Source organism: Arvicola amphibius, chromosome 13 (assembly GCF_903992535.2).
Source record: "Arvicola amphibius chromosome 13, mArvAmp1.2, whole genome shotgun sequence".
Taxonomy (NCBI): Eukaryota; Metazoa; Chordata; class Mammalia; order Rodentia; family Cricetidae; genus Arvicola; species Arvicola amphibius.
This window is the reverse complement of record NC_052059.1, coordinates 34,137,145-34,209,233: the sequence shown is the minus strand read 5'-3', so window position 1 is coordinate 34,209,233 and position 72,089 is coordinate 34,137,145. Positions and strand designations below refer to the sequence as shown.

Here is a 72,089-nt window from a genome sequence, read left to right as displayed (position 1 = left end):
TGTATCCATCTGCATGTCTTTTTCTCTCCAATAAAGACAGATATGAAATCTGACTTCAAATTTTGGGAAATTATTTGAGAGGAAAGTTTTGCTAATATGTCATTTCATAAACTAATGAGCACATAAGTCACATTGGATAGCTCTGTGGCAAATGTTTTCATTTGTTGCTTTTCATGCATGATGTAACTCAAATAAAAGAGTTCATAAGCCTTATTGTTGGTCAGCAGTAGATGGTGCAATAACTCAGGCAGCATAACTCAAAATAGGCCACAGTTGAAGTTACAATATTTGTTGAGTCTAATACATACAAAATAGTAATAGAAACAATCATGCCTAGAGTCTGGCAGACAATACGCCAGCTGAGTGAAGACAATACAGACATTTTATTTTCCAAACAATCAAAAGAATTGGGGACTTGCCCATTCACTGGTTTAAAATGAAAGATCTGCCTGGGAAAGAAATGAAAATCATAGTAGCTTCGAGCTGGTAAACTGAACAAAGTCACTATCAAAGCCCCAAAATAAATCCCAAAATTTCTAAGTCAAAGAAAGAGGAGACAGAAAAAGTTAAAGATGACTAAATCTTCAAAATGGTTGGACATTTTTGCATATGAGTTTGTTTGTTTGGTTTCTCTAAGGATAGTCCTACCCTAACATTCCCTACATTGGAATGTTTCCCTAGTAGTTGATAGAATTTAAACAAAAGATGTGGCATCCTCCACAAATAATTTCATTGTTGTTTCTTAAATCAGCAACTGCCTAACTGGTCTCAGGTCCTAAAGAGAGATAGGAGTCTTCATTCAGCCTATGCTCACAAACCACGCAACAACCCGATCATGTGATGAAATTTAGTGAGCTGATGTTTGATATGGAAGTGGGAAAAGATTTTTAAAATGTTGGTTAATTTTATAAAAAGAAATTCTTCAAACATTTAAGTAATCATGACTCCAGGGGATGAAAAAATGTTGTAGACTCTCTCCTTCCCTTGTCCACATCCTTATCGTTCCCCTCCTCTCCAGAAATGAAACACAATTGTGACTTCGTCTAGTCAATAAGACTCAAATTCTTAGGTGTATTTGATTAACGGACATCATAACAACAGGAACTAGCTTTAGATGTATCACATTCATTTAACATAAATCTTATGTTTTATAACTTCAGGTTTTTTTTTTTTTTTTTTTTTTGAATGTAAGTTGCGCGAAAGAAAATTGATTTTATTTCTCTGAAATTCTAAGAGTTGCAATTTATCTTTTCAGTAAAAGGTGGATATCTAGAAGCCCTCCAATATATTCTGTAAACACACATCCAAATTATTTTAGCCAGCGAACAGATAAAGCATTTGCATGGCATTTTCAAACCCGGTTTCCAAGTGAGAGCTAATTTGCTTCCTATGGAAGTAGGGTCCACAGCTCCAGCCTCCATCCAGAAACCGCATCTAATTGAAACTCCCAGAGAGGCAAGGTTCTGATAAGGAAGCTCTAACTATAACTTCAGTTTTTAAAATACCATTTTTCCTAAAAAGTTATAAGTATGTTGGAAAGTACCAATTAATAAATTAGCATTCTCTATTATGTTTTTCTTTATACTGTATCTCACTTACTTTCTTGTTTGTTTTTAAAGATATTTATTTACTATTTATATAAAGTAATCAAAAATAATTTTTCCTATGTAGTATATTTTGTTTCATTTTTTTCTTACTTAAATTGGTTTGTATATGGTTTTTACCATAATGTATTCATTAAAAGTTTTCTAGTTATGCATGGAGAGAGACTCAGGAGAACTCACCTTGCCCAGGGGAGAGAATGGCAGGTCAGATCTGTTTTGGAAGAAAAACTCATTGTCTTCAGGGATGAAGCCACTGGTTCCTGTACATTCTCCAGTAAACAGTCTCACATCCATGCCTGCTTGAGAATACGAAATTCTAAAAGAAAACTTTAATAAGAAAAAATGTTGTGATTTCTCTAAATTGAAAAAAGCTTTTATTTTTAGACCAAACAAAGATAAATGGGGTTGTTCTTTGGGCCCTAATGTTTTCTACCGCTCCAAATGAGTGCTGAGTGCTCCGCGTAAACCTCCCAGAGGCAAAGCAGATCAAAGACACTAACACCAAATTCTTCCAAATATGAAAACAGAAGAGAGAGTGGAGTTCAGCAAAAGCTTCGTCATCAAAGAATAGCTCTTCCCCCTGAAATGGAGTATAAACAAACAAACGAAAACTTTTCATTACGAGTAGATCTTAGCTCAGATCACAGAGGCTGCAGTTAAGGCAGGGGTATCAGAACACAGAGTTTCCAGGTGCTGCTCCAAGCACAGCAGCTGGACCACTCAGTCCTACCCACTCTGCTACCTGGAGTCCAAAGAAGATAAAGTAAAGCCCTCATTCATAGGCTCTGTGACCCTGATGCACAGCCAGAGTTCCTCTTCCTTACCATACTCACATAGCATATGCCACCCATCAACTCATCCTCTTTCCTTGAGGCCCAGGACCTCCCTACTCTGGAAAACCATTTAGAAAACATACTTTGTCTCGTCTTTTGGATCTGCAAATGTCTGACTCCCATTGTGTGGCTAGCATTATTAAAGGTCCAGTGTATGAAAAAGACAATTCGCTCATTTGTCAAGTTTCTGTCTAATTTCTTCTCCTTCCCTCCCATGAAAAACTTAACAGAAGTAAGAAGATAAGACCTGTTGTTTTTCCTGTGCTTGTGTTGAGAAAAATAGAGTTAATAATAATATAGACAGATTTAAGGATTTCTGGGGATCAAACCACAAAGCCTGGGTGATCCTGAATTATCCTGTATATTTTGAAAGTATCGATTAAAGCACTTTACCAATTGAAGATCAAATTGCTATATTTAGGTACAAAGTCTAGGGATGTTGAGATGGCTCAGTGGGTGAGATGGCTTTGTAAGCACAAGAATCAGAGAAGTAGAGTTCAAAATCTATTTACATCTCCTTCACTTTCCCTTTGCTCTCCATAAGGCCTTCAGCATTTGTCTAGAACTCTTATTCAGATGTTTAAAACATATTCAGATGTTTGTAACATAGGAAGAGTTAGCATACAGGAGTAGCCTTGTTTGCATATGGGCCTGTCATACAGCTTTATCCTCCAAGTATAATATGATAATCCCATTGCTGTCTTAAACTAAAGATAACCTTATCCTGGTAGCAATAAAATAAGCAGAGCAGTAAACATCAGATAAATATCTAGACATTGTTCTTTTAACCAATGGTGCATCCATATATCATAAACAAGTAATCTTAGGCATTACTCCTCGTCTTCCATCTACAACTACAGGTATCTTTGGAAGGTGTTAAAGTAGACAGAAAATGGAAGGGTAACTGAAATGGGATGCTAATGCAGCTTTTATAAGCTGGTCATCCATTACAAAATAAAACATGGGAGTGCTGAATTGTTTTAGGGTTATCCACAATCTTATATATAGCCACTCACCCATACTTCTATATGTGTCTGTACAGCAGTTATTACCAAATGAGCACACATTGCTGCCACTTATTTGCCCCAGCTTCAGTACTACAATGGTTAAAACTTGAATATTTTATGGAAACATGTCAAGAATGTTAATTCCATTCTTACAATGGGTCTCATAGAAAAAATGACTGAGAGCTCATTCTAGGTAAGAAAGGATTTTCTATACATAAATTTTGTTGTAGAGTTATATTTTCCTCATAAATTGCATTAAATTATAATGCATATGTACTTCTTATGATCTTTTGAGTTGCTGAAGTGCCGGACACCTCCACTCCTCTGGTTATACCAGGCATAGCACACACAATCTAAAAGGATCAGGTTAGCTCCACTCCACACCTACCCCTCATTGTGGTGGTTTTCTGACAGCTCATACATCTCACATGTTGGAGTCTCCAGTGCAGCTAAGGCTGTACCTTTACCAATGGTCTCTCTAGGTGGCAAGACTCTGCTGCTCCCTATGATCCTTTAATGCCTTCCATATCAATACCACTTAGTAGACACCTACAATTATCAAGTTTGACTTTCAGCACAAGGTAAAGCTTTGACTACCTCTAGATCATAGTTTCAGTTCCCAGATTATTTTGTCTCAATGGTGATGCTCTCTTTTTAATTACAGCTGATCAGTCAGCTCCAAATACAGCATTGATTATCCTAGCAAAGCAAAGGTTTCTGTTTAGTGGTCTGATTTCTTGTTAATCACAGAAAATCCCTTGGCTCCAGCTGACCAGTGCCAAAGTCTTAATATGAGAAAACACACAACTGCTTCTAATAATATTTTTCCTACCCTCTGAAACTTCACAAGCCAGGCCTCCAGCATCTGCCCTCTTCTTAACACTACGTTCAGTTCCCACAATAGCTCATTATGCTCTTACCAATCAATGGCTTATTTAGTTTAAAATTCAAAACTTCTTTCACTCTCCTCTCAAAGATATGGTCAATTCTGTTAGAGGTGTCCCCTAAACCTGTTTTAAATTTCTGTCTTATTTAGCATTTCCGTTACTGTGATAAAATATTATGACCAAATGTTGCTTGTGGAGCAAAGGGTTTATTTCAGCATGCAACTCTCATGCCATACTGCATCACAGAGGGAAATCAGAGGATGAACTCAAGGCAGATACCTGGATGTATGAACTAAAGCAGAGGCTATAGAAGAACGATGATGTGGGTCACTACAGAACAATGATTTCTTTCCCAATCCCCCAGTATACCACAGTTTTCTGTTTTAAATATGCCAACACCATATCCTCAGCAATGTCAATAGCCACATTGAGCTAAGCCCTCCTGCCCCAATCATTAATTAAGACATATGTTAATCCCATAGATTCAAGGAAAAAGACCACAGACCCAATTTATCATGGCCAAATTAGTTAAAGCAATCTTTTTTTAAAATTGGTGTCTTCGCCTGAAGTCAGAGTTCAAGAAATCAGCATTGGACATAGGAAAGATATGGATTTTTATAGTTCAGTGGTAGTGAGCATCTAAATTTAAAAGGTGGGGTTACCTAAGCAGAATATAAGCATAAAAAGTTGGTCATAGCAACCCTCTATGAAAAAAACTGAAAACAGAATTAAGCTGTAGTTAGAAGATAGTCTGAATAAGGTGGTCATAACATCCTTTTCTTTTTATTTAATCTTCTCTTATATAATATATCTTAATGGCAACCTCCCTTCCCTCCACTCCTCCCTGTGCTCCCCTATCTGTCCTCTTCCCCAGATCATTTCTCCTCCAATTTCCTTTATAAAAGAGTAGACTCCTAGGCATATCACCTTATCATGCTATAGAAAAGATGCAGTAACACTAGGCACAAACCCATATATCAAAGCAGAAGGAGGAAAACCAATAGGAGGAAAAGGGACCCAAGAACAGGCAAAAGAGTGAGCTATTTGAAACAAAGGCATGGTTGACATTTTCTAAACAGATGGTACAGAGCCATTTGTAGTTAATGCTATAGGTAGGACATAACCCAATCCTTGAGAAATAGATTTAGTCACAATCAGAAATGAACTGGATTTGACTTTTCTATAAGATGACTTTCAAGCCTAAGATGGAGGAAGGCTGGTTTATCATATACCTGTCACAGACTAACTTCAGGCCAGTCTGAGAGGGGCATATTCTAAATTAAGATACTCCTCTTCCCCAGATATGTCTAGGTTTGTGTCAAATTGACAAAATCTAACCAGAACACTCACATCCTCATCTAACATAACTTTCTTCACAAAAAATGTTTGTGTGTGTGTGTGTGTATGTGTGAGAGAGTGAGAGAGAGGGAGGGAGGGAGAGAGAGAGAGAGAGAGAGAGAGAGAGAGAGAGAGAGAGAGAGAGAGAGAGAGAGAGAGAGAGTTAGAATTAGCCAACCTCCAGGAGACAACTATAGATTTTATTATAAATGGTGACAGCACCAAAAACCTCCTAATTAGTTATTTGAATAACTATGTAGACTATTTACCCCAGGATATCAGATATAGCCAATCCATATTCTAGCCACATAAACTTGACAGTCACTATTGCTCACTCTCATACAGAACTGTCATTCTTCTTTTTCCAAAGGAGGTGATAGTGACAGAAGACCAGCTTGAAGCAGAAAGCTGCATTGATGACTTTTGTGAACAACAAGGCTTATCATTTATAAAAATAAACAGCAATTAAATCACACTCTAAAGGATTATCATGTAAAAAATGATTCCAAACAAAACCAATTTCAGAAATACTAAATTTGTTTTGGATAAAATAATAGAACTTTAATAAAAATTATAACTAGAAGAGCTGTTGACACCTTCAGTCATATAGATGAGGCTCAGAGGCATTTTGCTAATTGCAGAGGCCAGACTCAAACAGCTGTATGGTGCATGATTTCATTTTGAATTTATTCCAAAGTGTCAAATAATAGAATATCCACAGTTGTTAAGAGTTATGAGTAGGGTGTTGACCAGGAAGGATCAGAAGAGGCGAATAAAGAAAGTTCTGAATGAGTGATGGTCTTAGTCAATGTGTTGACACGGCCATGGCCATGCCAGAGATGCCAGAAACTTGTACCTGTTAAGAAATTCCAAAGCCTTCTTAGTGGCTAGGCTGAGAAGGGGAGCCTTTCCTTCTGCCACACATGTTACTATTGACAGTGTGTGCAAAAAAAATGTTTACTACAGTTTTCTTCTCATATGGTTACAGGAAAAAGATTGCTCCCCTAACAGAGATTGTGTATCAAGGTTATCTAAATCTGTCCCATCAGTCTAGCTGTATTACACAAATATTACCTTCCTGTTTATCTGTATTTAATAACTCTACCAGCCATTGTGTTCAACTGTATACAATAACCTTCCTTTGTGTTCAACTTTTTATAGTAATCCCTTGCAGCTTCCGGAGTGTCGAGGTTTATCTGTCTGAGATCCCAGACAACCTAGTCTCAGTTTCTGTCTGTGTATCTGTCTGCATTTGTCTCTTCTTCATTCTCTTGCCATCCTAGTCATGTCCAAGTCCATGAGGCCATGCTAATCTGTCAGGAATGGAACCATTTTACATCCTGATTATAGCCGTGCTTGGAAAAGATCTATCATCTTTCATAACACAGAACTATAAACTGCAAGGTAAATTTATATGTGAACCCTTATTTTTAATTTCAGAATTAGCATTTTCATAAAGATGAGAAAAGATGTATATTCCTATAAACATCAATATTCTAGGACAAAGAATCTCAAAGCTAAAACAACATGTAAGGTGCTCAAAATATTAGTACTGGGTTTGAAGAAAATCTCTCGCTCTTCTCTCCTTTTCCTCTTTTCTTATTATATTTTCATGTCTTATTTATGTGCAAGGATGCAAATTAATTAGAACAAGGATTGTGGAGAAAAGTAAAAGTCAAGAATAGTGATTGTAGACAAAAATTCGAAAATTTGAATGCAAATAAATCTGAGTAATGTAAGCCGGAGTGTACAAAGCCATCCAAAATAAATTAAAGGAACAAAGAGGAAAAGAACTAGGCAGAAAAAGTAATTCACTAATATAAACCTAACCAAATTGTGCAATTTTCTAATTGAAGTTTCAATTAAGTGCTGAGCAGGGGAAAAGGGAACCCTGCAAGTGAATTCACATCTCCACGAAGACTGAACCCACTCCCTGCCTGCTATTTGTTTCTGAAGAAAAGGCTAACTCAGAGGTGGTTTCACTTGCTTTGAATTTGAGCAAAAACATCAATTCCTTTGGTGTGAGCACCATAACTAACAATCAGTAGAATTTTACTTTGCAAGGTGAAAACTGTTGTTTTTAGAAACACTTTTTTTTTAGAAAATCCAAGCATGTGAGTAGTCTTATTTTGTGAAGCACATTAAAAAGTAAGATTGAAAAATGTCAATTTCCCATATAAATTCAGTTCTAATTTCTATTTAGGACACATACATGTTCTCCAGTGTGATGTCCCATGGTGGGTAGTTTGGAGGTTTAGTCTGTCATTAAAACTGAACATTGTGTGTGTGTGTGTGTGTGTGTGTGTCACTGTCAGCCGATCTTGTCATATAAGCAGCACTATGTTTTGGTGTAATTTTTTTGAGAAACATCATAATCAATTGAAATGATGATAATTAGATTTTAGAAAGCTGCTTTTCCCTAACAAACAGATTCTAGGCCAAGCCTTTGGTAGAAGCTGCCATTATTAGCAGGTGCACTCGCCTTTCTACTTGTCACTGGGTTATAATGCTAGGCATCAGTTTGGTAATAATGCTTGTTTCCAGGAACATTTTCAATGACAGCAAATTATGCAGCACAGAACTATCTGGTTTGTTTAACTCAGACCTAGAAAACATCAAATTGCACCAGCTCTTCCCTTCCTATAACCACGAACAGCATGGAGAATGTTCACAAAAAAAAAAATAAAGAAAACAAAAATGACTTTAGTTTACTAAGAGAGCAACTAAGTAATTTCTGTCTATCATTTTGAATATTAACTGTGTTTGTTCATTCTCTAGTACAATGCTACCCTGAAAATTGTAACGTGTGTGTGTGTGTGTGTGCACATGTGCATGTGTGTCTGCGTGTAGTATATGCAAATGACCGTGCCTGTACATGTGTCAGGTGGAGGCCAGTAGAGAACATCAAATATCTTCCTCCATCACTCTTTTCTCTTTACCTGAGTGACTAAAGGCAAGAGCATTCACTGAACTGACGCATGACATTTTCATCAAGGTTGGCCAGTCAGTGAGTTCTTGGGATCTGCCTGTCTCTGTAACCTGAGTTGCTGCTATTGGAAGCATGAAGCTGGGTGTCTGCTTTTTGTGTGCATTCTGAAGGTTAAAGCTCAGGTCCTCATGCTTGGAGGAGAATCATTTTAAGCCACTGAGCCATCATTTTCAGACCTTTTGGAAGTTTCTGAATCATGAATGATATGTTAAATTATGTTCTGTACACTTCTAATTAAGATAGTGTAGCACCATAGCTATAATAAAAAATCAGCAGCACACAATCTCAAAACACAGTGCTGGATATGAAATATTGTGGGTATAGTGTTCAATAAAACTAAATATTCAGCATTTGAAAAATAGGATATTTTACATATTTGTTATTAATTTTTGCAAAATTCAAAATTTGAAATATTGAGCATGCTTTGTCTAATAACCCATAAGTAATAGGTAGATATTGAGCATGCTTTGTCTAATAACCTGTAAGTAATAGGTAGAGATTGAGCATGCTTTGTCCAATAACCTGTAAGTAATAGGTAGTTGGCTGAAATGGTTAAAGGCAGCATTCTTACCAATTCTCCACAATCCACCCAGCACAGTCTCTCCAGCATCTAACATTCTTAGGTTTAGCTCTGACAGCAATTGATTATATAAGTTCTCGTAAGTCAGTTCAGATGTAAAGAAACAGAGGTGCAGATAAAAAGGATCCTTAAACCCTGACATAGTGCTCAGATGTGAAAACAATCTATATATTGAGGTCTTTCCACTTACATTTCTACCTTCTCTCATTCTTTATTTACAAAACAAATGGTGTGTTATCTATATTCACCTTTAGATATATCTATATATGTTTAGTGTTGGGACTAATGAGTCCTGGCCTTGAACTACTCTTCCCTGCTAGAACCTTCTAATTGAAGTTACTAGAAGCTGTGCCTAGCTTTGAGGATCAGAGGATGGGATTTTCACCTGTTGGCCATTGACTGCAGTGTATTTAAGCCTCCATGGTGCTATTAAAGGGGCTTTTGATACCAGTGATTGAAGGTCTGCGTGTCGGTCTGTCTCTGCGTGAGTTTATTCTCAGCCTCCAGCTCCCTTTCCCAAAGCTCAAGAACTGGGTTCTAGTGCATAGAGCACAGACCCGGGCCGAGATTGCGGCATTTAGTCTTGAAGTTATTGCAAATGGGAGTTTATGATGGTGTCCTGCAAAGAGACATACAAAAGTAAATATTGGCAAGAAATTAATATGTGGTCTCTTTGAGAATTTTTGCTATATAAAAACTAACAAGTGCAATCAATTGCTTTCCTGCAGGTTACATAGGCTCTTTATTAACCATATGCTCACCATTGCTCAGCATTTCTCAGCCTCTATTAACTATGAGGAGAAAGGAAAATCACCTCCTGAATCTGTCTTCCTCTACCTCTTGGTTCTTCCAGGCTGATCTCACAAAAATGAGATTCAACATTTCTTCCTTTTTTATATTTCAAATTGTTTTAGGGATAAAATGAACAAAAAACCATTTATTTATTACTTATGAACTAGTACTATCAACAGAAATTTCCCCAGACATAGGTTTAGAATTCAGTTAAGTTTTAAAAATACAAAAATAATAAATTAGAACTCAATTGTTAAATAAGAAGATGGTTGGGTAAAGATACATGGTTTGGGTCATAACTAACTTGTTTTGAATTAATAATAATAAAGAAAGAAGCCATAAATTTGAAACAAAGCAAAGAGAGGTATTTGGAGATTTTGAGGGAGGTAAGGGAAGGTAGAAACAGTATAATTATATTATTATTATCTCAAACACTAAAAAAATACTAATTAAAAAGAAAAATGATATATACATTTGAAAAGTGCAAATAACGTTTATCACCCAGAATTTTAAATGACATATTTCTACACATGAATCCAATTTTAATTCCTTATCATATACCTCTGAAAAAGTTAGACAGATCTTTCTTTAATTCTATATTTTAATCAATAGTATCTCAGTCAGTCATCACTAGAGAAACTTCTTGCCATGCAGAGTACTAACAGAGAGGCCTACAGCTGAACAGTGTGCCAAGAGTGAGAGACATCGGAGTTCTCAGTCCTAAATGATGTCTTTTTCTAAGCCCTGCCTCAAGGTTCTGGATCTGTGTATTCAGTCTGTAAGAGCCAGAGGTGATAGAAACAGTGTCTAACAGGCACAACTGGATTGATATGCATATGAACTTACAGAGATTGTGGTGGCATACACAGGGTATCTACTAGTTCAGGTCAGAATGAATCACAGCACTGAGACAGGGAGCAAGACACGGGCCCTCCCTCCTAGTCAAGAAATTCTCTACAGTTGCTACCTCTGGCAAAGGAAAATTAGTTTTCTACAATAGATTCAAATTGGGTATGTTAACCACATTTCAGGTTAGGGCCTATGCTCAGCAATAGTTGCCCTACACAAAGCAAAATCAATGGTAAATTTTTGTTTTATTTTGCTCTGTTTAAGAATTTTTTTCTTATTGCTTTTTGCTTATATATTTTGGTTTCTGTATTTGTAGGGTATTTGTGTTTCTTGTTTTTTGTTTATTTGTTTTTTTTTCTCATGGTTTATTTTTTTTTTATATTTAAAAATTTCCATCTCCTTCCCTCCTCCTCCCCCCTCCCTCCCCTCCTCCTCCCCCTTCCCTCCCCTCCTTCTCCTCCTTCCCTCCCCTCCCCTCCACCCATACCTCCCCTCCCTCCCTCTCAAGGCCAAGGAGCCATCAGGGTTCCCCACTCTATGCTAAGACCAAGGTCCTCCCAACTCCCCCCAGGTCCAGGAAGGTGACCTGGACCAAGCTGAGAAGGCTCCCACAGAGCCCGTCCATGAAGAACAATCAGAGCCCAGAGCCATTGTCCTTTGCTTCTCAGTCAGCCCCCGCTGTTGGCCACACTCAGAGAGACGGGTTTTAAAATGAGCAAAGGAGGAACTAAAATTTGAGTAAGTAGGGAGATGGGAAAGGATTGGGAGGAATTGGGGGAGGGAAAAACAATCAAAATTTATAATTTTTATCAATAAAAAGAAAAATACAATTTTTGTTTTTGTTTTATTTTATTTTGTGTTTTTCAAGACAAAGTTTCTCTATGCTGGCATTTCTGTCATGAAACTTTTTCTGTATACCAAACTGGACTCAAAGACACAGAGATCCACCTGGCTCTGCCTCTTTACTGCTGGAATTAATTTTCTAGTGAAAACAACAGAGAACAGATAAAATTTATATGAATTGTGTAAACAATGTTAAGTAAAAGTACAAAGTATTTTCAAAATATAAAAATCTGTTTACTTCCCCAATATCACAAGACATATTTTAACACACAAATCAAATGTTTAACTCTTTCATCCCATAACACTAAAGAAGTTTGACAGATTTTTTCTGTAGTTCTATGCTTGAATTCATAAATAAATTGTGAATATATTTGATCAGAGAACCTACTATGTTTAGACTGAAAGCATATATTTGATTATAGAGTCTAGTATAATAGAGTTGTGGCCTAAAGGAGGGCATGTAGAGGAGAAGGCAAGACAAAATGAAAATTTAGTTTCATTTAAAATGATCCCATGACTGTCTAGTATCCATCCACAGAGAGTCAGACATATTAAATGGTAACAGTGGAAGCAATATTATTTGGTAGAAAGTTTTCCATGTGTTTTCAATGTCTGGTCTATAAAACCTTTCATGATGAGTGCGGATCAATTCTGTGAGCAGGACAATGTTCTGCTGATTTCCAAGATAAGGTGAAGAGAGGATTAGCCTGTTTGGTCAACATATCATGAATAAGAAGTGATACTATTAAATGCACACATTTTTGTGTACATAATTAGAGTGAAGCTTTTTCAAAAAATGTCTTACCTTTGTGGCTGCACACACACACAACATACCATCTATGCTGCTGAGTAAAATTTCTCACATCTGGGTTTGGAACTGTGCACCTTTCTGTCACTTAACATTCTACATTCCAATGGTTTAATTATGTTAGGAAATAAAACTGTCAGAAAGTGAACTAGTTCCATAAACTCTAATGAGATAAATAAATTTAGTAACCAACCCGACACACTTGGGAAGAGGAACCATATATTGAAATCATGCCTCCATTGGGTTTTCCTGCAAGCATGTCTATGGGGCATCTTCTTGATGGTTACAGACTACACTACTGTGGGTGGTACCAACCTTGGTCAAGTGGGTTTGGACAGTTCAAGGCAAGTTGCTGAATGTGATACAAAAATGATAAATATTTGTGTCTTTTAACTCCCTCCTTGGCATCCCTCCATGATAGACTGTATTCTACAAAGTGAAATAAACACGTTCCTCCCTGTGATGCTTCTGTTCTTGGTGCATATCACAGCAATAGAAGGCAAACTAGATTATGTAAAGACCAGAAAAGAAATTCTATGCTTTCGGAGGCAGTTCTTATTTCCAAAACATAAAATCCATGGAACTCCATTCTAGTAAAAACAACATAGAGAGCAGATAAAATTTATATGAAGTCTGTGGTTCTTTGTGAAGCAGTCTTCATGAATTCATTAACTCCGAGATCTTAATCTTGGAATAAAATTAATCAATTGAGCAGAAAAACTTCCTCAATCCAAATCACATTATTATTACTTTCTGATCAATGAAAATAGTTATGAGAGCTAGAGCTATTACCACAAATAAACTGTTGTTGTCCCTGTCCTGAAGTTCTCAGTGGATAAATAATCGAAGACTACAATGTTGAGTAAGTCAGGGTAGATGACCAGATTTCTTTGATTTTAAATTCCTAATAATTAGTATGATATGAGGTTAATTAGAGAGGAAATTTTAAAATGTTAATCAAACTCACTTAATAAATCATACTCATTGAAGTGCATGTGCTGAAAACTATTTCATATTCATTATTTATTTTCATAATAATCACATTAGATAAGTCAGAAGGTGGAACATTCATTATTAGATTAGTAAAATGACAACTTAGTGGAAATAATCAGTGTGCCCAAGTTTATATAAAATTAAATATGAAAATTGAGATGAATATATTTTCTGATTCTAAGGACATTGTGGATTTCCATTTTTATCTATGCAATGTTCTGAGAAGGAAAGCTTATATTATCACCACTATCATATTACTAAAGTGGAATTTATATACAAGATTAACTAAAAATAATTAGTAGCTATTCTTTACACAGATGATAAATGGGCCGAGAAAGAAATCAGAGAAACATCACCCTTCACAATAGCCACAAATAGCCTACAATATCTCAGGGTTACTCTAACCAAAGAAGTAGACGACTTGTGTGACAAGAACTTTAAATCTCTGAAGAAAGAAATTGAAGTAGGAACCAGAAATTGGAATTATCTCCCATGCTCTTGGGTATGTAGAATTAACATAGTAAAAATGGCAATCTTACCAAAAGCAATCTACAGATTCAATGCAATGCCCATTAAAAACCTAGCAAAATTATTAACAGACCTTGAAAGAATAGTACTCAACTTCATATGGAAAAGCAAAAAAACCTGGATAGCCAAAACGATCCTGTACAGTAAAAGAACTGGAGGCATCACAATCCCTGACTTCAAACTTTGCTACAGAGCTACAGTACTGAAAACAGCCTGGTATTGGCATAAAAACAGACAGGAGGATCAATGGAACTTAATCAAAGACCAGATATTAATCCACACACAATGAACACCTTATTTTTGAGAAAGAAGCAAAAAAATATGAAATGAAAAAAGAGAAAGCATATTTAACAAATGGTGCTAGCGTAACTAGATATCAACATGTAGGAGAATGAAAATAGATCCATATCTATCACCATGCACAAAACTCAAGTTCAAATGGATCAAAGACCTTAACATAAACCAGCCACACTGAATCTCATAGAAGAGAAAGCGGGAAGTATACTTGAATGCTTTTGGGACAGGATACCACTTCTTAATTATAACCCCAGTAGCAAGAAACCATGAGAAAAAAATTAATAAATGGGACCTCCTGAAACTGAAAAGCTTCGGGAAAGCAAAGAACATGGTCAACAAGACAAAAATGGCATCTTACAGAATGGGAATTATTTTACTTTTCCTAATGAAGAACCTCATTAAAGGACACGTGAAATCGCCTCTTAAGGACAACGCTGGCTCTCTACACACTCATTTGCTTAATAGCATAAAATATAATTATGTCTCAAACATCAATATTTTTTGATTTGTGATATCTGTACACTAGTTTTTCAAGAAAGTTAAATATAAGAAGTATATCGATAATCAAAGAAAAAAAAATAAGTCAACACATTCCATTCTTCTTTATTGGATGTATCAACAATCCATTATTTATTCTCCAACAGTTTTTGACTTACTACTCCAAATTACAAGGACATTGGTACTAAGCACTTCCATTTTTATTAAGGATGGAAAACAACCCATATTAAGAAAATCGTATTATTGCTTCTAACAATCTTATCCCCAATCCTGAATTTTCAGATCTACTTTGCTCCTACAATCAAGTCTGTCCATTTTCCTTGCCTGAATCATATATAAACCTATTTCTATTTTTTTTATCAAGTAAGGAAAATTAAGACAGGTACCCAGAATTACAATACTTTATTTTGGCATAATCTGGTTTATGCTGAATTTAAGCAAGGTAGGATTTCAGTTATCATTTGATTTTGAATTTAGTGTGGGGAAAAGAGTATTAAGAAAATTTTCAGCTATTAGTTTAACTTCCTATACCCCCTTACTTAAACTAGGTGGTAATTTATTCGATAAGACATTAGGGAAACACTTTATTAAATATTTACATGTTAATAGAGAACCTTAGGCTATTCGTCAGGTAAATTTTAAATAAAAATTAATTTTATACACTTATGATTCATAGAAGCAGAAGTTTATAATAGAGATGAAGGGGAATGTGCCAAAAGAGAGAAACACTAAAAAAGTAATCCCACACTAAATCCAAATAGAGTATAATAAGCGGTTCTTTATTAAAGGGGAGTTCACAGATCACAAGGTGGAACAGGAATTGAATAAAACATTGTGTGTGAGTGGAGAGAGAGAGAGAAAGAAAAGGAGGGAGGGAGGGAGAGAGAGAGAGAGAGAGAGAGAGAGAGAGAGAGAGAGAGAGAGAGAGAGAGAGAGAGAGAGCAGATACATGACTTTTGGTACCCAAGGCCACACTCAACCTGGTCTAGCCTCTCAAAGGCCATTCCCATCACCTCCCCCTTTTGTCTAAATAAGAGAGTTTCAAACCCTATACAAAACTATGTACAATAAGAACAGATGACAAGTCCAAAATTAGAATTACTACCAGCATAAACAATATTAAGCAAGAAACATATGCTGAAAGTTTTAATAGTTATTATATCCTAAGGAGTTTGTGTCTAGTATCAGAAATGGCTTGGCTAAGTCATAAGAGGAAAGTAACTATGAATATCTAGTTTTCAGCCCCATCGAAGGCCTAAGATAGGAGATATTACTAGTAGGCAAGAAGTACAATCAAGCAGCTTCTGAAATGTGCAGTAGATGACAGAGAGAACTGGCTACCCGGGAAATCACCCAAAATCTCATTTGCAACATTGGAGTAACCAACTTTGGCTACGGCCTAGAGTAACAGAATATCATTACAATTTAAAGATAATATCGTAATAGAAATTTATAATAGATATTTAGTGGCTCAGATTCCAAGAATAAATAAAGATAATTCCTATAGATACAAAAACAAACTTCCTCTTTTAGGGTCTCATAGTAGATAAATGAATTTCTTGAACTCTATACACACTATACTCAGCTAAGTCTCACATAGTTTCTTATTCATGTAGCTTAAATATTTTACTTTGAATAAAATGAAATATTAAATATTTTCATGTAGTTTATAGACACATTATGTAAAACTTCCAGAATTTTGCTGTGTAGATTGACAGGTCTGATGAAGAGGTCTAATTATTACAAATGTGGGCTCTTTCTGAAATTATTGGGTAGCAAGTTTTATTTTGTCTAGGGTCTTCTTTTTTAATTGTTTTGATTTGTTTCCAGTTCACTTGCAGTTCTCCATAAAGTATACTTAATATTTCAGCAAGAGTTCTAGATGGTCAGATTATTGAACTTGAAGCAAAAGAACCAAAATCCCTTAAATCATTCTTTTCTAAATGACAGAGGTCATTTTGGATATTTTGTTTGCTGTCCACTTGTGGTCAAAGAATTTATCAATTTCATTGGTATGTATAATTTGCACTAAACTCTTTTGCTTCTGTCTAGAGCATGTTCAATACTATAGGCTCTGCATAGTATATTTGTGGGAATGGTTTTCCTGAGATGTTGTTTAAAGCTGGCCTTTACAAACCAAATTTTCACTCAAGTCATAACCAAGTAAATAGTGTGGTTTGAGATCATTTATAACTATGTACTTGTTCTACATACATACTGTATGTTCAACATGTTTATCATTAAAGACCTCGAAGAAAAGAATATTATGCAATCTTACTAAGTTATACAAATTGTAATGGACAGCGTTTCTATTTTTTCTTTGTAGCTTTTGTGTGCCCCTTACTCAGAAGGGGTGTGTGTGTGTGTGTGTGTGTGTGTGTGTGCGTGTGCGTGTCTGTGTATGAGAGAGAGAGAGAGAGAGAGAGAGAGAGAGAGAGAGAGAGAGAGAGAGAGGTGTCATGACCAGATCTAAGTCTATTCTGAAGCACTGAGGCATTGAAAGCAATGTACTCCCCACAGCATGTATATATATTTCCTCATTCCTTTTTGTTACTGCATTTGCTTTGCTCATCAATATAGAAAGAGGGCAGCCTTTGTTCAGGATTCCTGCTCTTCATTTTAGTCTCTCTTTGGTTAGAGTAATCTCTTAGATTAGATGACTCTCTTTGAGATAAGATATCCATTAGATTACAACAGGGAATAATAAAACTCCTAAATAAATCAGGTCTCCTCTTGGGTAAATGATGCCAGGTAGTAGTACTTCTCTTATGTGGTATCACAGAGCGGAGCTTAGACAATGACGCAGTTGTTCAAATAGTTGTTTGTTGAGCATGAGAACTTGAGGTTGATACATAGCAATAACATACAAAGGAAGGTGTAATGGCATAGAATATAATTCCTATGCTGGACGATGAGGCAAGTATATCCAAGTTCATTGCTATCCAGTCTGACTATACTGATGAGCATCAAATACAGTGGAAAACTATTTGTCTATGTAATAAAAGTGTAAAGTGATACAGGAAAGACATATGATGTATGGCCTTCATTTGCACATGTACCGACACATTCATAAGCGTTACTCACATACAACATAAATAAAGAGAATTCACAGAGGCAAAATATCTCTGCTCTGTGCATCTGAATGTAATTTCTGGTTAAGAAGGGAAAACAAAGTGAAACAGGAAGCGTACTGGATGCCAGGGAGAAATAGAATTGCTGTGGAATATTTCATTAACTATGTGAAGACGTGTTGCATTTTTAAATTAAGTGAAGATGTGCTGCTCTTTTACCTTGTCTGCCTAAGGTACCTGACTGCTCTAATAAAAAGCTGAGTGGCCAGTAGTGAGGGAGGAGGAATAGGTGTGACTTCTGGGCAGGAAGAGTAGGTAGGAGGAGGTATTTAGGCTTGGGGAAGAAAGTAAAATAGACTCCAGGGAGATGCTAGGGGTGAGCAGGCCAACCACAGAGGAAGCAGGAAAGTAGGATATACAGAATGAAAGCGTAAAAATCCCGAGGTAAGATTTAGATGAACAGAAACAGGTTAAATTGAGTAAAAAGAGCTAGTGGGACACGTTCAAGCTAAGGTCAAACAGTTACAATTAATGATAAATATCCATATCTTTATTTGGAAGCTGATAGGTGGCCTGAGAAAATGCCAACGATAGGGTGTTCTCCCAAGCAAGTGAAGGAGATGGCTGACAAAATTCCTGCAACACTCAAGTTCTGTTATTAAAAAATGTTGGTTGAAATTTAAGTGTATCTCCACTCATTTCCATGGTTTTAATGGTTGAGAGGGATTTGTCATTGTTGCAGTTATTTATACTTTCTTTGTCTATCATCTATATGTTTATCATTTATCTATCAATCTATCTATTCACATACATATATTTATTAAGCAATTCAGGCTAGTAAGACCAGAATTGCAATGAACCTGCACATGTGAAAACATATCAGTTTAATCAGCCTGTACTGGGGAGATTCCACCTTAAAATATTCACATACACTTTTAACCTTTCAGAGTATGAACTCTGAAGTGGAATACTTGTGGGTTTTTCTTTCATGCTATGTTGTGATTAAATTATTTTCTTAAATCTAAGTGCTTCATTTCAAGTGAAAAGATAATAGAATGGGAGAGTTAAAGGACCTCTGTGACTGTTTTCAAATCTCTTTACCTCTTCAAGTCTCTTCACTTAGAAAGCGGAAATAATAATATCTATATCAAATTACTGTTACTCTGAAATGTAATGCTGACTATCAAAGCTGTTGTAACTACAGAGTTGGCTTGTAAATTGCTTTTATAATTTCTCTGTAGAGACGTTTACTAGAAATCAGTGAGGAAATGTTCTACATTTTCTACATAAAATATGTTATTGCATTCTAGGCACTCATACATCATATTTACTCTCAGTTACTTTATTAGAATATAAGAATATAAATAGGAAAGTTCCATAATCCATTGCCTTCAATGGTATCAAATCACTAAGTGGAAAGGTCCAAATGTAATTAGCAAGAATGGGTTAAGTACCATTTTAACTTTGATAAAGATGCTATCAGAATAGATGCATGGGAAATTTGGATAAAGTATTGGGTAAATTTTTCTTTTGCTTGTGTTTTAAAGCTATGTTTTATAAGATAAGCTGAGTTTGTAGAATTGGGCTGAAAACTAGCAATTGAAGCAGAAAGATCAGGTGAAGAAGAGACGAAACTTCACTTTGCGATGAGGATATAAATGAAATTGGTCTTTAGCTGCTATACAAGGATGAGATGTATGAACTTCAGAGTCTATATAACGAGCACCAGTGAAAGAATGGTTGTAACTTATACTATGAAGTTTGCTTCCATGGCTATTAGTCTTTTAATGTATCAAAATGGATGCTAAAAAGAAACTTTGGTTAAAATATGATCAGCATATTTAAAAATAAAAACAAATTATAGTGCAATGAATCTTGTTTCATCTCTACTGGGGCCTGTGCAATTTACTATAAAGGAAATAAAGGAACATAGTTTGTGGTATAAATAGTATATATATATTTTAATTTTATTTAGATTTTGCATTTTAAAAATCCATGCAAACAGGCATGTGTTAATGCAAATGATATTTGGTAGAATTGTGAGAAGCAAGGATAAATAATTAACGTGCAGCCAACCTAATTCATCAAAGCTTGTCAGCTCCATACTTTGAATAGATAGGTAAGCTGAAAAAGGCAAAGAAGTATACCAAACAAGTGTATGGTTACAAAAGTCATAAACTACCAAAAAAGAAATACAGAACAATATTTCAAAATTATTAAAGGTATTACAAAGATGATACATATGTCCTAAGACAATGACACACTTACCGAAGTGAATGTAGATGTAATAAAGAATAAAAAGGATTTGACTACCAATGTGATATTAGATAAATGGGACATTTCACTTGTTCTAATAACAGATAATTGTAGCATGAATGATAAAAACCCAGAGACAGATATTGGGGCTTAAACTGAAGAGCAAAAAAGCAAAGCAGTAAAACCGCTAGAGAGTTCTTACCTCTAACAAGGCTCAGACAAAAGCCCGATCCTGTTCTCGATGTGACTGTTGGCTTCAAAGCTCTCCACCAAACCTCAGACTGCAGTGAGCTCTTGTCTCCTCTTGCCTTATATTCCTTTCTCTGCTTATTCATATAACTCCTGTCTCAACCTCCCTAGTACTGGTATTAAAGACATGTGACTTCTGATTGCTGGTAACAACTTTGTGTGAGTTCCGTTTGTCATTTTAGACTGATTCAATCTCATGTAGCCCAGGGTGGCCTTGAGTCTTGGCATTAAAGGTGTGTGTAACCACTCTTTGGCTTCTAGTGGCTTAGCTCTGCACTCTGATTTCCAGGCAAGCTTTATTTATTAAAACATAAATGAAATAAAATTCACTGTAGATAATCATTGAGCTAAAATTAATTGAATTGAAGGGAAAGTGGCATAGTTTGGTTCATTTCCTTACTTGGGTTCACCTGGTCAGTATTACAATTCTTTAGTTTTATGTAAGTAATTTATCTGTTTATTCTCTTGGTTTTGTATTACTGCTTTAATGGGTGTCAAACAGGAGATTATGTTATTTTTGGTCTAAGTAAAGACCCAACACTCAATAAGCTTGAAAGAAAATACTCTCCTCTTTAGTGGGTTAATATAAAAACCTGGACTTTCTTTCAAACAAGAAAGAATGAAGAATATCACATGACTTGCTCTCTGCAGTAGGACCATGCCACCAAAATAAGTAAGATTCCATAGGATACCCCTCCTTTCTTGATAAAGAAAGCACACAGCTGTGAAATTTAGTTTTTCAGAGAGCATTGTGTTCTAGATGCTGATACTCAACAAACACCCCAAATAAACCTTACCTATGCTAAATGAATGTGGAATTACAGATATTGAAAATCTGAGGTGTTGATCTCCCTTTCTGCTTTTCACATACAGACCATTTGTACTGTTCAGAGCACTGTCATCTGTGTGTTTTTCTCCTTTGCTTCCTTAAAGTTGGAAGTACAAGATGGGAGAGATGCTGAAGTCTGTAATCACAGTGCTCCTCATCCTGAAAAAGGAGGCCCATCATGACTGTGAGCCTAGCCTGGCATACAAATAAGACTCCAAGTTATCCTGTGCCACAGAATATCCTGTTCCAAAAATAAAAATATTGTCATATTTCTCTTGGTCCTCCTGACACATAAAACTTGTTCTCAAAATATTTACACGCTCAATCACAAAATGGGCATTCAATGCAAAGACCCATTATTTTTTTCACTATTGTGTGTCTTCTTTGTAAGCTACAAGTCAACCACATAGTTTGAGGTTTTAATATATAGTATTATGTTTTAGTTGTCCAATTTCATGGGAAAGATATTAGAAAATATTTTCAGTGCTGTTTCAATATTAGGCCTCTTCTTGAAAGCAACTGGGACTACAGAAAGAATACCAAACAATAAATAATCCAATAAATAAATAATTATTTTTAAAAAGTAAAATAGTTTGAGGAGAAGAGGCAACTAAAATGACCTGCCATAATTATAGAACATTGTTATGTAGTAAGTAAATCTATCAGTATATCTGGAAATTATTAATATTTGACAAGATCCTACAGCTAGTTTTGGCATGGCATTTTAGTGGGAGAAAAAAATAGTAAATTAAAAAATGTTGGAAGATAAATGATTAAATAATGAAGAAAAGTGGAAGCTAGGCTTTAAAAAAGTCAGGGGATTAAGCTTAAAATAGAAACAAGGGTGTAGAGGCAGTTATGGATGGACTCAGCAAACATATTTATTCTTCTATATGTATATGTAACAGCAATGGTTAAAATGGAGGGTGGGTCTGCATTGGGGGTGGGATGTGATAGGGTTAGAGGGGAAAAGATGAATGTAAAATGATATAATTATATGTTAATTTAAAAAGAAAACACTGCCTTCAAATATTCAGAGAGGCAATAGGCTTGTGAATAACAGGAAGTCTTTTGCTACTCTAAAGGTAGATGAGTAGATGTTGCAGGCTATTAGGGTTTTCATCACCAAAAGTGCCTAATTTATACCAGTGTATCAATTCCTAATAGAGCATGCCTTATCCCAATCAGATGAATTTGTAGCTTTCTATTAAGAGTGTCCTAAACACTTTGTGTGTAAGAATTTCATTTGCTTATTCTTTAAATTACATTCCATTATTAAAGGTTGAACATATTTCCCTGTTGTAGGTCATGATTAGGTATCCATATCTAGGGTGAGAAATTGGATTCTATTTGTTTTTAAATTAAAAACCATTAAGAAAATATGCCAGCAAGATAAAGTACAAGGATATTAATAACTATTTATATCTTTCCCTACCTTTATCAGAGAAGTTCAATTATATCACTATGATTTCCCAAGGGATTCAACTATTTTATTTATTGGAAAATATTACTAGATTTAACACTTAGATGGGATGGGAAAATAGAATTGGACTCTAATATAAAAGCAAATAAATTCAGATAATAGGACTTGCAATATAGCACTAGAAGCTGTGTGTGTTAAGCAGGTCTAAATATCTGCTGTGCATGAATATGAATTGTTAATCCTGATTTTAGTGAGATACAAAATAAGTAGAAAGTTGTTCATAATTAATCAATCATTCATCAAGAGATGAATTACTTCTTAGCAAATTTCCAGTTGTATTTAAAACATTTAACAAAATTTTGGTTGACATTAACTTTTGAATGATATGAAATAGGTAAGCTAAGATACAATTAATTTGAAAGACAAGTAGGCATTTTCTGTACACACACACACACACACACACAAACACACACACACAAACACACACACACACACACACAGAGGGACGGAGGGAGAGAGAGAGAGATCCTGTGTTTAGATGCTTTGAACCATTCTGTAATCTTGATTTCTCCTTTTTCCATTACATTTAAGAAGACTTATTGATACATATCTGTCTTTTGTTTCTTGATCTCCTAACTTGCCTATTGCCCCCCTTCAATCTCTCTTCCTCATCACTTCCATAGGAGGTAATTTTTTTGATCATGGATAATCCTCATGTTGTCTTTAAGTTTAAAGGTCATCTTTCATTCTTCAATTTCTCTGAGGAAATTTTTCCTTCATGATCAGGCATTTTCTTCCATTTTAAAATCTTTACTTAACAAGTTGTGCAGATTCAGACCTCTGTAATCACTGAATACCCCATGTTGAAGTTCCTTAAATTTTGGATCTTACCTCATGTGAATATTTCTGGAAATCTCATAAGCAGATTATTCCTTTGAAGTTGTTTTGCAAATACTACCGCAATTGTATGGCCCATCACCAACATGCATATCTAATACCTTGCCTAGTATCACTGTCTCTTAAAGTAATTTGAATTATGCATTAAATGTTGTTTTGATGGATGTTTTTCCAATTCATTTCTTTTCAAATACACACACACACACACACACACACACACACATACACACACACACACAGAGAGAGAGAGAGAGAGAGAGAGAGAGAGAGAGAGAGAGAGAGAGAGATGAGAATTTGAATGTCTTCGATAGATTTTTCAATCTGTCTTCCATTTTCAAAGATTTTATACTTTCTATTTGCTCCATCTCATCATGAGAACTCCTCATTGTGTTGATCTTACAGTATAGAAAAACCTGAATGTTGAAAATGTTATGAATTTTACTCTCTCAATACAGAGTGTCTGTTTAGGTGAAAAGCTTTTTTTTTTTTTTTTTTTTTTTTTTTTTTTTTTTTAATGATTGTCTGGCCTTAACTTGGCTTATATTCTTTTTTTTTCTCGTTTTTTTATTCAAGATTTCCATCTCCTCCCCCTTCCCTCCCCTCACTTCCACCCATACCCCCACTCCACCCCTCTCCAAAGACAAAGAGCCATCAGGGTTCCCTTCACTATGTTAAATCCAAGGTCCTCCCAGCTCCCCCTAAGTCCAGAAAGGTAAGCAAGCAAACTGACAAGGCTCACAGTGAGCCCGTCCATGCTGTAGAGTTCATGTTCATTGCCATTGTCCTTGGTTTCTCAGTCCTCCTCCACCGTCAGCCACATTCAGAGAGTCCCGTTTGGTCCCCTGTTCCATCAGTCCCATTCCGACTGGACTTGGTGGTCTCCCGTTAGATCTGTTCCACCGTCTCAATGGGTAAAAGCACTCTTCGCGGTCCTGGCTTCCTTGCTCATGATCTCCCTCCTTTTGCTCCTCATCAGGACCTTGAGAGCTCAGTCTGGTGCTCCTATGTGGGGCTCTGTCATTTTCTCCATCCAATGCCAGGTGAAGGTTCTATGGTGATATGCAAGATATTCATGAGTATGACAATAGGATCTGGACATTTCTGGCACCCTCTCCTCAGCTGCCCTAGGAACTAGCTGGGGTCATCTTCCTGGACACCTGGGAACCCCTCTAGAGTCAAGTCTCTGCCAACCCTAGAATGGCTCCCTTAAGTAAGATATATAATTCCTTATTCCCATATCCACCCTTCCTATATCCCAACCATCCTATTCCCCCAAGCTCTTCCCATCCTCCACTTCACCCTTTTCTCTCCCCATCCCTCCATCCCCCCATCCCACCCCACCCCCATGTTCCCATTTTTTGTCCGGCAATCTTGTCTACTTCCAATAACCAGGAGGATAACTATATGTTTTTCTTTGGGTTCACCTTCTTATATAGCTTCTCTAAGATTTTTTACGAATTATAGGCTCGATGTCCTTTATTTATGGCTAGAAACCAATTATGAGTGAGTACATCCCATGTTCCTCTTTTTGGGCCTGGGTTACCTCGCTCAGGATGGTGTTTTCTATTTCCATCCATTTGCATGCAAAATTCAAGATGTCATTGTTTTTTACCGCCGAGTAGTACTCTAATATGTATATATTCCACACTTTCTTCATCCATTCTTCCACTGAAGGGCATCTAGGTTGTTTCCAGGTTCTGGCTATTACAAATAATGCTGCTATAAACACAGTTGAACAAATGCTTTTGTAATATGATTGGGCATCTCTTGGGTAAATTCCCAATAGTGGGATTGCTGGGTCCTGGGGTAGGTTGATCCCAAATTTCCTGAGAAACCTCCACACTGCTTTCCAAAGCAGTTGCACAAGTTTGCATTCCCACCAGCAATGGATGAGGATACCCCTTACTCCACATCCTCTCCAGCAAAGGCTATCATTGGTGTTTTTGATTTTAGCCATTCTGACAGGTGTAAGATGGTATCTCAGCGTTGTTTTGATTTGCATTTCCCTGATTGCTAAGGAGGTTGAGCATGCCCTTAAGTGTCTTTTGGCCATTCAGACTTCTGTTGAGAATTCTCTGTTCAGTTCAGTGCCCCATTTTTTAATTGGGTTCATTAGCATTTTAAAGTCTAGTCTCTTGAGTTCCTTATATATTTTGGAGATCAGACCTTTGTCTGTTGTGGGGTTGGTGAAGATCTTTTCCCAGTCAGTAGGCTGCCTTTTTGTCTTAGTGACAGTGTCCTTTGCTTTACAGATGCTGCTCAGCTTCAGGAGGTCCCATTTATTCAATGTTGCCCTTAATGTCTGTGCTGCTGGGGCTATACGTAGGAAGCGGTCTCCTGTGCACAAATGTTGTAGAGTACTTCCCACTTTCTCCTCTAACAGGTTCAGTGTGTTCAGATTGATATTGAGGTCTGTAATCCGTTTGGACTTGAGTTTTGTGCATGGTGATAGATATGGATCTACTTTCATTCTTCTACAGGTTGACATCCAGTTATGCCAGCACCATTTGTTGAAGATGCTTTCTTTCTTCCATTGTGTGCTTTTAGCTCCTTTATCAAAAATCAGGTGTTCATAGATTTGTGGGTTAAGATCTGGGTCTTCTATTCGATTCCATTGGTCGACTTCTCTATTTTTATGCCAATACCAAGCTGTTTTCAATACTGTAGCTCTGTAATAGAGTTTGAAGTCAGGGATGGTAATGCCTCCAGAAGTTCCTTTATTGTATAAGATTGTTTTGGCTATCCTGGGTTTCTTGTTCTTCCATATAAAGGTGATTATTGTCCTCTCAAGATCTGTGAAGAATTTTGATAGGATCTTTAAGGGGATTGCAATAAATCTATAGATTGCCTTTGGTAGTATTGCCATTTTTACTATGTTGATCCTCCCAATCCAAGAGCAAGGGAGATCCTTCCATTTTCTGGTGTCCTCTTCAATTTCTTTCTTCAAAGACTTAAAGTTCTTGTCAAATAGGTCTTTTACTTCCTTGGTTAGAGTTACCCCAAGATATTTTATGCTATTTGTGGCTATCGTGAATGGTGACGCTTCTCTGATTTCTTTCTCTGCTTCCTTATCCTTTGTACATAGGAGGGCGACTGATTTTTTGGAGTTGATCTTGTATCCTGCCACACTACTAAAGGAGTTTATCAGCTTTAGGAGTTCTTTGGTGGAGTTTTTCGGGTCGCTTATGTACACTATCATATCATCAGCAAATAATGAAAGTTTAACTTCTTCCTTTCCAATTCGAATCCCCTTGATCCCCTTGTTTTGTCTTATTGCTATTGCTAGAACTTCAAGTACTATATTGAAGAGATAAGGAGAGAGTGGACAGCCTTGTCGCGTTCCTGAATTTAGTGGGATGGCCTTGAGTTTCTCTCCATTTAATTTGATGTTAGCTGTCGGCTTGCTGTAAATAGCCTTTATTATATTTAGGAATGACCCCTGTATCTCTAATCTCTCCAAGACCTTTATCATAAAGGGGTGCTGAATTTTGTCAAATGCTTTTTCTGCATCTAATGAGATGATCATATGGTTTTTATCCTTCAGTTTATTTATATGATGTATTACATTGATAGATTTTCGTATGTTGAACCAGCCCTGCATCTCTGGGATGAAGCCTACTTGATCATAGTGGATAAATTTTCTAATGTGTTCTTGGATTCTGTTTGCCAGTATTTTATTGAGAATTTTTGCATCGATGTTCATAAGTGAGATTGGCCTGTAGTTCTCTTTCTTGGTTAAGTCTTTGTGTGGTTTAGGTATCAGGGTAATTGTAGCTTCATAAAAGGAATTTGGCAATGACTGTTCTGTTTCTATATTATGAAATACCTTAAGAAGTATAGGTATTAGGTCTTCTTGGAAGTTCTGGTAGAATTCTGCATTGAACCCATCAGGTCCTGAGCTCTTTTTGGTAGGGAGGTTTCTGATAACAGTTTCTAATTCTTCGCGACTAACAGGACTATTTAGAGCATTTACCTGGTCCTGGTTTAACTTGATATTTGTTCTTATTTTATATTGTTTTCTATCTGGCTTATAACTCTCTTATTTAGACGAAAGAGGAGGTTCTGTGGGAATTTTTTCAGCCAATAGCCTTTAAGATACTGGCCCACTTTGGGTATGGTCTAGTGTACTATAAATGCACACAAAAAGCATGCATGGGTGGGCCTGTTCTCTGTTGGTTTTAGTTCCATTCCCAGTGCATGTAGAGGCCTGCAGATGGCTTCCCTTTCTGTGAGTTTATCCTCAAATAAATAAATCTTTGTCATGCTCCATTCTGGGCTATTGTGGAACTCTTTTTTTCTGCTAACACCTATATATCTAAAGACACCTCTATTTGATGCTGAAAACATACCTAGCATGATGACAAGTTTGGTTGTTATAGATGTGTAACTATTCACCTGAATTCCTTAATTATCCTAAATGGTTTGTAATAATAGATTTACTGAACTAGAATTTTACATGGCATTTTGTACATTACATGAAATGGATGAAAAAGTATAATAGCTTAAACAAGAGTAGAAACATCTATTTAGTATACTTTAACAAAATATCCTTAAGTTTGTATAAATATAAAAAATCCATACCAATGTAAAATATTAGAAATTAGTTATTGCTTTTTAGTTTAAAAGTAGATTCAATGATCTACTCATTAAATCTATCAATCCTTTACTGCCACCTCCCCTTTTTTCCATATAGGAGAGAAAGAATGATACAAGGAAGAAAAACAAAGAAATCCTTTAGTCTAACCTTTCTTTGTTTAGCTTCCTATCTTACCATGACCAATAAAAACTTTCCATTAAGCCTCAAAAACAATGACAAGCATAGATAGTCTATAAACTGAGCAAAAACCACCCACCATACTTCTGGGGATTGTGGGCATCATATTCTTAAAATTACTTCCTTTTTTCTGGGTACAACAACATCTTTTGAGGACCCTGAGAAAATCTGTATAATGGTCAAGTCCTGAGAAAGATAGATGTATAATTTGTTGTGAAGTCTCTGTGTGATGGGAAATTGTAGGGTTTATTTGAAATCATGGCTAGGGTAGACTATGAGGGTTGAACATGTTCATCAGCAATTTTGAAATTGTTGTGGATACAGATTCTTGAGAAAAGTGCATCAGAGACACTCTGAGGGCCTATATCACTTGGGCTACTTGTGTTTATTGGTATCTGATACTTTTGTTGTGAAAACACACAAACTTTTAAAGGTAACATTCATATCTGCATTAACACAAGTATTGAATATGATGTGTGCATAAATCAGCTAAAACATTATTCATTGCTTTATGCTTGAACAGGTAAAAGACATCTGTAAAGTTTTTAAGTCCATTTGGAATGAATAACCAAATATCTCATATAAGTCTCCATCCATGCTATATGAAAAGATGATATATAATAATGTCAAAAACTCTGTAGCCAACAATTTACATCAGGATATATATCACCTATCTTGTAATTTTACATAGTTTATTCATTCATGTTCATAGCCAAGATTTTCAGTAGGTCTCTTCTTTTCAAATCTGATCTTTATTAAGTTTGAAGGAATCATAGTTTTTTGTTTCCTGTAGAAACAAATCCATAACCTCTCCCCCAATGCAGCACATTTCCTGATATTCATTCTTAAGTTAAAACATACTATTTTAAAATATAGGCTAGTTAAATTCATCAGTTTCTATAATCCAATACCTTTTAGAAGTTTCTTTTTTTGCTGATTAGTATTTTAAAAAGCTGAATGAAAAAGTTCTTTATAGATATGTTTACCTGTTCCCAGAGCCCACTCTGAGAAGTTGTTGAGCCTTCACTAATGCAGGAGTTGCTATCTAGTTTCCTGCCAGGTACAGGACCAACTACTCTACACTTGAATACACACACACACACACACACACACACACACACACACTTAAAGTTGGATACCAAATGTAGGCAAATAAAATATAGGAGTATGTGTTTGAACTTCTATTATGCAAATTTAACTTATCTATAAATTCATTCATTATAATGCATTCATTCAATAATTAGTTTTATTCTTTTTTTCTTTTTTAAATTCTATAAGGTACTGAGGAAGCTTCTCTACAAAGGCATGAGGGTTTCATCCAAGACCTCAGGAAAAATCTTCTGGTGTTACCAGTGAGGATCAAAAGTCATCCACACAGAGACTTCAGCAATGAACTTTGAATTGAGGTAAGTCATCCTCGGGTGATATCAAAGTAGCATCCTTGCTTAATAGATGTTGCAGAACTTTGAAATGTGAAGCTGAAGGAAAATTATAAAGCCAAAAAATAAAATCTTAATTACTGTAGAGCTAGTTGAGATGTATTATATGAGAGACGAATCTAATTTTTAGTACAAAGTAGGGAAAAACAAAAACAAAGAAATAGCCAACTTATTCTAACCCATAAACTTTGAAAACACTGACTTATGAGTCAATAATGATGACAGAAAGCCATAAAATTAGGGATGTGACAAAAGCAAAATAGAATGCAGAGAGAGAAAAAAATCCTCTTTTGCAGGTTTGAAGAGTTATTGAGAATGTTTTAAACAATGTTGGAAATCAAAAGCTAGAGTAAAACCAAATAGATTTGAGTTTGTCATACAGTGTTTGTCTTCCAAGCTCAACATCCCGTGTCAAGACCTCAGTAGCACAAAATACACAAAGACTTCAAAGAATAAGTAATATTTAATAAAATATAAACAAAGTAATTGTAAGCCCACAAAAAGGAGTGACTACAGCTACCAAGGCAGATGAGTTTGGAGAACTCATCTTCAGCAGACACAGGGACAGGTATCTGAGGTGAGCTTCCTTGTGTGTAACTCTGTTCTGCTTCTATATGAAACTGTTGAGTTGTACTGGGTGTCACAGTGCTGTTTGTATTGAATGTTCCCTTGAACAATGGATTTTCAAAAATTGTCCAGCTATGAATTTGATGTTTAACCTATATACCCACTTTTTTTGTGTGCTTGAAATGCCTATTCCTTTACATTTTATCTGTCCCATACAGAAATACCAATTAAGTGACTATTTAGTATTAAAACCATGTCTTAGTCTAGGTAACTTCTTTTGCATTATGAGAAATGAAGAAAACACGATGATGTCATCTTCTCTTCCATTGAACTTTTCATCTCCTCAGTATTCTTTCAAAACTGGGTCCTCTCTGCTTCCACCAGCATCATAATGAAAAGAAATACAAATAACAACAATGATTTCCAGCGAGTTTCTTAGATCACAGTATAAGGTTATGAGTTATATGTGAATTTATGTTCAGTTAGATCCCAGTAATATGTATTTTCTCTATGTAGGAAAACAGTATTAGGACATTATTTTCTTAATATTTTAAGTTTTTGACAATCTAATACTTAGGTACAATATACTATGAACATGTTCAATTATATATTGCTCTTACCATCTCATTCCTGGCATGTTCCTGCTGATCTCCATCCATTTCCTAATCAACCCTCCTCCTCCTGTTGATTCTTTTATTTTTCTTTCCTTCTCTCTTTCATTTTTTTAAAGATAGGTTTTTCTGCAGGTGACCACACTGCTATGTATCCGTAAGTATAGTGGTGATGTCATATTCAGAAGACAAGGTTTATAAAAATCCACCACATCTTCTAACTATTACAACTTCCACAATCTCTCTTCTGTGATGACTCATGGGCCTCAGATTGAGTGATTATAAATGTCCTTTTTGAGACTGAGCACTCAGCTCTCACTTATTTTGACATGAGAGTCTCTTACTTGACCATGGCTACTGTATTAATTGGACTCTGGACTAGCTGCATGATGCACTTGGATATGAATAAAATCATAAATATTTAGAAGGCAGATGTTTAACCACATATCCATGTGGCAAAATATCTACTGTATACCGATGAGCAGTAATTTAGGACAGGTCTCACATTGTATCTCAAGCTTGCCCAGATACAATGTGAGGCAATGAACATTGGCCTCAAAGTCTTGTGGATTCGCTTCCCTCATCTTCTTGCGTGATGGGATTTTAGTATTCACAAACGTGCACAATTTGCGAAGAAAAACATCAATAGTGTCTCACTAAAATCAGATAATAAGAAATGAACTACACTGCGAGAAGACCTTGGAACCTCTAACTTAGGAAATGTTAGTTTGTAGAGTCTACTAGGATGTTTGATTCCCAGAAAAATATTCAGTCTGACAACATTAGAACTAATACCTAAAGCAATAATAACTAGTTTAGTCTCTTTTCACGTAAAATAAACAATGCATATGATGGCCTCCAAAACATATTTTCTTGAAAAAAAGAGAAACTCCCAAGACAGGAAAAGGTTTTCTTTTATCTTCCCCCACAAGATTGTGCATCCCTTTTCTTTTATTTCTAAGAAAATGAGAAAATGGGTTTGAGAAGAACTTTGGGTGTTTCATCAAAGAGGAATTTATGAGTTCAGCTTTGACAACCCCATTAAGCCCACAGGTAAAATACAAGAAAAGTCACATCTGGTCTTGTGACTTTAACCATTACTCATCATCAAAACACTGTGAAAAAATTATTTCATGATCAAAGCAAAACATAGCAACTTCAAAGACAAAAAGCTCAGTACTGGAAAGCAGGATCCTCATGTATAGCCACCATTAGAAGTGTGTACCAAATCAAGTAAATAAGACCTAGATCTGAAACCGACCCTAGAACATGTGGCAATCCATGAAGCCCATAAATAGTTCTTGTAACTTTGAGTTACTTCAAAATCGTTTTTTGTTCCAACCAATAGAAGAAATTCAATGTACTCCTGAGCAAAACAAGCCATTTATTTACCTATATTGAAGAATAAGGACACTATATATTTTACCACTAAACCTTGGGATTATATAAGATCCACAGAGTACTATAGATAATTTTATCCTTAAATAATGTCTGCATGATACACCTGGGGTAAATAGGAATGTATGGTCAGCCAACACATTCTATAACATTCCTCAATTAAAGTAAAATATGGTTCCTGTGGCTCTATACTCACATTTCCTTCTTTTGAAAACTTATCTATCATCCGTTATTTCATCTACTGTGCAGCCCTAAACTAAACTTACTAAGCACTAATGTGAGCTGCTAGGTGACTTTATTTTATAAAAATACTTCATACCAATATCAAGTCACTAATTCATTCAATAACAGTACTGACAAACACAGAAAAAGTAGTTTCTAGATATTAACAGTGACTATGCCAAATATTTCCTGATGATAGACTATTATATTTTTATTCATAAATAATATTTTTCTGAGGGTGATATTGAATTTTCCAAAATATTAAGTCTAATTATCATCACTGAATAAATTTGCAGTGGAAAATACTAAGTAACCACAAAATGAGCTAAAATAATAGTTATTTTTAACAGAACATTATTTCAGCATCATCAAAAATATTGAAAGTAGAAAATAAAATTTAAACCATGGCTGTCATTTAGGCTTTGTTTTATTTTCCTTTCTGTTCATTTTTCTAAATGAGTTTGTATTTTATAGTTCATCTATACTTATATTTTTCTATACCAACATGTATCATTTTCTCTAGTTAGAATTAACTTCTATGTTGTTATACACTTTAAGTAATTAAAGTTCAAGAATAGAAGTTAAAGATTATGTCCTATTGGGAGCATGGAGACCTTGGGAGAGGCAGGGACAGGAGCAGAGAAAAATGTAGAGCTGAATAAAAATAAATAAAAAAGATTATGTCCTCATTAACTTAATCATAAACCCATTCTTGGATATTTAGAGTAAATAATATTTCAGTGTCATACTGAAGTAAATATTTTAAAACATGTAGCTATGCTATTCCATGATATTTTAAATTATATATTCAATGCAAGATAACAAAGAAAAATGATGAATTTGAAAAGGACAAAAATAAACACCACTTAAGAAATATTAAGTAAGAATCTCTAAGTAGGTTCGTTTTCATAAGTGACTTGACCTATTATAGTTACTGGGTCTTTTTGTTAAAACTGGCCTTGTTAGAAGAAAAATGAATATGTAACTTTCATATTTTTTATGCTTTAAGGTCTCAATTGGCTATGTAGAATTGAATGGCTATATACCAAAGGTATAAGTAAAATAAATAAATTAACAACAGAAAAGTGTCAGTATTTATTAAGTATCAAATATATAATACATTTCAAGCAAAGTTCAACATTAAAAAAGGCAAAAGGTTTATTTCAGGTAAACTATAATTTTAAAATCACCCAGAGGCCACTTGTTTCCCACTCATATGCAAATAATTTTTTTTGCAGTAGTTGAACTGAAACATGTTTGCCACTATTTTATTTAAATGAGGTCTTTATAGTTTGGTTGTGACAGATCTTAGAGAGAGTTATATATAAACACACATATATCTATGTAGGTTTTTGTTGTTGTTTGATTGTGTGACATTGGGGATTAAATCAAGAGCTCTCATTTGGTAAACAAGTATTTATACACTGTAATTTTATCAACAGCTCTTTTGTCATTTCTTACCTCACAGTGTTTCTCTTTTCTTCCCAACTTGTCCTGAAGTCTGTTTATTATATCTTCATCTCAGAGAGGTATATAGAATGTTGCAGAAAGAATAGGTAGTCTAATTTAGATAGTTGAATAAAACCCCTCAATGTTTTGAATAAAATATTTTTGACCCAACAAACAAATAAACAAATGTAAAAATCAGAAAACAAAAATAGACTTTTCCTAACGAGTTTTATAACTTCTTCACATATAAACTTGACAAAGCCACATTTCTCTGTTGCTAGTGTATATATTCATATTTTATTCACCAAGAGAAACAAAAGACAGAAATAGTATGTGACACATTGAGGTAAAAACAATCATGTTGAAGGAAATGGAACATTGAAAAGTAATTTGTAGCTATCTCTATTAAAATTTATGAAAGAATTAAGCAACATGAAGCAGACAAATATTGATAATGAAGGAGGAAACAGTTTAGCTATTTCAGTTTTTGTAGGAAAGTATTCAGAAGAACAAAGCATGCGCTACAAATAAAGCCCACTATGGACTACACAGGACAATCCCAGGGTCATCTTCAGCCATAAAAGGGTGCCTTGTGTTTTTGTTTGTTTGTTTGGTTGGTTTTTGTGTTTTGGTTTTTTCAAGACAGGGTTTCTCTGTAACTTTGGTGCCTGTCCTGGAACTAGCTGTTGTAGGCCAGGCTTGTAGTGATTAGCTGTGGGCTGGCTTCCCGCCACCCTATGCCCCAAAATAATTACACGGAAACTGTATTCTTTTAAACACTGCCTAGCCCATTATTTTCAGCCTCTTACTCACATCTTGACTAACCCATATTGAATAATCTGTGTAACACCACAAAATGGTGTCTTACCAGGAAAGATTCAGCATGTCTGACCTGATGGCTGGCTTCATGGCATCTGGCATCAATCTGAGGTGAGGCACGGCGGTCTGCCTAACTTAAGAGAGGCGTGGCATCTGACTGAGCCATCTACCTCACTTCCTTCTTCCTGTTCTGTCTACTCCACCCACCTAAGGGCCGGTCTATCAGATGGGCCAGGCAGTTTCTTTATTAATTATCCAATGAAATCGTCAGATAGATAGAAGACACACCTACATCATGGGCTGGCCTCAAACTCATAGAGATCCACCTCCCTCTGCCTCCAGAGTGCTGGGAATAAGGGCTTGTGCCACTAATGCCGGTCATGTTCCCATGGCTTCTATCTTACTGAGCAGACCAAGACCATATTCACAAGTCTCACTTGCTCTCAGATGTCTTCCCACTTGATCCTTGTTTATGAGTTTCTCATAATCTATGAAAGAAACTAAAACACAATTATAATATGATATCTTTATTTCACACTACATTTTTCTCACTGTCTTGCTCAGGAGAAAACAATTATCCACCTATGTTTGCATTGTTTAAGTTATATCAAGTAACAACAATTTTAAGGAAATGTGGCAATTCAAAGAAGATGAATCTATTACCTAATATTAAATTTTAATCCTACAAGTTATAAATGAAGAGAATGATTGCAATTAATAAATACTTTTAAAGAAATATAAAACTGAAGAAGTTTTATGCTAGTCCCTTTAATACATGGTGAATGCATGTCTTCCAAAACAACCCACTGTCAGATATGATATTCTACATACAGTATTTCCTATATTTAATATGTATGCTTGCATTTTTTATTATATTTTAAGAATTTAAAATGTAAATACAGTATAAGATTAGCTCCATCACATTATGAATATAATTTATTGGTACATCATGAGAAACAAAAATTAACACCTTTTAAAAAATATTGTCTAATGCTCAGTATTAATTTGTGAAGTGTAAAAGCAAAGAATACAGATTCCTCAATCAAATAATAGAAACAGAGCCAATGATATGGCTCTGTTCTGAAAAATTCATCATGTAATATAATACAAATAGTACAAAAGGAAGAATTTATCAAAATAGCATATAAACATACTTTTAATAAAATTATCAGTAAATTATAGACTTACATAAGCTGTTTCACATATATAATTCTGTACTTTAGAAAAGAATAAGCCAACTTTGGGTGAGAGCTTTTTTCGTTTTGTTTTCTTTTTTGAGATAGGGTCTCATGTAATGCATGCTGACCTTGAAGTCAATAAGACGCAGACATGATCTTAAACCTATATCCAACAGGTAAAAACACAGGCTTGCAACATCAGGTCAGTTTGTTGGAAGTTTTTAATTTTGTATGAGTTGAATAGACTTTTAGGTGGCAAAAGGGAAGTAGAGTCAGGGTCGTAAGAGATGATATGCAGGGTTTTAACATGGGACATCACCATTATATATTTGCATATTAGCTTCTTAGATTTGTAAAGATTCAGAAGACATTATGTTTTGCAACAACTTTCCATTTTATGAGTGACTTGTCTTTCTTGAATGCACAGAAGCCTGCAGAAATTTGCAGATAATTTTTACAGTCTTTGCCCAGAAGAGGATTTATCTGAGAAATGGCCTAATATTGGCCATGGGAGAGTCAGGCACATGACTAATCAGAAACAATAATTTTTTTTTATTTTCCATGGAACTGTTTCTCCTTGGAAATTGCACTCACTTAGGAGAATTACACATTTGACTTGTATATAATTATGATTTGAAAAAAGTAACATTTTAAAAAACTAACTTCAAAGAAATAGTGGCTGTAATATATTAATAACACAATAATTTTAAAAAGAAAATCCACACAATGTATTTAATAAATTTGACAGATAGGTTCATTGTACATTGGTGCCTGGAGACACCTCTGCTTATTCATCAAGTACTATGATGCTAAGAAACTTTCAATAAAAATCCTTCATTTCGTATGTTTATTGCAAAAACTTTTAAGTTTTTTTTTTAATAGGAAAATGGGTCCCATTGCAATCTTAGCATTCCCTTTGCAGTTCTGTTGATATTAAGGAGCCATGTCCATGTACTAATGAAACTGAATTTCAGCTATGGTTTTGTATTTTAAATTAAAAGTGACTGCATAAATATGCTTGTGATTGTTGAATTTAGAATATTCATACCATGAAATTAAATGCATGCCATGAGGGTTGCAAAGTTAGATTGGATATTGGTAGACTTAGTGTATAGTTTCTCTTCAATTCAACTAACCCACCTTACATTTGAATTTCTACTGATAATCAATTTCTCTGCCCTTAAATTTCTCTAAATTTGTAACACCCTTTAGCAACTGTCTGGAATACATAGAGATCTGCAGTGTGATGACATTTTAATGAATAAAGTACATATTTAAGAACATTTGGTTACAACTTTGGGTGTTAATTTGTTTTTATTAAAAACATGTTGATAGCACCGCTGGGAAAAGCTTACAGTGTTTATTTTACAAAATCTTTAATCATTTACATCAAAGATACATGACCCTCTTCTCATTTGCTTTGCGTTTTGTCAGTGACCCTTATCAAATTCTTAGATGAGCATGGCACTCGTATCCTTGTTTAATCCAGAAGACTACCTACAGTCAGAAGAGAGAACTACTGTATAAATGAAAAATACATAGGTTCAGAGAAATTCAAGAAACCACAAAGTTTTCAAGTATATTCAATATGGATGTACATTCATTACAGAACACAGAGTCTACTATTGCAAAGAACCCTAAGGATCACCTAAGCAAAGTAGCTAAAATGTAAAATTATTTAATTCTACTTTGACATGTTCCTGCACCTAACCTTATTTTAGTGGGTTGTGTTTTATAGTTTGGCTTCTGTGTCAGGTGTCACTTTTAGTTGTGGAAAAGTAACATTGTCTAAATAATAACATAGGAAGACTGCTATTAATAGTTCATCTTCATTTAACTATTAAACTCAGACTCAAATAATCAGCACACAATTATATCTAGTCAAAAATGTCAATGGTGAGAAACAACTGTGGCCGCTTTAGTTGCTTCACCAGCTGCGGCCCCTCTACCCTGCCTTTAGTTGAAGGAGTCCTAGGCATGAGATGTCTGCATATACACAGCATTGATTACTTTGTTGGAACTTTACAGACTTTCACCCAGCAGCTGGGTCATTTTGTATGGTGTGATCTAATTAAATTTAGAGACATCTCTAAATGTTCTGAAGTGTAGATATTCTACAAAATTTAGTCTAGTGGATTAGCATCTAGTTTCTAGTTTTCCTCTTTAAACATCAAAATATAGCAAAAGGCGGAATAGTGAAATTATTATGCATAAATGCTACTGTGGTTCAGTCACTTGGACATCTATTTTTATTTTTTGCTTTGCACCCTGGGGCATGTTACTTCATTTCTTTATACCATAAGAATTATTTGTCCATAACATAGATATAAGAAATAAGTAGCTAATATTTACAAAATACTATGTGCCATATAAGAATTTTACCAAGTCTTTTGATTTTACCTTAAAAAGCCAGTAGTTCTTAACATGAAAATATAAAATACAAGAAACCCGTAAGAAACAAAAAGCATGACTGCCCAGCATCTTTTATGTTGCTTTGAGGGAGTCTAAGTAATGTGTCTTAATGGATCTATTAGCATTGTGGTGCATGAGTGAATTAGTCTACTCTACAGTCAATAATATTTGAGACTGTATCGCCTTTCTCAAGAATGCGTTGCACTAGCTTCTCTGCCTTTGACACGGTTCCTGTACTGGATGCTCCTGAAGTTATCTATTTGGGGCCTTCCCAGAAGATTCATTAAGCTGTATCGAATGTGTCTGCTAGCCTCGCAGGTGATGCACAGCATACCAAACACAAAACACCTGTGCTTTCAAGTGAGCATCAGTTCCATTTTTTTTTGATCCAATTCAACATTTGGTTTATTATTTATAACACTCTGAATGTGTTGGGACCTAATTATTTCTGAAGGTACTTCATCCCCCACTCCATACCATATCAGTTGCAGCTGACTGGAATCCTATCTATTCTTAGATACAAATTTGAAGCATAAAATTCTCAGTGGAGAGCCCTTGCCTCCTGAACATGTTCCCCTTAGTAATCTATCAAAGTGCAACTGTGAGAGTGTTTAGGTCATGATTTATGATGTCCTCAAGATTTGATTAATTTGACCAATTTTTTCTAGGACAGGAAACAATAGTGCATTTAATATTACTAAATTATAGAAAGCAAAGTTACCATTTTATATACTAATCATTTATTTTGAAGCATGTGGTAAAATAGCATTACATAAAACAGCATGATAAATTGCTGTTTATAGGTTAATGAAGATTATGTCGACTTGGTAACATTTTAAACCAGTTCAAGATTTTCTCAGGACAAATTTTCTGTTGTTATCCTTGTGGCGGTGGTTGTTTTGTTTTTAAATGCTCAAAGGACAATCCAATTTCAGAAATGCTCTGAGCTTTTGCAAAATACACAGCCGAACTGCAGACCAGTTGATTCAGAACTTCCCAGATATAAGTCCTGACAACTAAATTTTAAGAAACAAATATTATAAGGAATTGCAATGGTCTTGCATGTTTCAGATTTTCGGATACTGACATGGCTATTTATTTATTTATTTATTTATTTTATAATTCTTTCAGGTAGCTCATGAGTAAGACAACTGTAACCAGACTGAACTGATTCTTTTCACATGAGCGTATTAGCACATCTTCCAGAGGACCTTCATGTTACACTGTCACCTTATGCTAGAACCTGACAGTACCGAAAAAAAAAAAAAAAAAAAAAAAAGGAAATTTTACTTTGAGTTTCACCCTTAAACTTCAGAAGGTTATCAGAGGAGCAGATAGCTCAAGGATCCTTTTGGCACCTAGAAAACCGGACCCTTTAGAATTCTGCAGGCTTGTATGCAACATAGAAATTATAAACATCTCATTTTCATCTATTCCCAGGTTTTACTGGGATGAGTAGATTTAGCTGCCACACCTACACCTTAGAAAACTAATGACCCATTTCCTGCCAGTAAAACTGCCCATCTGCTGAGAAAGAGTAATTGGTATAGCTTTGCCTTCTCATTTGGCTTCATGTTTTCTTCCCTGCCTCTTTGAGCAGTTGTTTTTAGAAATCCTGTTCCTAGATTCTCTTCTCTCTACTCTCCCTGCCAAGAAAATGCAATCACTCCTCTCACCAAAACTTTATTAGTGACCCTGAAATGCTTGTCTTTAGCGCCAATGGCATTGTCTCAAGACTGAGACCCTCCTGACACTGTTGTCCACAAGGTACATCCAGGCCTAATGGTCACCTCATGTTCTGAAAGCTCATAAAGGATAAAGCGGTGTACCTCAAATATACAGATTCAGAAATTTGACCTCTGTCTTCCTGCTTAACAGTTTACACTTATTTAATAGCATTTGCTTCTTGAATCTCAAGCTAATTAATGATGCACTTCCTTGTTATTTATAGTATACATCCACTACAGAAATATCAGAAATTTTGGAACCATTGGACGGAGAAAGAATTCTACTCTGAAGGAGGATCTACTACAGCTGGTGAGCAAGCCTTTGAAACAAAGCAAATTGGGGTCCTCCAACATTCAATTGTTGCAAAATGTAGATTGCTATTTAGCCTCTCTAGTGTTGCTTTTACTATAATTAACTCATTTAATACTGTTAGAAACTCAATATTCATCAGTGTAGTAGAATCATAGTATTATTCTAGAACGGACAAAATTCTCATCAGTCCTTCTTGGAGAATACAGTTATATGCTTTATTATAATGACAAATAAGCTTATACTTTAAAAATACTTGACACATCTTGCATATCACCATAGAACCTTCATCTGGCGATGGATGGAGATAGAGACAGAGCCACACATTAGTGCACCGGACGTAGCACCCAAGGTCCAAATGAGGAGCAGAAGGAGGGAGAACATGAGCAAGGAAGTCAGGACTGCGAGGGGTGCTCCCACCCACCGAGATGGTGGGGCTGATCTAATGGGAGCTCACCAAGGCCAGCTGGACTGGGACTGAAAAAGCATGGGATAAAACCGGACTCCCTTAACATGGCAGACAATGAGGGCTGCTGAGAAGCCAAGGACAGTGGCACTGGATTTGGGTCCTACTACACATTCTGGCTTTGTGGGGGCCTGGCCTGATTGGATGCTCACCTTCCTAGACCTGGATGGAGGGGGGAGGAACTTGGACTTCCCATAGGGCAGGGATCCCTTACTGCTCTTCGGACAGGAGAGGGAGGGGGAGTGGAGGGGGAGTGGAATTAAATGGGAGGCGGGAGGAGGCGGAAATTTTTAATAAAATGAAAAATACTATCAATTACTTCTGTTTCCTCTAGAGCCTGTTTACTGGTACTTAGCTAACATCCCATATTTTAGTGGAATGGTTATAGTTTTGCTTTTCTTTTCCTTATTAAAGATTCCATTAATGGCTTCTTGGACCTTGACCATGAATTGTAGGGCAAAAACATACAGTTAACTCTGGTTTAGGGATTTTGCTTTTCTCCCTTAGCTCTTTCAATTTTATTTCTCCTGCAAACCCAATTTTAAAAAATCGTCTTGAATCAAGCAAAATAGGTAGATTCAAGAAATATATTTTTAAACTCATAAGAATCAAATAAGTATGAATGAGCTTAGAAGGGACTAGGCCATAGTGACCCTTGAACGCCAACTGGGAAGTCTGTATTTCAGGACATTCCAGTTACACATCACAAGGAAGTTTTATGTGATGTGGTGACATGCTAGCGAATGATGTTTTGCTTCTTTTAGTACATGGAAAATCATTCAGAAAGGAGCCTGAATGTCACCCTAAGCCCACTCGGAAGTTCTAACCCTCATTGTCAAGGGATGACCTATGGCAAACTCACTAATTGTTGCAGTGGTGTTTTATGGAAAGGAACTCAACCTGTGATGAATTACTTAACAGGAAAGTGGTTGAGCTGGCATAAAACCCCAGATTCCTGATATTTATATCAGTGACTTTAATGAAGTATGGATTACCTCACAATCTTTAAACATTGCTCATTCCTTACGTTCTAATAGTTCATGTCTGTCTTTCCACAGCACCAAATCTTGCTTCACAGAATATTTGCAGAAAATTTCAAGCACAATTGAGAAGGGACAACTTTCAGAAAATAATAAAAAAATAAAATAAAGCTTTAGCAGCCAGGCTAATTGTTAGGCAAAATGTTTTCAAAATGGTTCCGGAAATAACAACAATTTAATCCAGCCATCTTGCAGATCAGATATGTCCTAAATCATGTAGATATGGAGAGATAGTGACCATTTTGCTGGGGGCTTACCAGTTCAGAACCTCATAAACCAAGCCTCAATCTCACTAGCATTTCAAGTCAGGTGCCATCCATTGGGAGATAAACAGCAGGAATATTGTTTTTAACAAACCATATACATTCAATCATATGTTGAGTGCTTCTTAGGTTTTAGAAATTTAAACATAGTTATCCTGACAGAAGAGATACCACGATCATAAAGGTGGTTTGCCCAGGGCAAGGCTTAGCCATTGCACTCAGGATGTGCTGCCACCTGGGGCTTCCGCAAATGCAGAAACCCCACAGCATAATTTGTGGTAGAGGGGGACTGGGTTTGCGCTCTCCCCCCCCCCCCCAAAAAAAAGAAAAGAAAACAAAAGAAAGAAATTTAAATATAGTTATTTCTCCAGAAGCTACTATGAAAATTCTTATAAATTAAAAACAATCAGCCACATAGTTACTAAATACTTTGCTCAGGGTTCACAAAACTTGAAAACAGCTTCTCTCGGATTTGACTCAGAAGCCTGGGTTAGATCGATCCTTCAGTACATAAAACACTGCAACTTAATACTAACAGGCATAGTTCTTCCTGTTTCCATTTAAAGCTTAAAATTACTTTTTGAGGATTTGGTTTTATTTATGTCCATATACCTGTGGTATGTGCTGCATGTGTCCAGGTACCCGCAGAAGCCGGAAGAGAAGACAGTAACTCCTTTAGAAAGGGAGTTGTGGGTAGTCATGAGTTACCTCTCAGGGCTGTTGAAACCAAACTCAAGAGGACAACAAGCACTCTTAAATACTGAGCCAGTCCTCAGTCTGTCTCCTCCCACCTAAAAGAGTGTTAATCCTTAACAAATTTATTATCCCATGGACATGTATGTAAAATGTGCACACGGCCTCAGCACATGTGTGGACGTCAGAGGACAGCTATTTTTCCTTTCCCCTTTCTTTGGTTACAAGAATTGAACTCTGAGTGCCAGACTTGTGAGGCAAGTGCTTTAATCTGCTTTTAAAAATTATTTCTGCCAAATTTAAAAATCTGTAACTCTTTTTGTTTTGGTTTCAATACAAACGCAATCATCTCATATTCATGTATCTCTATATTTCTAAGGTTCAGGAATGAGTATAAGCTGAGGACATAGGACACTCCTTTTAACTTCAGTTAAACTACACTTGAGACTCCTGTCCTGCTGCCCTGTTTTATGTATTAAATAATCCCGTCTCTTAAATATGACTGTTTGTGTTCACATTGTCTACAGTTTCGTATTGATTTCCTGTATCATATCATTGGCCCAGTTTATGGTCAATTTCATGAGATAGTCAGTGGGGCAGCCATCTGATTTAGCTTAACAGCATAAAGGCAGCCTTTTAATAAAACTACCCTAGTGAAAAAATTACTATAATACATTATATTTCAAAACCACATATATACCGTTAATCCTTAAAGGCATACTATTTAAGTATTAGGTATAATTTTACTTATATGTTCATTTGCATAATTAATTAATCAACATAAAACCCTTAAAATGAAACTCTGGGGGAAATTAACTCAATTGTCTTTATTACTAGATCTTTATGGTTATTCTAAAATGAATATATAAATATTTGAGATACTTTTTCAACTGTTTAAACTTATTCTATTTTTATTAATCCATATATTTCAAATCATTAGTTTTGAATGTATCAAAGAAGAGTAAGAAGATTGTTTTTGTTTTTTAACTTATCTATAGTTAACTTGAAAAAACATCATTTTAATAGAGGAAATAACTGCCAACCTTTAATGAGTGTTTTCACTAAACCACAGATTTATATATACTAACTTACTGCCATTCTGTAACCATGACATAATGAGAAAAAGCATTGAGGTAAATTTCCTAAGATTAGTTTGTTGGTTTTTGCTAAATTAAGACCTCTTTCTAGTCTCTTACCTGAGTCATGTGTTTGAATTGTACTACACTGAAACCCAAAAGTTTTGGCCAAGTATCTTCTGGAAACCAAGGAAAAACAATACTAATGTATGAATTTGTCAAAAATAGAAGTAACATTATTTGATGATGCGTAGGACCATCTCTTATTCAGCTTCAGCCTTTTTAATCCCAAGGGTACCACTCTCATCAAAGATCAGATCTCTCATGATGTAATCACCTCCCAAAAGTAACTGGTACTGAGCATTCAATTTCAACATAAATTTTAAAAGACAAGACACCTTCATTCAAACAACAGAATGTACCATTTTTTTCTTTTTCCTTCCTTCTTTGCTTTTATTATTGATATGTGTTTATGTTTGACTGTGTTAGTTTATGTGCACGGAGGGCATGTGACACAAACACAATCTTAATTCGTCTTATTAAATAAAACCCGGAGTCAGATATTAGGGTAAATGCTGAAAGATCAGAGAAGTAAAGGAGACAGTCACTAGAGAGACCTCTACTGAATCCTCAAACCAAAATAGACAAGATCCTGTTTCCACAAATCCTCATAAGCTCATGTTTCTTCCTACTTTATATTCCTCTCTCTGCCCAGCCATATACCTTTCTGTCTCCACTTCCATAGTAATGGAATTAAAGGCATATGACTCTCAAGTACTGTGATTAAAGGTGTGAACCACTTCTGTCTGGCTCTGATTTTCCTTGAATCTGGGACTATCTAGTGTAGCCCAGGGTGGCCTTGAACTCACAGAAATCCACCACTGCCTGGCCTCTACATCCATCAAGTGGCTTAGCTCTGCACTTTGATCTTTAGGCAAGTTTTATTTATTAGATCACAAACAAAATATCATCACAAGAACCCACAGCACAGTTACTTAGAATACAGAAGTTACTAAACTTGAGTGAAATCAAAAGACTAGTTGTCTTAAAGACAACTCCCATCCATATTAATGATTTTAGAAGAAACTTGGTGCCAATTTGATAAGACATTTCCTGTAAAGAGAAATACTGCAATCAGCAGCTTGATTTCTAAAATACCAATAATTGTAATAAACATCCAGCCAACTAAAAATACAATTTAAGTATAATATTATAACAAGAAAACTTAAACAATAGATATTATCAGCATTTACATAACTCCTACATGGTAGTAAAGACCCTCTGGCCACAGAGAACCGTTACGACTGTTCAACAACAGACCATCTACAACACATTTCTAGCCACTCGAGAATCATGAAATAGTACAGCATGCACACACTGACTCTATTTATTTACAAGCTGCTAACAGGATTTGTGAATGGTCTAGCAAGTCATTTTTAAAACTGTAGTTCATGGGTGCTGGCTGTGATTTTTATGAGCAACACGCAAATGCCTTATAGAACCATTTTCTTCTCTTTATTCTTTTCTCTTCCATTCTGTTTTTTTAAAATTATTTATTTCCATTCAAAAATTTACACTTCCTCCCCTCCTCCCATTTTCCTCCCTCTCCCCAACTCATCCTCCTCTCTCTCCCTCCCTCCTTAAAAGAGGTCAGGGAATCCCTGCCTGTGGGAAGTCCAAGGCCCTTCCCCCTCCATCCAGGCCTAGGAAGCTTTGCATCCAAATAGACTAGGGTCCCCAAAAAGCCAGTACATGTCCGGTGCTCCAAGACTGAGCTCCCAAGGTCCTGATGAGGAGCAGAAGGAGAGAGAACATGAGAAAGAAAGTCAGGACCGTGAGGGAACCTCCAGCTGGCGACAGATGGGGAAGGTGACTGAGCCCCACATTGGAGCACTGGACTGAGCTCCCAAGGTCCCGATGAGGAGCAGAAGGAGCGAGAACATGAGGGAGAAAGTCAGGAACGAGAGGGGTGCGTTCACTCATGGAGACGGTGGGACAGAACTAATGGGAGATCACCAACTCCAGTTGGAATGGGACTGATGGATCATGCGACCAAACCCGTCTCTCTGAGTGTGGCCAACAGCGGGGGCTGACTGAGAAGCAAAGGACAATGGCGCTGGGCTCTGATTGTTCTTCATGGACGGGCTCTGTGGGAGCCTTCTCAGCTTGGTCGATCACCTTCCTGGACCTGGGGGGAGTTGGGAGGACCTTGGTCTTAGCATAGAGTGGGGAACCCTGATGGCTCCTTGGCCTTGAGAGGGAGGGAGGGGAGGTATGGGTGGAGGGGAGGGGAGGGAAGGGGGAGAAGGAGGGGAGAGAAAGGGGAGAAGGAGGGGAGGGAGGGGGGAGGAGGAGGGAAGGAGATGGAAATTTTTAAATATAAAAAAAAATAAACCATGAAAAAAAAAAAAAAAAAAAGCCAGTACATGCAGTAGAAACAAGTCCCAGTGCCTTTATCAGTGGCTTCTCAGTCAGCCCCCATTGTCAGCCACATTCAGAGAGTCCGGTTTGATCACATGCTCATTCAGTCTCCAGTTAAGGTGAATTTGGCGAGCTCCCATTAGAACAGGCACACTGTCTCAGTGAGTGGACCAAACCCAAGCGGTCCAGACTTCCTTGCTCATCTTCTCCCTCCTTCTGCTCTTCAACTGCACCTTGTTAGCTCAGTCCATTGCTCTGATGAGGGTCTCTGTCTCTATTTCCATCTTTTCTTTATGCCTTCCATTTGCCTGTATTGTTAATCTGTATAACACAAAATGAAGTTTTAATAATGACATTCAGATTACCATGTAGCATTAAGTATTTCAGGTTGGACACTTTTTATAAATCCATAGCTGTAAATATATATTTTTTGCTTAAGGCATGCATATGACATATCAATTTTAATTTGCTTATAGTTAGAGCACAATTTATTCTTAAGTACTTATATATAAAAGGAATGAATTAGAGTTTTAAAAAAACAGAAAAAAATCTAATGTTTTGTTAATAACACTCTTCAGTAATACCTTTCTGGCCATGATACTCTAAAATTGAACTTGCAATTAAGCAGTTTAATACATTATATTAAAATTTATACTATTTTTGAGTCCATTTAACCATTCTAATTTTCCTATAATTATCTTTTTCTTTCAATATACATTATCTTTGTATGCTTAAGGTTTATAATTTAAAATCAATCTATGGTCATGGAAATTATTTTTAGTTATTATTGCCATTATCCCAAGAATACTTTTGGATTTATAATACTTCACAAATTCAGGTCTTTTCCCAGTATTAAATGTCTTGAATTTCCTACTATTGAGTGAGAAGAGTTTTGTGTTCCTTCTCTAATTAAGGTGCAGAAAGTTAATAGCTTTGGACATCTCTGCAAAATGAATAAATGCATACTCCATCCTTGACATTTCCTCCAGCATTGATCTGAAAACACTAAATGTATTTTATTTTGTGACTCTAAAGCACAAAATCCACCTAGTAATTGTTTTCCATTGATATTTCCTCCATGAGTTTGCATTTGTTGTATAAGAATTGGCATTTATAATTTACAGCCAGTCAAATTATAGAATTTGTGGGTTGAAGCTCTTTATTTTTATTAGACTAACCTTGCAAAGTGATGGGCTGGTTTTTTACAACCTATTCATTTATCTCTCATTTCAAAATTGATTAAACAACATCTTTGCCTATAGAAGAGAGAAGGAGACTTTCCCTCAACAGTTCTTTCTAAAATGTCATTTGTTAGAAAACTTATTTTGACACTTTTAGACCAATGCACTGGTAAGAAATTGACTTTTTATTAAATATTTTAACAGGATAGATTAAATGCAGCAGGACAAGTCTGGAAAGCTGGAGGGCTTCCTTGTGACCTCGGGAACTTTCACCTTTGCATAGGTGTTAGAAGTGTGACTAATGCCCTTAATATTGATTATATGTCGTGAGCAAAAAAGTCATGGCAATCATGTTCACACATGGCTATGAGATGAATCTCAGGCAAAGGTCAAATCGTAGATAAATGAAATATAAGCTCAGCAGTCACGCTCTCTACCTGTCAGAAGTTCACGGTGCAGGTCAACGCTAAGGGATGTTGAAATCAGAAAATCCAATCTTCATGTATTTCTCAATATTTTCTGGGAAATATAAGTAACCTGGTTCAAATAAATATGTATGCAAGTCACATTTTAATAAAATAGAAGTTAAAGAAAGCCAAGCCAAAATGGCTTTGGAAGTTGGCAAAGAAAAATTCCATAAATGACTCCTGATTGAGATTTTTAGTGTATGTTGACTGAGATATTTTCCTTCTCCTTTTTCTTGTAGGGATGAAATAGGCAGGATGTCAGAAGAGGAGATGGCTGAACATGAGATAAACAGAATGGAATATTCTAAAGTGAGAAGACATGAACTCATCTCAATTGACAACATGCAGCATAGTTGAAACTGTCCATCTTTATCCTGCAACTGTATATTCTCACAAAACAATATACTTACGTTTCAAAAGCAAATTCATTATTCTTCTGTTTTGTTCCTCAGGTATCTACCTGTTATTGCTATTATCATCTACTTGTTTCCCCAAGGCAGGGGAGTGTCTTTCCTTAACTGTTATCATTCACAACCGCAGGGACATTGCCTTGTCATACAAATCCCTAACTTACTTTTCTCTATCTTGATTGTTACAACTATTCCCATGTTCTCACCATTTTAATTGCAAACCTCTGTAGTTGGCTCGAAACCTAGGAAGGCCAAAGGAACCCATAAGAAGGAGAAGGAACTGTTTTACTTATAAAAATAACACTTTAGAAGAGTAGGCTTCCCCTCATAGTAGAGAGAAGGTAGAAGGCAGGAGTTTAACTAGTAACTGTTATTACATGTGAAACTATCCCTTGCAAAACTTTGCACTCTCTAAGGTAAATAAATTGAAAAGAATATGAATTGGTTTTCCCAATTAATTTGATTAAATCATTACAATCATTTTTAGAAGTCTTCTGACTTCAACTTAATGGTATTTATGAAAGAAAATATTTCAGATTCTGGCCACTATCTGTACCAATATTTCTTAAAAGCCATACAATATTTCTTAAAAGCCATATATGCTGTGAGCTTACATAGAGCCTACAGGGTCCTGTATGTCTATTAATTTATAGCAATATGATAATTGTGATTATTAGAGTTATCCAGTGAGGGCAGCATGTGTCAAAATGGTAGACTAATTTTCAATTATTGCTGAAGTTTAATTCCCAGTAGCATTAGTGACATAGAATCCTGTCTATATCACCATAAATAGATATTGTGACCCCTTGAGCCTGAATATATTTTTAGTGTATTCAAGATTTTACAGACATAAAAATATTTTCATAAGCTGTCATAAAGACAAATGACAAAATCATTAATCAGAGTTCTCTCTAGTATAATAGATAAGTGCTTACTCAATCACTCTTTCATATTAGTTCTGGTTTGGGTATGTGATGTGCACTCTCAGTTTCTAAATTCAAATTCTACTGAATTTAAAAGACACAATAATGCTGTCATTTCAAATGTGTCACCATAATTTTGAGAAAGGAATGTCTTAATTAGAACAAACAAATGATTTAACAAGATAAACTACAAATTGATCTAATTAATGCATTTTCTCATCTTTCTTCCCATGGTGTTGGGCTATGACATGGTAGAGAATTTCACAGCCCAATCTAGAAAAAATATAAACTCTATTATCTCTGCACATTGATTTTTACAAAGATTTTAATATATCAGTAGACATTCATACACAAAGTGTTACATTTACAGGACTGGACTCTGTAGATGGATGCAAATGCTTTGGAAGACCTGCATATTCTTCCTCTGTTCGCTTGGTATGAAGGTCAGACCCACCAGCCATGATTTTCCTCACAGAAAATGGTGATTGCTTAGAAAATTCTTCATCACATTCATTAATTTTTGAATTTTGGACATAAATGTCACTTTTTCTCGTTTAAATCTTTTAAAGCTTTAACTGCATGTTTAATTTTCTTTGAGATATTGAACATTAATTTTAAAAGTGTAATTATTTTGCTACTATCTATTCCTCTAGTAGTTGGTGAGTTCTACACACATGTAATAGAAATATCTTTGTGCTGCATCTGTACTAGATTTTCAATTTATTGATTAAAATAAATGTGAGCAGACCTAAAACAACTTCATTCTAAATACAAAATAGTATGATGAAGACATTTTAAAGTATATTAACTCATTACATTCTTCTATTTCTACTTACAACTATGAATAATCCTTAGATAAAACTATGCTGATAAAATCCTTAGGTAAAAATATCCCTGGCAAGGTGGTGCACCCTTTTAATCCCAGAACTCTGAGGGAAGACATGGGCACATTTATCTGAGTTTGGGGCTAGCCTGGTCTCCAAACTGAGTTCCAGGACAGCTACAACTTTTACATAGACAAACCCTGACTCAAAAACCCAAAAGAAAAGAAAGAATGAAAGAAATAAAGAGAAAGCTGATAGATAATTATTAAAGCATTAGTACCTTTTAAAAATATCTTTAAAGCAGCTGTTCTCAATGGGTAGATCATGATCCCTTTGGGGCTGCATATCAGATACCCTGCATACCAAGTCTCAATTCATAACAGTAGCAAAATTGGAGTTATGAAGTAGCAACATTTTTTTTTTAGGGTTTGGGTGATCACAACATCACAAACTGAATTAAGGATTGTAGCATTAAGAAGGTTGAGAACCACTTCAAGAATGAATTTATGTTTTATAATTGAATATACAATGTCCTAACAATTTGTCTTACATTGAAGATAAAAACTATTTCCTTTCAAAGCCAAGTTCAGTTACATGGATAACTACTGTGATTCTCAGGGATATTAAAACTTTATTTTTCATTTCTTTGGTTTCATAATATAGATACATTTAACCACTGTATGCCATGAACTCTCCACACACATTACTGACCCAAATTGTAATTTTCTCTCTAAGCACCAGTTTCCACTTCTACAGAATCAGATAATTAAACAGTGTAAAATAAAAATTTAAACTATGAGTAGGAAATAGTTTCCTAAATTTCCATCTTAAACTATGGAAATAGTTATCAAGAAAAAACAAGGCAGCCATTCGTTGAGACCGTGTAGAGCATCCTGGTCAGGAAAGAATGTAGACAAACTACCGATCTTCATCCTTCCATCCTGTCCTCCAAATCCACTCCCACAGTCTCACCCTCATCTCTTTAGCAGACCGCTTGCTGTGGCCTCCCTTTGCATTCCGTGGACACCTTCAGTGCATCACACAGTCCTTTCAACCTTCAATGTCCCCACTCATCGCGTGACGGCCATCACCCAACACTATCAGGCATTCCCCCAGCACCCAGGAGGCCGCTACAGACAGGGAAGCCAATAGGCTAACTGCAGACCTCCATCTCCCTCCCTCCTCTCTCCTAAAACCATTCCCTCATTCTCACAATTTTACCAGCAACTCTGTAGCAGAGCACTCACTGTGGCCTTCCCCCTCCTCTCTTTTCGTATCTCCAGCTGATCCATGTTGGGAGGCACATTAAAGGAACAGCAAGCCGTTTTGGAATTCATGAAATACGACTTGGCAGTCAGTATTAGCACACTGAGTGAGCTTTGGAGAGCCAGAGCCTCCAAAGAGGATTATGTGTCCTGAGGACGTCACGCTGTTGGTGAGCATAGGCCTGCTCATTACTCTAGTGGTCACTATGTCCCAGTTCCAGATAAGCTATGATTTGAAGGAAAGCTCTAACTGAGTTTCTAGTCCCTCACTGGGCAGTGTGACTGGTATGTTTTCCAAGCATTGCTGCCAGAGAAGATTAATGACTTAACCACCACTCTTAGAAAGTATTTAGACATGAAGAGTGTTAGGAAAGTTGAGTTAACATGTTTTTGTGAATCGCTTTGATGTAGAAAATCTTGGGGACAATTTAAAGTTTGGAAAGGTCTAATTTTGATAGTTTAAAAAAAGGACTTTTTTTCAGTCAGGGGAAAAATGGCAGTCTAGCTATTATTAGCTAATGTGCCTTTCTTACTAAAGATAGAGTGGTGATCAAAGATGTTCATTAATTCCTTGTACCCATTTTTCCTTTCGGCTTTCTGATATAATATAAAATTTAATAAAATAATATTGATGAGTAGGTATTCACTCTGAGGACATCGAGTAAAAATGGCATGCAGAACATTCTCCTTTTCTTTACTCTCTGAGAGTGAAAGCAAGAAGATTGTGATTATAGAGGGGCTTGATGACATTAGAGAAAATAAACAGTGCAGAAGGGAGTGAGGAGCAACGATGAAGATCACAGGGGAGGTCTCCTCTTAAGAAGGAAGTCTTTGTTACATTGAGGAAAACATTACTTGGAGAAACAAATATCCCCCATCTTTTATCTATAAATTTTCTGACTTAATTATATAATGATTATAACTTATTTCTTATCGGGCAAGAAGAATTACATTAATAATAAACACACAGAAGTGTGTGTGTGTGTGTATGTGTGTGTGTTCCTGTCTTCCCTCAACTATCTGTGTTCTTTGATAGCAGAAGACGTTGTGTAAAACTGATCACCCTGTTAATCTAGAATGATGTCTGACCATAAACCTAATTCAACCTTTATTAGCATGTTCTCTTCCAGTGAGAATTTTACTCTGGGGTCTGAAAGTTCTTGGTAAAATAACTCCACATTCTATACATCTCTAATTTGCCTTCATTCATTTCTTCCTTGCTAATTACCCCAATGGTGCTGTAGTTTAATTGTATTTCCCCACAATAATATCCACGCTATAATTTTCATTGGCTGTAATTAAATAATCCCAAGTCCATTCAGAAAAAGTGCAAATAACCATCAATATTTCTCTGTTATGTCTCTAGACTTTCATTTGAAACAGAAACCTACACCTCTGACCACAAAAGAGGTGTATGACACTATGTATAACCATGTTTCAATACACATACGTAAAAATACAGGCCCTTCTGTCCACTTCCTAATCATACAACCTATTTTCCCTAATTAATTGACAACTTATTGTTGCGAGATATATGATCACACTGTGAAGTCTGAGTTTGTGTTTGCATTAGTTAAATAATTTCAGACAGGATGTGGAGTCAGCAATGTGCTGACAGAAATTAATCACAGAGAGTCAGAAGGATTTCAGAAACAAAGGATGAAGTGATGCACAGGAAGTAGAAAGGAGGGACTTTGAGTGTGGTGGTCGATCCCCTTTGATGTGGAGCACGGAAAAGAAACTCTTTCTAAGCTGCTGGCAAAGACGCAAGGTCAACTAGTTGCTGACTCAGTTCTTTAATACAAAAGCAAACTCAGGGTTCATAGTATGACCATATATCCCACAACAACTTAGATTCCCTAATTAGCTCATAACTAAACTAAGAAATATAAAAGTTAATTTGAGTTTTATTTTTCTGCCTTAGCTCTATCCTGTTACCCTTCTAGAAGATGTTCACTATTAGAGCTAAAATATGCACTTACCTGCCTTCAATGTTCACTTTTTTGAATTATTACTTTTGAATTATAAAGGGCTTCTATCTTTCCTCAGAAGAGACAATTTCTGTTTGTTCACCGTTTTATTGAATACACTATCTAAAAGACAACATCTAATCAGTACTTGCTGACCGAGTAAATAATTATGGTCAGAACCTCCAAATCAAGGAATGTACTGAATAAATGAACAAATAAATGAATAGCCATGATAAGCAGAAATGTCCATTCTGAACCTTTAAATTACTGAATTAATTTTTATTTTATTGATGCAAGCAAAAGTTAGGCTTTGGAAGCTCTCTAAATAAACATTAAAATGACACATTAATGGTTTATAATTTGAGTCGTGACATAGAAAGCACTTTTCTCAGACATTTTTAGTGGCTTTCTGCTCTGCTGCAGGTATTTCTATTCCCTCATGTCACTGTCGTCTCTTCTATTTCCATACACAAAGTAACTAGCCAGTGCAAGCAACCGCATTTCCGATCTCACAGAATCCTAGGCGGTCTTATTGCAATTCCTTTTTCTACCTCAGACGTTGTGAAAGGCATTAGATGTAAGGTATTGTTGAGTTGACAAGTCTGGAGTTGCTGCTGACACCGTAGAAAAAGACTTCCCAAAAGGCTAAAACCTACATTTTATCAAAGAAAGCAGCAATGAAAGATTTGAACTATTGTGTCTTGAATTATGGCTGGCTGAGATACTCTACTGAATCACTTAATCCTTTTAATACCTGCCTATTTTAGCTTTTGTATAAGCATCTGTTCATACAAAGCCTGCATCAAACCCCAAATCCAGGAGCTATTAGAACTGCTTGCAGGACTGTGGAAAGAACGAACAAATGAGTGAACTGGTACCCACTGCAGTCCAGGAGGCACAACACTTAGACACCTGTTTTTTTTTTTTTCTTCCTGTTTCTAACCTATTGAATTCCTGAAGCCAGATTGTTTCCAGCGTCTCCTAACAAAATGGTGTCAGGAAAGCTGATATGTCCGTGTAATTATTTTTGTTAAGCTGCTAAGTCTATTGATTGAGACTATCATAGGAAAAATACTATAGAGACTGTGATGCCACAAGACTTTGAAATCAATTACAGTTGAGTTTGTGTCTCATGTGACAAATCTAATGGAAAAGATTGATCTGTTTTGTGCAAGGTAAGTGGTTACTATTAGGATGTGATTCTGTTATTCTCTGAATGGGATAAACTTGAGAAAGGATCATGAGGCAAATCATCCCAGGGGATGCTGTTTTCCCAAACTCCCAAGCCTTGGGCAATGGTGAAGTTGTCCAAATATCCCCTTAAAAAAACCAAGAAGAAAAATACAAAGTAGAATAATGACAAGAATCTAATTATTGAAACAAGAAAATTTCTACCAATGGAATAGAAATTTAAAATTATTCTAAAGACAATGCAAAAATAACCATCAATGAAAATACAACATGTGGAATTTTAATCATATATCAAATGCAATGCTGTATATTTTGAACACACTCAGACTGTACTTGTTTATTGTACTTAAGAAAGATGAAAAGCCTCATTACAAAAGTACATTATTTAGTTCAAATTTTGGTTCTAAATATGCACATATTAAACTAAAATTACCACTATATGTATTTAGGTAGAACCCAGGGAATTAACATCTTTGGGAAAGAGGTTGAGGAGATTTCATTAGAGTTACTACTTCATGATATTGAATTATATAGTTGTTCATACATTTAAATCTGGAAATATGACAATTCAGCATATGTGAAGTCAATATTCCATTTGATTGTGTACTGTTATTTATTTTATATTTAAAAGGTTATATCATGGCATAAATATATTCATCTCAGATTGCGTAGATTATATGTTCATTGAAAATAATAGTACTTGCCAATAGCCAAAATATGTAAATAATACAATGGTCTTTGTCATATTATAATCTAAATGCATTGTTTTCCTGTATTGACATTTAAATGAGTGGTTCTCAACCTTCCTAATGTTGCTCCCTTTTAATACAGTTTCTCATGTTGTGGTGATTCCCAACCACAGAATAATTCTGCTACAATTATGAAACATAATGTAAATGTCTATGTTTCTAATAGTCTTGGATAACTCTAGTGAAAAGGTTGATCAACCACTCAAATGAGTTGTGTCACACAGGTTGAGAACTGCTGACTTAAATTACTGCAACCCCTCTCTTTATTCTTTTAGTTTATTCTAAAATGTCCTGTGTAACAAGGAATGTTGACACTGTATTTATTTATGTTAGAGAACCATGTTGCTTTACAAGAAGCTTCTACATTTTATTTGCTGGTAAACACATTTTATATTACGTGTGAATCACCAGTAATTGGAGTCTACCATACTTTCTTTTTTGCTTATACAGCAACAAATATCTTAATAAAAGAGACTTGTAATCTCAACAATAAGGAAGCAGACCCAGGAGCATAAGACTACGCATTTAAGTCCAGCCTGGGATAGAAAGCAAGACTCTAAGGACAGAAGAGGAAAAGAATAAAGAGGAAGAAGGAAGTGGAAGATGGAAGAATGATACAGAAGAGGCAGAGTAGAAACAGCAGGGAACTAGAAAATATCAAGTACAAATGCTTACAGGCACCTTCGCCGTTCTTTCCTTCATGAATAAACCAAGGAGACATTTTTCTGCTGATATATAATAAGTAAGGCACCAAGCTGCACACATAAAATAAAAATCTTGCTTTTTGAGAAAATACTGTATGCTGGGGACTACAAATACAATTTGGATGTTCATTACTAATCCATGAGCTGTAAAAAGTCAAATAGCCACAAGTGATTCATTCTAAAATGCAAGTAGACGTTATTCTATAAGAAAAAAATATGTTAACATTAGGTGAAAGTGAGTAGGGGTAAGCAGTTAACCTGGGATGAAGACAGGCTTACCTGCCAATGAAATAAGGCACTATCACCACTTTTCTCTGGAGTTTTAGGGTAGATAAAAATTAAAGAATCTTTCTTTAACTTGAGTTAGCTCCTTACAGTGGACTGTTTCTATAGACGTGCTCCTGGGCCTTGTTTTTCTCAAGAACAGAAATATCCAACCTGATGATATTGGAGCATGAAAGTGAATGATACGGAAGAAACACTAAGTGAAAAAAGTTTTTTCTTAAGTTTAAAGTCTTACCATCGATATATATTTTAAATAAACAGATGCTCCTTTTTTCATAACAGTACCCCCCCAAAGGCAAACAACAATGTAATCTTAGCTAAAACTAAAATAGAACTTGAGACTAATCAATCAGTCTAGTGCAGAGCAGGTACCTCGTATTTGTAATTCAACACATGTTCATTTGTGCTATTATCGTGTTACAAAAGGAAATAAAATCAAGTATTTTCCTAATAGATAAAACACATGCAATCCTATATTAATTAAGCAATTTATCCTACCTATAACAAAATAATCTTAGTACTTAAGCATAATTTCTGTTTATCTTTTTATATGAGTAAGTTAGATAGATAGCAAGAAAGAAGAGAAGGGAAAAGACACAAGGGAAACAAGATACTAGGAACCAGACATGGGCAAAGATCATATGGTATTTAAAGAGCTTGTCTTTGAAGATGTCTAGAAAGATTGTGTGCTGTGACACATTAATGTATCTGCAAATTCCCAAGACATAGTTCAGACTAAAGAGCAGATGAATGTCATCTCAGCATTCCTAGGATAGACTAACCTCTCTAATTTTATAAATCTTGCAAATGGAGATATGGGTTTTACTTGAATTTGAGTTTTAATGAACTTCAAAAGGAGTGATTCTGCTGTAGTCAAATGTCACAACGCTCTGTAAAAATTGTGCAAGAGGACTGTATAACAACCAGAAGAGATTTTGCCATGCATTTGGAAAAATGCATGGTGGCTAGGAAGGAAGGATTCCTCTAGTTTCCTTTCCTCCATCCCTGGAGGATCTTACACAGGCTAGTACCATCCAATTGTAGTAGCTGGGATACCACTTCTTTCATGAATAAGAAATGGCCTACAGTTCAAGCTGTACACCCAAAGGACTTTTAAAGCAGCCCAGTTTGACGTAATAATGCTGAAGTCTTGTACTGCCTGCTGTTTACAGTTTCCAGAATGCTTCCCGAATAAGAAAATATCCTGTGATAGCTGCAGAATTTCTTCACTCACTCTTACTAGCAGCAACTAAGGTAACTACTCTCACAAACTGGCAACTTCAATGTTTTCCTCTTCCCAATGCCCAAAGTATTCAAAGGCCTCTAGCACCTTAACTTTCTCACCATTTCCATGATCATTACTTTGTTTGGTTTCAAATATCTTCTACAGAGTTTGATCGAACTATTGCTCTTGCAAAAACTCCACTTCCCATGAGTGGGATATGAAGCCATAAAAGTCAGTATCTAACAGGTCATTTGGTTTTCAGCATTCCCCTACAAGCAACATGACCCCAACCACCTGGAAAGTTCATCTGCCTTTCTGTGACTACCTATGCTCCTCAAATTGTTCCACATAATAGAAACAGAAGGAACATTGCCAAACTCTTTTTTATGAGGCTACAGTTACCCTGATATCAAAATCACACAAAGACTACACCAAGAAAGAGAATTACAGTCCAATCGCACACATGAAAATTGATGCAAAATATAATCAATAAAATATAAGCTAACTGAACCTAAGAATAAATCAAAAAGTCATCCACCATGATCAAGTTGGCTTCATCTCGGAGATGCAGAGATGGTTCAACATACAAAAATCTATCAATGTAATCCACCATATAAATAAACTGAAAAAAAGCCGTATGATTTTCTCATTAGATGCTGAAAAAGCATTTGACAAAATTTAACATCCCTTCATGATAAAGGTCTTGGAGAGATCAGGGATACAGGGAATGTATCTAAACATAATAAAAAGAAATATACAGCAAGCTGATAGCCAGCATCAAATTAAAGGGAGAGAAACTTAAAGCAATTCTACTAAAATCAGGAACAAGATAAGGCTGTCCACTCTCTCCGTATCTACTCAACATAGTTCTTCAAGTTCTAGATAAAGCAATAAAACAAGAGGAGATAAAAAGGATACAAATTGGAAAGGAATAAGTCAAACTTTAACTATTTGCAGATAGTATGATCCATTTGGAAAAAAAAACAAAGCCCAAGATAACCAAAACTATCTTATACAATAAAGGAACTCCCAGAGGCATCACGATCCCTGACATCAAACTCTTTTATAGAGCTACAGTTATAAAAACAGCTTGGCGTTGGCATAAAAACAGACAGGTTGACCAGTGGAATAGAATCAAAGACCTGGATATTAATCCACACAACTATGAACACCTGATTTTTGACAAAGAAGCTAAAATTATATAATGTAAAAAGAAAAGCATCTTCAACAAATAGTACTGGCACAACTGGATGTCAACATGTAGAAGAATGAATATAGATCCAAATTTATCACCATGCCCAAAACTCAAGTCCAAATGGTTCAAAGACCTCAAGATAAATCCAACCACATTGAACCTGATAGAAGAGAAATTGGGAAGCAGCATTCAATGCATGGGCACAGGAGACCACTTCTTAAATATAACTCCAGTAGCACAGACACTGAGAGCAATAACAACTAAATAAATGGGACCTCTTGAAACTTAGAAGATTCTTTAAAACAAATGACACAGTCAGGACAAAAAGGCAGCCTACTGAATAGGAAAAGATCTTCACCAATCCCAAATCAGACAGAGGACTGATATTCAAAATATGTAAGGAACTCAAGAAATTAGACATCAAAATTCCAAATAATTCAACTTAAAATGGGGTACAGATCTAAACAGATAATTCTCAGCAGAAGAATATCAAATGGCCAAAAGACACTTAAGGAAATGTTCAATGTCCTTTGAACGTCCTTTGAAATCAGGGAAATGCACATCAAAATGACTCTGAGACACCATCTTACTCCTGTCAGAATGGCTAAGACCCAAAACACCAATGATAGCCTATGTTGAAGAGGATGAGGAATAAGGGAACACTCATCCATTGCCAGTGGGAATGCAAGCTTGTACAACTTCTCTGGAAATCAGCATAGCAGTTTCTGAGAAAACTGGAAATCAACCCACCTCAGGACCACTTTGGGGCATATACCTACCCAAAGAATGCTCAATCATGCTACAAGGACATTTGTTCAACTATGTTCATAGAAACATTATTTGTATTATCCAGAAGCTGGATACAACCTAGATGCCCCTCATCTGAAGAACAGATTAAGAGAATGTGGTACATTTACACAATGGAGTACTTACTCAGCAGTAAGAAGCAATGACAACTTGAAATATGCATGCAAATAAATGGAACTAGAAAAAAACCACCCTGGGTGAGTTAACCCAGATCCAGAAAGATGAGCATGGTATGTACTCACTCATAAATGGATACTAGCTGTAAAGCAAAGGGTAACAAGCTTATATTCCATGACCACAGAAAAGCTAATTAATAAGGAAAGCCCAAAGAGAAACATATAGATCTCCCTGGGAAGGGGAAATAGACAAGATCTCCTGAGAAAGTTGGGACCATGTGGGTTTGGGAGAACGGAGGACAGAAGGGGAACAGGAAAGGAGACTGGGAGAGGGACGGAGAACTTGGGGGAACAGGGTAGTTAAGTTTGGGGAAAGAGAGAGAAGAGCAAGGAAAAAGATATCTTAGTTGAGGGAGCCGTTATGAGACTAGCAAGAAACCCGGCACTAGAGAAATTTCCAGGGATTCCACAAGGATGACCCCAGCTAAGACCCTAAGCAACATGGAGAGGGTCCCCGAACTGGCCTTGCCCTGTAATCAGGTTGATGGCTTTCTTAAATGTTACCATAGAACCTTCATCCAACAACTGATAGAAGCAGAGTCAGAGATCAGCAATTGAACATTGCACTGAGCTCCAAAAGTCTATTTGAAGAGTGGGAGGAATGAGAATATGAGCGAAGAGTTCTAGATACCTACGGAAACAGTTTACCTGAGCTAATGGGAGCTGACCAAATCCTGCTGGACAGGGAAGGAACCAGCATAGGTCCAAACTATTCCCTCTGAATGTGGGTGATGGTTGTATGACTGGGGCAGACTGGCGGGCCACTGGTAGTGACACTAAGATTTATCCCTACTGCTTATACTGGCTTTTTTTTAACCCATTCTCTTTGGAGGAATACCTAGCTCAGCCTAGATTTAGTAGGGAGAGTCTTGGTCCTTCCTCAACGCAATGTGCCTCACCCTCTCTGAGGAATGGATTGGGGCAAAGTAGGGGCAGGTGGAGGAACTGGGAGGAGGGAATTGGGAACTGGGCTTGTTATGTAAAATTTAAAATGATAGGTTTTTTAATATAATAAAAGAAATAAAAAATTATATTGAGCTCTGAGAAATAAATTCTGACATTCTGTTGTATCACAGGGAAGCTTCAGGTAAAGTTGAAAAATATTTACAGAAGGGCAAGGAAAGAGCTTGAAAACATTTTTACTAAGGAAAAGTGATAGACTTTTGAGGAGAAGAATACACTTACCACTTTAGTGTTTCTCTGTCTTTGTCAGTCTGTCTGTCTCTCTGTCTGTCTCTCTCTCTCTCTTTATATATATATATATATATATATATATAATGTATATATTCATATATATGTGTGTATACACATGTATTCATCCTTTTATGACTGAATACTATCCTACTTTTGTGTCAAAGTGTTCATGTATTTCTTTATTCATTTGTCAGTCAATGAATCATTGATTTCTTGACTATTGAAAAGTTGAATTGAAATAAATATTTGCATACACATATATCTACTTGGCATATGATTTAATTTCTTTTATATATGCCCTTGTAATGAGATTTTAAATCCATAGCAATAAAATGGAATATATATATATGTATATATATATATATGTGTGTGTGTGTGTGTATTCACATATACTGTGAAAAGTACCCCATTAATTTATGAATATTGTGTACTGATTACAATAATGTTTCTCTAATTATAAAATATTAATAAAAAGTACACAATAGAGCAGTGGGGAAAATTATGAAAAATGAAAACCTTTCATATTTGCTACTAGTGCACCAGCAATGACCTCATGGTCACAGTATGTATAATTAGAGTTTTATTGTACTTCTGTAGTTATTAGGTGCTGGTTTCACTTTGAATTACACATCGAGGTTCTTTTTATTATTCAGGTTCTATAAGGTCTTAACCTTTTCCTAGTTAGAACTGCAGTGTATGTTTCCAGAGCAGGACTTTGGGGTCAGTGAGGCAGTGAGTGAAGTCTAGCTAATTAAACCACCCTAGCAAAGGTCAGGAGTGAGTCGGGTGGTTATCTGAGCTGAAAATGGAGGTTAGAGAGAATGGATTTGAGAATTTCAGGGAGAGGGCCCATAAGTTTCTGAAAGAGTTTGTGAAGACTACACCAATGTTTAGGGCGGTGAAGAGAGGAGAACTTTCTAACTAGTGAGCTTGACACAGTTTTATGGCTCTTTGTGAAAGACCAGAGACGTCTATATCAGAGAAAATGGTTTTCATTACTTCCTATAGGAGTAACAGCCAGAGTACTAATTCATTCTTACAAAACTGCTATGAGTTCTCAGGGTAACAGGAAGCTGACAAAGATCATCTGACCACACAGTGAGATGAGCTATTAGAATGGCATTTCAAACATAGGCACCCAAGCACTTTGTAAGGGCATTAAGTACACTTGAGCATCATCAGTCTTGAGGGGACAGCATCACTGACTTCTAAGGCATTCCACCACATTGAAATGGGCAAAGATTGCCCATGACTTGGCACATGAAGATAAAGAAACACAAGACCTATGAAAAACTGTTTTGCAGTCATCAGCTAAGTCAACCCTTCAGTTTTTGTTTAGGAGATTGAGGCTTTATAAAGTTATGAAGCACTTTAGAAAGACAAAATAAGGAAGACTTGGGACTGGATCTCAATGCTCAGATCTGAATAGCAAAATCCATTTACTATGTAGCATTCCGAAATATTATTTATTTGGGTGAATATTCTCTCTATTTTTATCTCCATCTTTCTCTGTATATGAATTTACATATATTACATTTTATACATGCATGCATACATGTATAAGAGATATAAATAATCAATTTTCATCACTTGATGGAGGAGGGTCATCTGTCTATGTGTTACTTTCATTGGTTAATAACGAAACTGCTTTGGCCCTTTAATAGGACAGAAAATTAGGAAGGTGGAATAGACAGAACAGAATTGTGGGAGAAAGAAAGCAGAGTCAGGCAGAAGCCTGAGACAGACGCCGTAGCTCTCCTCTCCGAGATGGACACAGGTTAAGAATCTTCCCAGTATGACACCACCTTGTGGTGCTACACAGATTGCTAAATATGGGTTAAAGCAAGATGTGAGAATTAGCCAATAAGAGGCTGAAACTAATGGGCCAGGCAGTGTTTAAAAGAATACAATTTGTCTGTTATTATTTCAGGTGTAAGGCTAGTTGTGCGGAAGCAGGGTGGCAGGACGCAGCCTGCCGCTCCTTCTACAACCACTGTCCTTGCATTGAAATGCTGTCATCAAGAACATATTTTTTGTAAGTGTTCAGAGTAGATTACATTCCCCCCAACAGATACAGAGACATATGGACTTTCCCTTGTGAAAATGCAGTTAATAATATAGAAATTGTCATTTGTGCAGTAATTTCAGGGACATTGCTTGGTGAGACGATATTACTCAGGAGGATACCTCAAAGGCAGAGTTCTGGACATAAGTGACAGTGGAAAAGCACCTGACAGGTGTTAGAACTTATTCCTCAGAGTCATACAAAAAAATCTATTTGGGGGACAAATGTTCCAATGTCAATGATTTACTTGAAAAGAAAGATGCTTCCCAAAATATGCCAAAGTAAGAATTAAATATAATAAATATGACAAGGAAGTGTTTACAAAAATGCACCTGTGATTGCAATGTGCTAAAATACTTCATAGAACTGTCATCTGTGGCCAGCACAAAATAAAGAAATAAGACCCATATGACAAATGTGACATTCTGTTTCTCATGAGCTGCCACTTCTCTTGGTGGTAAGGTCAAAAAAGAAAGAAAAGCAAAACCAAACAGTCTGAACAATGAATAAACAAAACAAACAAACAAACAAACAAATAAATAAAATCAAAACACCAAAGGAAAACACTAAAAATTATGTATTTTATAAGAGATTAATAACATGAAAAATTAAGTAGCTTTAAAAAACATTAGCTTAGAAGATTAGTTTCTGTGGAAGATAGGATATATTTTACTAGGTTTTTAGTTATATACAAGTCTTTTAACATATTAATAACAAATGAAATATTAGGGCTTCTGAGTGTTTGGAAAGCGATATCCTTTTTGAAGTCCCTTACTTCATCTGGCATCAATAACTCCAAAACAAAATGCCCATTGATTTGTTTTATTGTTGCTGAGTAGCAAACCTAAGGTCTCAAGTATAACAGCAAATTGCTACTAAATTCACTGCTCCTCCTGATGTTGTCCTCATCTGTGTTCTCCTGCCCGTTACACAGGTTAGTCAGGTGCTACCCTATATTCCAAGCAGGATCCTAATCAAACATCAAACCTGATTCCTATTCATTTCCGAAGAAACTGATGTGTGTAAGCATCAAGTCTCAATATATCTTTGCAATTATTATCTATGTCTATGTGGTTTTTGAAAGCTGACAACTTGACATTACCTGTGCTTTCCCATCTCTGAGATAGTATTCTTTTCACAGGAAATGCTCCTCCACTTCATATCGATCTGTCAAAACTCTGCCAGTGCTTTAGGATCAGCACACAGTGTGGTTTGAATATTCAATTATCTTCTCTCATTCCCTTGGACCTTCCAAATACTTTTGTATCTCTCTCTTTTCAATAAATAACTTCTAATTTTAATTGCACTTACATGTGCTCTTGTTATTTTCTATTATCCAGTGACTCAAAAAAAAGTTGCAGCCCTGATTATCTTTGTGTTCCTTTGATTCATGCTGTGCGTGATGCTTTTGTAAGTAGTATCTTCATTAACTTTCAAGCAACATTTCTTTCCTGTCAAATTAGTTCTCCCAAGTCCTGTTTCATTTCCCCTCTAACCTTTCTTTGTGTATTGGTAATATATGGCACACTGAAAAAAGAGTAAGCTCAGCTCAGAAAATCATTCCAGAAGTACTGATTATTTACTTTGAATACATACTTACAAGGAAAAAAAAAACAGAAATACCACAGTCAATTAAGCAACACATTTCACATGGAATCTGGATAGCAAATAACACATTAAACTAAGTCAAAACAAAACAAAACAAAAATGACTAATTGTAAACAAGAAATAAGTTACATGAGTGTGAGTCACAGAAGTTCTGTAGGTTTTTATTAGATAAACAAGCACATCAAATACAAAATGTGCATAGCTGTCAACATGCTCATACTACTCTGTGCTTCAAGTCATGCTGCAGCATGCAACAATTTATAGTAAACTGTGTGTGAGAAGAATGTTCACACATCCTTGATCTTTACCCAAACTTCTACATTCACGTGTCCTTCATTCAGCTTTGATTTGTAAGAGTTGCTTCCATGCCTGTTAGTTTTGGCAAAAAAAATCTACAGAAATATCAGAAATTATTATTTTCCCTCAATGAATAATTTGTGCATGTGTCTGCAGATTGATTAAAATTTCTATATTCACACATGTGTTGAAAAGACATTGCATTCAGGATATTACCCTGAAAAACCCCATTCTTTGCCTAAAGCCCTTTTCTCCATCGTTTGAATGGTTTATTTATGAAATAGAACATCGAGGGATACATCTTCAGAGAATCTTGGTCTTTGGCCATTTGTTCCATCATTATAATCAGGGAGCAAATAGCATTAGCTATTTGTGAATCTGTGTGTTAACACAGACTTCTTTAAGCTCCATATCTACATGAGGATGATCCTTTCTTTTGTAACATTTCGAATCAGTTTTGTCTTAGATGGAAACAATACATTTGGGAATATGAGATCACAGAGACTTCACTAGGTAAGTACTCCTTGATCACTGGGATGCCTGCTGTCATGTTAAGCATGCTGGAAAGAGACCTGAAGAGTGCAGATGTGCTCAGTATGGGAAACTGAGTCACAAATGGCTCCACATCTGCCATTGTGGTATTTTCTTTTATGCTGTTAACCACTCCATGGCTCTAAATTTTCTCAACTTCTGAAACATTTTTGATTCTAGTTCCTCTATTTAATTAGTTCATGGTACAATTTACTGCCCTTTTCTCTATTCATTTAGCTTGTAAGATATTCTACATGAAGTTTTGACAGCCTACAGAGCAAGCATTAAGAAATGAAGGTTTTTTTTAACCAATCCTCCTTAATTACTGATATTACTTAACTATGGGCTTCCTCAAATGTGCTTGTAGGAGTTGTAAACATAACCTCTGCATTAAATACATTTTCACATTTCAACTAAGTCTTGGCATCTATGTCATTCATGTTGTTTTTCTCGATGTTTATACCATTTAATCTGTCATAGAAGGAGTAGTGGGTGGTTAATAGCTTATTTACTTAGAAAGTTAGGCAAATAAGAATTAATGAAATATGCTTAGCTGACATTGCCAAGGAGAACCTGCCAAAACTCAGCGACTCAAATAGTTTTACTATTAACCAACTTCATAAAATGTTACAAATTATGAGTTAATAAATATAATTTCATATGCATTTTTCTTCAATCTTTTAAAACGTCCTAGTGAAAACTTTATCCAAGAAATCAGAGACTATACTTCCCCTTTCTTTACTTATTTTTGCAATACTATCTTGTGAAATAAAATAAATGTCTTCAGTATCAATTGGCTATAATCCAGCATATAACTCTTTACCTACTTCATGATACTATTGGGAGTGTGAGGAGGTACCATTAATATTATGCTTTGATGGAGGAAGAGTGGATATGGGAGCAGGGAAGCATATATCTTAATTAAGGGAGCCATTTGAGGGTTGGCAAGAGACTGGACACTAGAGGGGTTGCCAGGTGACCAAGGAGATGTCCCCAGCTTGTTCCTTGCACAGCTGAGGAGAGGGTGCCTGAACTGGCCCTATACTATAGCCATACTGATTAATATCTTGCATATCACCATAGAACCTTCATCTGGCAATGGATGGAGATAGAGACAGGGACCCACATTGAAGCACTGGACTGAGCTCCCAAGGTCCAAATGAGGAGCAGAAGGAGAGAGAACATGAACAAGGAAGTCAGGGCTGCGAGGGGTGTGCCCACCCACTCTATCGGTGGGGCTGATCTAATGGGAACTCACAAAAGCCAGCTGGACTGGGACTGATGGAGAATGTGATCAAACCGGACTCTCTCAACGTGGCTGACAAGGAGGGCCAGACTGAGAAGCCAAGGGAGAAGCCAAGGACAATGGCACTGGGTTTTGATTCTACTGCATGTACTGGCTTTGTGGGAATCTAGTCTGTTTGGATCCTCACCTTCCTAGACCAGGATGGAAGGGGGAGGACCTTGGACTTCCCACAGGGCAGGGAACCCTAACTACTCTTTGGAATGGAGAGGGAGGGGGAATGAGGAGAGAGGGAAGGAGGTGAAAATTTGTAATAATAATAATAATAATAATAATAATAAAGCAAAAAACAAAAAATCATGCTTTGATTGTCAGTGTAAAAACCAAACTGCCCCAGAACACCCACAATGCATGCACAGAGTAAGTGTGTGCCAAGTACTCTGGGTTGGGTTGCTCCCTCTGTAATATCTTCTTGATTATCTCCTACTCTTTATAATTTCTTACAGTGGAACTGAATAATAACCAAACATTGAAAGAAAGTCATTAGATTCACATCTGGTTGTCTTACTTGTAAGTGTGAAAAAATGGCTTTACGTAACTTTAAAATTCAATTTCTCTCCTGTACTAGGAATATTTAAATGCAGAATAGGTTCATGCAAACTAATGGCTACTCTACTCTATAGCGCGCTAAAAGTTCTACTGGAGAGGATTATGAGGACCAAATTCTATGTTGTGGTCAGACTGGAAATCTCATAGGAAACAGGATATAGTAAGGATGGCATTGACAGATATGTTCTCATTGCAGCAGTCCGGATAAAGGACCCACAGGTGAAGCTAACCAGCTGTCACTTGTTTACAATTACTCCCCTGGGGCATGTGGTTCTACTTCTCCCGGGATGCTCTTCCCAGGCTCATGGAACCATTTCCTTTTGTTCCCTCACTCTTTGAATTGCTTTAGTCTTCTTCTGCCCCTTGCATTTGTCATGCTCCCCTACTCCGTGACATGTTCACTACATTGTCACTGTCTCAAATGTTCTTCCCTTAATGCTACATTAAGCACTACACAAATAGCGCCAACTACTGATGCATTCTCCTTCGGGTAGCTCCACTCTTACTTCCTATGGGACTTTCCCTTCTAGTCTCTACTAGAGTAAGTGTTCATGACAACTCTAATACATGATCTAATTTCTCTTCACAGAGAATTAAAATATATATTTACGTGCTTTCTAATTTAATATACCCCAAGTAAGCTTTGGGAAAACTTAAACATAGTTTTATTATTCCAATATCAAAACCCAACTCTAATAGACTAATAGTAACCAATGAGTAATTGTTTAAACATATTTATTTGAATCTCTACCTTTTTGAATTTTTTAGATTAGACAGTTCTGGAGGGAATGAATTCCCCTTGTGTTTGAGTAGGTTCTACCAACATTACTATTAAAGGGGATTACATTTGATATAAACAGAATTGATTAGAACTCTGGGATCCATCTGCAGAAGGCACTGGGAAGTTTTCATTTTCTTATGTTGTTTCTATTTTATTTGAACTAGGAGTGATTAGCAGAAGAATTACCAGTGGAGACATGAAGTGTAAACATGTGCTTAAACTTACTGGGATGATCAGGTACTGACTCACTACATCCTGCATGGAGGATATTGTGAAGTGTCCGTCTCAGAGGTTAAACAGAACTCTGGTGCTAGAGAAACAAGTCCTGCTGGGATTATTTGATCTGCTACCAAAGCAATCATTTCTTTCTTCTCCCTCAGGGCTTCTGTCAAGACAGTATTTTCATATCTCTGACATCTTTGACTTTAAAGTTAATGTTTAAAAGAAATTTTCAATTAAATTTAAATGACAAATGGTTTCAGTCTCAGCATTGTATGTTTTATTTACAGAAGTCTTTGAACATATTTTTAGGAAGATAGCAATAATCAGATTAATGATTCTTTTTTTTTTTTTTTTTTACGTCAAATACTCCTGGCTCTGAGACTCTACTCATTAGCTGGTTAGATTTGAACAAGGAATTAAAAGAATAAGACAATCTCTTTGTAAAAAGTAGTTTTTTGTATCATTTTCACAATAAAGAATATATATAATGATAAACATTAAGAATGACATATCATAATAAGTGACTTCAACTTAACAGCAATTGAAGTGCTAAGGGTTTCTATTGGTCTTGATGCATCACATTCTATATGCTTATTAACACTCACTAATAATCAAATTTGTCACTCAGAATTTAATGTATAGAATATGTAAAGGAATGAATATTTGTGAGATTTTTTTGCTATTGCAAATCTATTGCCTCCTTGCCTTTATTTCTTCTTATATCATGTTACAACTTCCTTATTAATACTTTGGGGGCTTATGTCTACCCATAAGGAAATCTCTTCATTGTTCCTTCTTTCTTTTGTGTCAGTAGCAACTGGTGTCACCTTAAAAGTGCTGGGCCAGCAATGATAATATCAATTGTTGCTGTTTATTGAGATCTTGTAGCCTCAAAGCCTCATTAACAAACTCAAATGTAAATGGAAAATGTTTTGAAAAATTTCAGATGTATAGTGTTGTTTATTATTATCAATATTATCCTTGTTTCATTAAAATAACAACCTTGTTAGAATACAAGATCCAGAGTTTCAGGGAAACACAGGACAAGCTGCTGAGAATATATTTTTTAAGGTGTGTTGGATTATCTGTTCTGATAAATTAAAGACCTCTGTATCGGAGAACATTTGTTCGCTAGAGTTAGGACACTGAAAATGAAAAAAAGATATTTAAATATGTAAATGATAAAATTCCCTTACTTAAGTAATTTTCTTGAGTAACTATCCTAAATTGGGTTAAACATTTCTGATTCTATGAATCAATTCTCAAAGTGATAATTTTGAACTTACCAAACGATTTTTGAATAAAGTTGGTTTGGTCATCCATGGCATAAAATACCAACCAAAAATAATTATTCCACGCCTAAAATAATATAGGACTACGAAATTTTCTCACGCCATCCTCCAATAGTTAACCTTGCAGTTTTCCCATTATTAGAATGAGAAACCTCTATAATTAAATGGAGCCCCAGAGTTTACAAATAAATAGTAAGGACAAGTAGAACAATAGTATTCATTGTCTTCTATACTCTTATTAAATTCTACATTTTTAAAGTCATTGATCTTAGGGGGCAACATAGTCTATTTTTGCCTTCTTTATACTTTTCTTATGGGAGGAAAACACAAACTGAGTTTTATTACTAAAACTTTTCTACTTAAATCCCACAAACTCAGTCTTTCTTATTCATCTTCCTCTCTAGATTCATCCTTGACTGTTTGTCTTTTCCACAGGTGCCTGAGGACACACATCTGAATTCTTAACTTCTGATCCCAAACAAACAATATTGTTCTCTGTGCTTCCCAGAGCCTCTCACCTCTGCTTCTGTTTGTGCTTTTGGGAGAGCTCTTTTGTTTTAGACAGAGTGTTTCTTCTTCCCTTTCTCTTCCTCTCATCATTTGTCAATGTCTGTATGCAACTAGTTGGCATAAAAATATGTCTTTGCAGAATTCCACAGAATATATTAAGCATATGCTCTTTTTTACTTTGGCCCACTTTTGGCCTCTCTCTCTCTCTCTCTCTCTCTCAATTTTAGTTCACCTTTATGGTCCTCTGTCTATACTCACTAGGGTTCTACCTTTTTTTTCCCCAATCTGGCTTTTCGGTAAATGAAATGTGTTGCATTTCAAAACTAAAACAGATCCAGATGTAAAAATTCAACACCACATTTATATCACAAATTTTAGACAGAAGGAAAGAAACTCTGCCTGGTATGAATTTTCGAAATTCCAAGTTCACGTCAGTGACACAACTCGTCAAACAAGGCCACATCTTGATTATTTCCATAAAGTTCCTCTAAGAGGACCAAGAGTCCAAGCAAATGATTTTATGGGGACCATTCTCATTGAAACCACCAGACCATCTGATTTTATTTTCACAGCAAATCATAAGGCATTCTGTTTTTTTAAAATATCTATAATTTATGGTGACTCTAAACATGTAAATATTGATAATCATGAAAAATCTATTATTTTTATTGTTTTAAATGGTTTGAATTGAGCACAGCATTTCATTTATTTTTTGACAAGTTATAAAAATTGGTTTTATATTGGGGGAAAAAAGAATACTTTGTTGTTGACAATGTAGCTAGAAAGCTATGTAGCAAAGCCTGGTCAACTATGTCCTGACTCCCTATCACATAGGACCATTCATAAAAAAGAAGAAAAGGTGTTCCTCTGATACATGATGTGCTCGCACCATATCTTTTACACTTTACTAAAACAATGAAATACAATTTGGGTAAGAGAGGTATATTTAAAGTATATATGACACCGATTTCAGCTCATCCTTGTGCTTATGTTCCTAAGGAGGTCCTGGTGGGTAGACAGTCATATGATACCTCTGGGATTTGAAATCAAAACAAGACTCCTCTAAGTATCAACACACAAGGAAGTAATGTTTCAGGAAGCAGAGAGAGCAAGTGCTGAAGCACGAGCAAGGGAATTATGAAACACTATGTTTATATTTCTAAACTCAATGCCCATATGCAGAAGACTCCATCTTAAATTGGAAACTGAGAAACTAACTAGTAAAAATTCCCATGTGTCATATTGGTGCTACCAGAGGATTTTATCTCTGGCTCCTTATGTGTATTATGGGAAATATGTATGGAAAAAAGCATGACTACTAACTGATGTTTGAGGGTTAATTTCAAAATACTATCTAGAAGGTTCATTATAAATCATCCACTGTTATACGTTAAAAAGTTGAAATGAAATTTGTAATCAAGTACTTACTATAAATCTTTCATATATATTTTTTATTGATTTTTATTGAGCTCTACATTTTTCTCTGTGTCCCTCTCTGCTGATCTCCATTCTTCCAATTTACTCAGGAGGTCTTGTCTTTTTCTACTTCTCATGTAGATTAGATCTATGTATGTCTCTTTTAGGGTCCTCATTGTTGAATGGGTTCACTGGGATTATTATTTGTGGGCTTGTTTTCTTTGCTTTATATTTAAAAACCACTTATGAGTGAGTACATGTGATAATTGTCTTCCTGGGTCTGGGTTACCTCACTCAAAAGGATGTTTTCTAGCTCCTTCTATTTGCCTGCAAAATTCAAGATGTCGTTATTTTTTTGTGCAGGGTAGTACTCCATTGTGTAAATGTACAACATTTTCCTTATTCATTTTTTGGTCAGGGGCATTTAGATTGTTTCCAGGTTCTGGCTATGACTAACAAAGCTGCTATGAACATAGTTGAGCACATGTCATTGTGGCACAATTGAGCATCCTT

At 35.9% G+C, this 72,089-nt stretch overlaps 1 non-coding gene across 1 annotated transcript; it reads left to right on the top strand.

The window, feature by feature from the left end:
- The first annotated feature begins 42,392 nt into the window (after positions 1-42,392).
- On the top strand, positions 42,393-42,556 carry LOC119800560. Its single transcript, XR_005283052.1, has one exon. It is a non-coding gene; the product is annotated as a U1 spliceosomal RNA (small nuclear RNA).
- The last annotated feature ends 29,533 nt before the right edge of the window (positions 42,557-72,089 follow it).